The sequence below is a fragment of the Vanellus vanellus genome (genome assembly GCF_965231255.1).
Source record: "Vanellus vanellus genome assembly, chromosome: 3".
Classification (NCBI taxonomy): domain Eukaryota; kingdom Metazoa; phylum Chordata; class Aves; order Charadriiformes; family Charadriidae; genus Vanellus; species Vanellus vanellus.
In genome coordinates, this window is record NC_138907.1 from 33749264 (window position 1) to 33821352 (window position 72089).

General features: G+C 41.8%; 1 protein-coding gene across 1 annotated transcript; it reads left to right on the forward strand.

Moving 5' to 3' along the window:
• Positions 1-8031: 8031 nt before the first annotated feature.
• Positions 8032-47958, forward strand: LRFN2 (leucine rich repeat and fibronectin type III domain containing 2; the record flags this gene model as incomplete). The annotated part of the gene is made up of 2 exons (XM_082480623.1): positions 8032-9404; positions 47040-47958. The coding sequence occupies 2 exons, from the start codon at positions 8032-8034 to the stop codon at positions 47956-47958; spliced, it is 2292 nt and encodes a 763-aa protein (XP_082336749.1).
• Between the last annotated feature and the right edge of the window lie 24131 nt (positions 47959-72089).

Genomic DNA, 72089 nt, shown 5'->3' on the forward strand with positions numbered 1-72089 from the left:
TGTGCTTTCTATTCAGTGAAGCTAGAATAGTGGAGTGCAGCTATTTTTGCAGGTAAAATCACACTTCTCAACAAAATCTGGCTATGATTATTAAGGTTATAATGTGCCACTCACAATTTCTGGCTAGAGCTAGATAATTTTTTTCTATTTGGCCAGAAGATTAACCCACTGATATGTATAATTCTATGTTGACAAAACCTATTTGTGAGATTGTTCAGGTTTCCTGAGGCCACTTCAGGAAAGGTATTAAATGAAGCATTCAAAATATTTGTTTCTAGTGTTTCTGAGATGTAGTATTTTCATTTTGAAATGGTGTGGTTTGTGTAGGTATTTGCCAAAAGTAGTGTGATCTTTAATGAATAAGTCAAACGTGCCTATTGGATTCACACTACAGGGCTGAATTAGTTTAGTTATTACAATCAGCATTCAGGAATTAAAAATTGAACGATAAGTTTCAGGATAGATACAAATGAAACTGACCTTGGCATTGAAGGTAAACATCATTCCAGCGTAAAAATTTCCATCTTCTGCAGCACAAGAGATTTAGGCTAATTGCTAAGTGGAATTTTAAGCCCGTGCTTCTTTTGCTCTCTTCTCTGTGTGTGCGCGAAGGCTTTTCAGTCCAAGCTTCAAGCGGCATGATGCCAGATCAGACATGGTCTAGAGATCAGTTATAATGAGGTAGTGGCACCTGTACCTTTTGGGTGGAAACTCTCTTATTTTGTTTACTAAATCGCTAAATAATACCCAGATTTGCACAGTGTGTTTGCAGAAAGAGCACTCCTCAATGTAGCTATTTTCACAGAACGGTGTTACTATCTAGTGCCAGTCCTTTAAAAAACGTCTCAGGAACATGGACCTTCAAGGCCCATTGAAGTGAACTGGAAGTTTTCCAGGTCTGCATCCTCATCAGTATTTACATCCCTGAGCTGTCTGGAACGCACTTTTCTGTGGAAACTAGTAGAAAGTCGGGCTTCCAATGGGTGTGTGTCCCTGATGGACCTAACTCCTGAATTATATTAGGACTGCAGAGTGAACTTACTGCCTCTTAGAAACCAGAGAACCTGTACAGCTCAGACCACCTTAACAGCAGAGTGGACCGCCTCTTGTCTAAAAAGGCTGAACTCAGGTTAAAGCCTTTTCAGCAGCCAGGATATTAATAATGTCTCTTTTCCATGTGGATTCTCTGGTGCCCAACAAGAGGTGGACTCACAATGTATTATTTCCTTTGCAGATGTCTAATAAAGCTAATGAAGTCTCTCTCCTCTACTTTCATGAAACTTACTCTGTATTCTTGAAATGTGTGAGTAGTAAATATTTCTGAGGCTTCTGCACTTCAGGTTTTATCTGGAGTGATGAAAATGTCCCAAATGTATTGTGGGGAAGTGCCAGACAGGCAGATGCTCAGAAGTATACAGAATGTGTTCCCTGAGTTTTATTTTCTCACAAAATGAATCTCAAAAACTTGACTAATTTTGCACATTTCTTAAAACTGAATGGCTTATACTGATGTCTTCATTTCAGCAAAGTGCCAGTGAGCGTGAGGTGGGATCTGACAGACTTACGCCCATTTTTCCTCTTGACTTAAGATCTCTTGCTGCATTTCCTAGGAGCTAGGACGTAAGCACGCCCTAGGATGTAAATGCTCGAGGGTCACTAAGGCTATGAGACACACATACTGTCCAGCAGCCAGGGGTCCCTATCTTTGGCAGAGAAGCTACAAACACATTCTGTTTCTCCTGCATCAAAAACACTGTGAAAAATTAAAATCCTCATGTACACACAAATGTGAGCACATTTTCCATTAATGCTTAAAATGCCCTTTCCAGGTGATGTCTATATACTGCAAGAAAGTGACTCTAGGAAGGGAATTTGTGCTGTGTATTTCAAGAGCTCACCTAGCAGCACTTGCTAGTAGTTTAACTATGTCAAACACAAACAAGGTGCTGATATGTTTGATTAACTCTGAAATTTGTGTGACAAGGTTTGGGGCTACTATTTTTTTCAAGTATTGCAGATGTTAAACCTTCATAGAAGTGTCCAAGGTTCTTTTTTTTTTTGGCCTAAGTAGCCTGAAATGTGAAGAGATGACTAATTGCAGAGGTTAACTGGGCTGGAACATTAGCATATGGATTTTTTCTTCTAGGGTATATGGAAAGTACCGCTTTTAATGGAAGAAATGAGGTGCCTTAGTAAACTAGGAGATGTGAAAGGATGAAAACATTTATCTGCATTAAAGCTGTGAGGTTCCTGTGCCAGACACCATCAGTGTTACAGCCCTGTACTTCAGCAGAAAAGCTGCTGTGGGGTCAGAGCTTCCCCTGCCAAAATCCCGTAGCGAATAGAGGTTTTCAGTGTGTAAAGTAATGTATATTCCACCAGGCTCACAGCCTGGTGATACAAGGATGCTCAGGTTGTAACTGAATTACATCTGCCCCAGCTCTGCACCTGACTAACTACGCTGATAATTTGGGCTTTTGATAAATGCATTGCTTCAGTCTTGGGAATGGTAAAGGAAGTGGCTAGATTTAGTACTTAAAAAAAGAAATAAATTGACTCATGTCAGGGAAAGATCAGGAAAGCATTATGAAAAATAAAGAAAAGCTTCCCCAAAATGCACATAAATAGACACAAGTTTTGCCAATGAAAGACTGAAAGAGACCAGTATCTTCCTGTGCGAGACAGCCCTGGCTAAGAAGACATTGGGTTATTTCCTTGGGGATCTGTTGGATCGATTAAATCAGGCTTCACAGAGTGAGCCTTCTTGAAAATTTCCTTTTATAGATTATCCTTACCTCTGTTCTGGATCCACTTACAACCAATTCGTTAAAGACTGCAACCATAACAGAAATGTTCTTACATTTAAGACCATCATATGAGTCGATTCCATTTGGAGGCATACACCTCTTTAGCATAACTCTTCCTAAATACCACCAAACTAGAACTGCTTCCAGGGCTGGGGAGCATAGAGCAGGTAGGATGGACCCTGAACTGCTTGGAACGGTAAAAACAAGGGAACAGCACTCAAATGAAGGAAACCGCATAAATGAACCTCATGATGGTACTGGAGTGGTAAAATATTTTTGGTTGTAACCTTGCTATGGCTGCAGTATTCAAGAAGTTGTTTTACAAAGGGCAATAAATTTGTTACGATTCCGCTAGAGTTCCTTTTTTCCTCTTACTGTGGAAGCAGTATCTCTCAAATTAGTATGGGTGGAGCTTAGTAGAGACAGCCACAAATGCCTGAAGAAGCGTGTGCTTGTAAATGTTCCCCCTTGGTGATTTATAAAATGTAAGGTGGCCGGAGAAAGCAAGCACTTCACATGTTAGAGCTATTAATTCTTTTCAATAAAACTGGATCCTAAAAGGCCCAGCCAAAATGTAAGTTGCACTGTACATACGCACTCCTGATGATCCCACGCTTTGCCGTGAAGGAGTGCAGCAACCGAGGCAAGCACAAAAGACAAAAACTAAACAAAAGTAGTGTTAGTTGTCCTGAGTTTGAGCCTGTAAGCACATAGGTACGTAACTGACTTTAAACGCCTGAATGATCTCTCAGACGCTCACAACGCTTAGCAGTGGCTCAACACCTAACCCGTGTTTCAATGTATGTAGTGCTGAGGACAGATTTAGATGCAGAGACATTTACATTCCTTACTGCCATAGTTATCCCTTGGTGAGCTAGGCATAAACTACCTGCAGAGGTCAGGGAGTACAGGAGACCTACCTTTCCCACACAGTTTTTGGCAACACAAGGGGTTAAGGAGTAATTTTTGGCCTGACAGGGTTCCACCCCCTTTTGCACATCGTAGACTAAACTTTTCAGACAACGTGCATGAAACTTCACCCGTTGCTGCAGTCCTTCAAGCTTTGTAGCTGGGGGGGGTAGATTTCCTAGTCACAGAGGTTCGCTGAAAACAAAGGTAAGAGAACATTAAGAAAAAGGGCAGCTCCTAGAAAAGAAAATCCAGTTCCTCCACAGCACCTACAAAGCTAAAAAAAGGTACGTGAACTCACCCATACAGTCCCTGGAAGTTGGGTCCCAGAGCACTTCGAGACAGCTGAATCAGTGGCCATCCATCCACCTCTCCCTTTTTTGTCTGTCTTTTTTTTTCCCACCCCCCAGCCTGTATGCTGCAGCTGTAGATTATTTGTCTGACAGTTACCTTGTACTTGGTGCCGCGGTACGCAAAGGTTATTGGAATTTATATGCAAAGCTCAGAATTAAAAAATGCCTCAGAGAGATTCCTGAAATGAGATGCCAAATCTCAGAAGTTGTATCTTTATGAGGAAAATTTGAATACAAAACACCGAGGTTTATGACTCTTGCACATATTAATTCATACCAATCTGTGTTATAAGAGGACTAAAGGGGCTATTTTTCATCTTGGGCTGAGACAGGAACTCTGCCAGATTTACTGACTTGCTGTGAGAAATCTACTTTATCTAGCTGATAGATACCTTTAAAATGTATATCAGAATGGTGAGCTTATCACAAGGCTACCATTAGCAGCCCATAAAATGCTTGGTGTTGCAGGTCACGAGATTTTGGGAACAAGGTGAGCAAATTGGTCAGCAAAAACAGACCCCAAATGTGACGCTTTATTTTCTCTCTTATATGAAAGCTACTGAAATCAAAACAATTTCAGAACTGAAATCAAAACAATTTTCATTATACATCCATCCCCTTGGCAACTAGCAATTACCATGACTTTGCAGGAGAATCTAGATTTTAGAAGACACTATTATAATTGTGCAGAACTCACGAATTCTTACCTCATTTGTGGCCCAGGTGCTTTGTCTGTCTGGAGAGAAAAAGGAAAAGCAGCTGCCCTATGAAAACCCCAGATGTTCTCCCTAAGGAGCCCACCCCTCTTCCCTCCAATGTCCTATAGGTAGCCCTTTGGGTTTGTACCATATTTTCTGTGTTGTGGTCACTTCAGGACTACCTTGTAGAGAAAACCAAGGCTCAGAAGCTTGAAATACCGATGCTGGCAAGAGATCAGAAAGGCTAGAAATTTCCTTTTTAGGCAACCAATATTTACATGACTACTTTTAAATATGTTCAATAACGGGAATGACAGCAGCCATGATATCGCTGCCCTAGTATGGTTGTTGCTGATCTGTCCTCCTGCTGGTAAAAGCACATATTGCACTCTCACTGTCTTTTTCATGCACACGTGCAATCACACACAGGCAGATGATGTGCTTTCAAGCCGTCCACAGATGGTTTCCCCATCAGGGTTTACTTTGCCATTTAGATCTCCTGCTTCACAGCCTCCTCTCGGTGTTGCAGTCCCTATTTTTTGTAATTAACTTCTGTTCCTCCTCCCATTTTTTTTACAAACGCTTTTCACACTGATGCTTAGAGTCAACCGTCTCCCCAAAGCACTGTGATATTTAGCAGCATCCGGCAAAAATGTGGTTAGAGAATTGGGACACTTAAAGGAGACACTGCTCTCGTAAGTGTGCATTCACATTTTTGAATAGATATTCAGAGGGTGGGAATGTAGATGAGGGAGAAGCTATGAAAGGGCTTATTACTAATTAACTGTATCTATTTCTCCCCCTTTTAAACTGCTTTTTGTTTATCATTTCAGCTGGTAGGGTAATACACTAAATTAAAGCTGCAGAACACAATTATAATTAAGATTCAAAAAGCCAATTGCCTGTTAGTAAACTACCAATTGATAATAATGTCAGGGATATTTATAACTCTTTGCTAAGTATGCCACAGATTTGCATCAATAACATACTTGCTAATCTCCAAACATTTTATTCAGTAGCCTTTTATTTACTATTGAAGGTAAGATTCCTCTTCTCAAGCCATCCTTTCTAAAAGTATCTTGCTTTCATCTTGTTTGCAGAGTTCAGCAAACACAGATGCTTCAGTCCTTTCCTCTCCTATGAAATAGTGATAATGGTACATAATTACTAACATCACACCATGCAGAAAACCTTGCCATAAAGAACATACTATACATAGTTCAGCACTCATAACATCTTGCAGCTTCTACGGCTCCTTCTCACTGACTCATCTTGCACATTCTATAGAGGAGAAACCAAACCACCTTACCCAGGAGAGGAATTGGCCACCTCTGGGCAGAGCTCCAAACACAGGGCCCTAGTTTTCAGTCCGCTCACGGGGAGGTGGAACAAGACCTGTTTAAAGAGTTTAAAAAAAATTACTGAAGTGATAGATTTTGGGTTGTGTTTGGTGTGTGTTACTGGGGGATTAATAATCAACCTTTATAATTTCTTTTAATTATTATAAGACATCTGCATAACTGTCATTTCAGCTGTGTGATGATGTGTAAATAATTGCGATGTGACTTTTTTGTGAAATGCGTTTCTTGCGTCATATGTTTGCTAAAGTTTGAGTGGCTTCGTAGTACTAATTATTGGAGTCCTTACGAGACACTGCGTATTATCCCATCATGCGTACAACAGTAAGAGAACCAGCTTAGGCACAGGCAACTCTCTGCCATCCACTGCTTGGGCACTGGAGGGGCAATTGATGAAGCATGAGGGTGTCTCATCTCTTATTGTGCCGTGACTGCTCGTGAAACACAAGTGCCCAAAACTGCTGAGCATGCGAGCACTTGTGTGACTGAGAAGAAATATGGCATATACCAAGTCCCGAGGAGAGTGATGCAAAGGTACATGGTGAGGTAATGTAGGTTAAATTGAGGCCAAATGGCCACATTGGAAATTATAGCCTGAATCGTGCCTATTGCCACAAGTGAGGGTCTTGGAGTGTAGAACATATTGCCTGGGAAAAAAAGCCTGGGAGCTCCCTTACAAAAATTTAGCTCTTTGTGAACCTGCCCCTTTCCTCAGCGGGAGAATGAGGGTTAAGTATCAGTGAGCTGCCCATTTCTCAGCCCTCCTGGACAGCAGGGTGTGGGCAAGGGAGAGGCAGAAATTTTACCTATGTCCTGCACGTATGGAAGAAGATCAGCGAATCTATGCAAGAAGATATTCCCAAACGTGAAACAGGGCTGCAACTTCTCCTAGCCACAATTGGCCCTCTGAGTTAGCCTGTAAATACGTTTTGTTTATTCTTCAAAGACACATACCCTACAGCTCAAGCTGGAAAAGTATGTGAGAACTGAAAAAAACAAAGGGAGATAATGGTACGAAGGCAAACGGGCAGGATGCAAGAGAGGGCCCTGGACACAGGCGAGAACCCCGCTGTCACTACGACAGAAAGGATTGCAGCGTGAGAGCATGAAGGCATCAGAAAGCTTGCCGGGAGCCTAAGGTAGCATAGGTTTCCTCTGCGTCTCTTCTCCTTCGAGCTGGACGATGTCGTCCTTCCCACAGGTTGGTTGGCTGCAGGGTGAATCCAGGTGACGACTGTGCGATTTCTGCTTCCTCTGCTGCCTATCGTGAGTTTTGTTAGGGGTGGGCAAGTGAACTGACTCGCCCCAGGACTGGCCAGATAATTACATGGTCATTACTAACCACATTACTGAAGAGTAAATATGCAGTTATTTTTATCCATAAAATCAGCTCTTTTGACCCTAAGACTAATTCCACATTATTATGCAGCAGTATGTAATTACTATAAGACAGCTTCTACCCTCAAAGAAACAGGCACTATTCCAAATGAAATCTTTCAAGGTTTTAAGTAAGCCATGCAATCTGACGGCAGGATTTGTCCTCTACCAGCTATCCAATAAAAAATTATAAAAATGTAGCTAGAAAAATAGGTAGTCACAAGACCCTAACACCGGCAGAAGCACTAAACTCCTATCCCATTCAGATTTGTAACCAAACCCACTTTTTTTTTTTTTTTTTTTTTTTTTTTTTAGAAATAAATGCAGTATGTCAAGAAATGTGTCGCTGTAACATTTAACCTTCCTATGCCTATGATTGCTTTAGGTGTGACTCCTGAGAGGAGGCACTGCGGAGTCTCTCTGGAGGTAGATATTAGGTAAAACATAAGAGGAAAGGTAACTATACCATAACTGCTGATGGTCCTTGTAACACTTTTCATTTCTTGCAGGTACTGTTGCGTGATTTACCATGGAAAAATTGCTCTGCAGCATCCTGGTGTTTGGAATGGCTGTCATGGTCAACGCTTGTCCCAAATACTGTGTCTGTCAGAACCTGTCTGAGTCTCTGGGGACTTTGTGTCCCTCCAAAGGTCTCCTGTTTGTACCACTAGACATAGATCGAAGGACTGTTGAACTCCGACTTGGGGGCAACTTTATTATTAATATCACCCGACAGGATTTTGCCAATATGTCTGGACTTGTTGACCTTACTTTGTCCAGGAACACCATCAGTTACATACAGCCCTACTCTTTCACTGACTTGGAGAGCCTTCGGTCTTTACACCTGGACAGCAACAGGCTGCCTGACATTGGAGAGGATATTTTGAGAGGCTTAATTAACCTTCAGCATTTGATTTTAAACAACAACCAGCTAAGCAGCATCTCTGATGAAGCCTTTGAGGATTTTTTGCTGACATTGGAAGACTTAGACCTCTCCTACAATAACCTCCGAAGCATTCCCTGGGAATCTATAAGGAAGATGATAAACTTGCACCAGCTCAGTTTGGATCATAACCTGATAGATTATATTACAGAGGGGACGTTTGCAGATCTTCAGAAATTGGCCAGATTGGATCTAACATCCAATAGACTTCAGAAGCTTCCCCCTGACCCTATATTTGCCAGATCTCAAGTCATTCCATTAGTCGTTACCCCATTTTCTCCACCTTTGTCTCTCAGCTTTGGGGGCAACCCACTACATTGCAACTGTGAGCTGCTGTGGTTAAGGCGACTCGACAGAGATGACGATATGGAAACTTGTGCTTCTCCTCCGGGTCTAAAGGGAAGGTACTTCTGGTATGTACGGGAGGAAGAATTTGTTTGTGAGCCTCCTCTTATTACACAACATACTCACAAGTTGCTGGTTTTAGAAGGGCAAACTGCTACACTGAAATGCAAAGCCATTGGGGATCCCACCCCCATCATTCATTGGGTCGCCCCCGACGACCGTCTCATTGGTAATTCTTCGAGAACAGCTGTCTATGACAATGGCACATTAGATATCCTCATCACCACCTCCAAGGATTATGGGACTTTTACATGCATAGCAGCCAACGCTGCTGGAGAGTCCACCGCAACGATTGAGCTCTCAATTGTTCAGCTCCCCCATCTCAGCAATGGCACAGGCCGAGCAGCCCCACCAAAATCCAGGCTCTCGGACATCACCAGCTCCAGCAAGTCAAATCGCGGAGAAACAAAAGGCCCACCAGAAAGGGCTGTCCTGGTGTCAGATGTGACCACTACCTCAGCTTTGGTCAAGTGGACGGTGAGCAAGTCAGCCCCTCGGGTAAAAATGTATCAGCTGCAGTATAATTGCTCTGATGATGAAGTCCTGATCTACAGGTAAATGCAATTGCTGTTTTGTCCTCTGATGATGGCAGGGGGAATAAAGCAGGATATGAAGTTTTTTACTCTTAGGTCACTGATTTGATTTTGAACGGAGGTAGCACTGCCACTGGTAGCATTAGTGGTGTCTGATAAATTTGCATTGTGTCTGTCAGTTTATCTGTTAGTCTGTTCATCAGTTTCCTACGTCATCCATTACAAATCTCTATCGTATTCATTCTCTAACAACAGTTGTTTTCAGTAGAATTTCCCATTTAGGAAAAAATAGTACTGCAGTTGGTAGCCTCCTTACTAGGCTTAACAAAGAAAGAAAAACTTGACAGACTAGAAGTCAGAAGTTTCCCTTTCCACCTCCTGTAGGTGGGATTGAAACATAGTACTGTGAGAGGAAGCGACGTGGGAGGAAGTTTGTGCTGTCTACCCATAACGCAGGCTCTAATTATTCTGCGATTCAAGATTCGGGTTTGTTAGCAAGAGATTTTTCACCTGTATGATGAAGCTCGTTTCTTACTTCACTAATGTCTGTTTTGCACAACTGTAATGGCTGACAGCTTTGGAGTATTTAATGTTTTATACCATATTAAATGCAAGACGAGATAGAGATAATTTCAAAAGCAAGCCCTGATTCTTCATTATGTTCCACCAGTTCTACAACTTCCTCTGACTTTTAATGATGTAAAGCAAGAGTCATTCTTGTAGCAAATCCAGCTGTGAAAAAGAAAGAAGCAATGAATGTTAGGGATTATAAATGGGTAGGAAACTGCCTAACAGTTACTGCTTTTTGTTTCCGTCTTGGAAGAATGATTGACATAGTATGTTCATGCTAATGATGAATCACTTGAAATCACCCTTTCCTGCTTTTTTATTGCAGAGGAAGCAGTATCAGATGCATTGAGCTAAAGTCTGTCTTTGGGTACATGTGAGCTACCAGCAGAAGTCAGAATCTCAGGGCAAAGTAGAACCAAACACGTAAACCCCTACAGCTTTACAAGCATCCCGAAGCTAGTGGAGAAAAACTGGATCTGGTAGAGGAATAATGGGATTTGGGTTCTGGCTCTAATTTGAGGACAAACTCCAGCCAAAACATAATCAAAGCCATTGATTTCATGGTAGGTAGGCTTGGGGTTATTATCTGCTGGCCTGCAGACTACTCTGTCCTGCAGTGTGAGCTGAGGCACCAGTCAAGTCACGGTGCTCAGCCTCCAGACCCAGAACAGACCTTGCTAGTTTCTTCTTTACCATCGTGTAACTTTTTTTAGCCCGAAAAAGTCAAAATGAGAGGTAGTAAATGCTCATGTGATGTTTTTCACTCACCCTTCTCCTACAATGAAATCTAATTTTAAGGTTGTTTTCAGAACTGAATGTTCAGTTGACATGGACAAAATTTTGTGTCATAAATACTTTTATCTCAATCAGTTGTAGAACAGAAACAATAAAGTGATTTATTTAGCTATTCCAAACTTAGTCACTCTTTGCCAAAAGTAGGAATATTGACCAGCAAGTCCAAAGAATGTTTTTTTTAATTATATTTATTCAAATACTGAAAAAATCTGAGGAAAATCAGTTCTGTTCACCTCCATTCCTCAATTATAAAAATATGTTGAAATAATCAAATGAATTAAGAGGTGCAAATTATTTGCCTTGCTCTGGCTAATGTACTGTGGAACTGGTGTGTTAGCTTTGGGACTTGCAGCTACGTGGAGTAAAGTAGAATGAAAGGATAAGACAAAACTAAGTAACGATGGAGTAATAGGAATAGAATGAAAGAAAATATGCTAGCGTCAGTTTTTCCTGAGGCAAAGCTTTTGGCAAAAACTCGACAGCATTTAAGATCTTGAGCCCAGTGGAAGTCTAAAAGAATACTCTGAAAGAGGTGTATAGTCATATGACACTGTATAGTGAATTTGGCTCAGAAAGAGACAGTGGTGGAGGTTGTCAGGCGTCGGAAATGATTGGATGTGTTGATTTTCTGAGGAGGAGGATGGCCGGGGTAAATAAAGCAAACCACGCAGAAGTGAAGCCGTGCAATCTAGTAGCTGGAGGGGTGAGAATCAGGTGCCATGGGCAGAAATGAGAGAAAGATGCCACCTTGCCAGCCTGGTCTGGAAGAACAAGTGGCTGTCAAGGTGTCGGGAACCCTAAATTCTTAGGCTTCCCCTGGTGCTGCCTCTCAGTGAAGTTTTGGCCCTTTGTTGCTTTACTTGGTTGTGGCTCAGTTTTCCAGAAGCACAGTGAGGACAGTGCTATTTCCATCATTCTCCCATCAGGCCTTTTTTGAGTATTCATTGATGATACATAGCTCTTTTCATTCACAGCTCTCAAAAGCACTTCACCAAAGAAAACAAATTTTATTTCTCTACATTTCGCACTGGGGAAAAATGAAGCATAGAAAGATGAAGTGAATTGTCCATCGTCTGAGAGTTAATCAGTGGCACTCATAATAACCAAACCAGCTCTTGTGACTTTCAGCCAGGGAACCACTCAGTCCCTTAGAGTTAATTAACTAAAGCTGTTTTGCTTTAATTGGTCAGATACATGTCACTGCAATGAGCGTGTAGAAAAACCTAAGGGAAAAGGATTTCTACGGCAGTCTGCTCTATAAAATGCTGCGTATGTGCTAAATGGGATGTGATACTGCTTAGCTGCTAAAATGATGGGCACTTAATATACATTAAGATACGTCAGTATGCCAGGACTGAGGCACGCTGGCTGTGCTCAGCTTGAAGGAATTCTGCTTCGCTACTGAGAAATGTATGCACAAAAGACAAAAGTTTGCTGCATTCCCTGCTAAGCACTTTTCATTAACATTGTACTTAGTGAAAGAGTGAAAGCAGAAGTTCTTCCCTCCCCATTGATATTAACAGCTGTCCTGATCATTACCCAGGACACCAGTCCTGTTCCCACTTCCATCCCAGCTGCGGTCTTCCACTTGCAGGAGCTGTAGATGTTACAAAGTGGACCACGATGGAGTGGAATGGCCCCATGAAAATTCAGCGGTGTGTGAGATAGTAGCAAGTGTTGTCTGTTGGGCCTCCTGATTTCGCTAAGCTGAAGTGGTATCAGAATCTGAAATTTGGCTCTGGATACACCAGTGCCATCATAATGAGGATTACCAGGAGGAGCACCGTTTGTCTGCTTTCCCCATCTGACCTTCACTTGTATTTGTAGCTTGTTGTTAAAAACAAGCTAGCAACATGTTTTTATCTCTTTCAGTGGATTCAAGATGCATGCTTCTGCTACTGATGCAATGAGCACGGTCCTGGATCAGCGCTCTGTTCCACACGCCTTCCCAGAGTGAGAAGGAGAAGCTGAAGGGAAGGGAGCAATAGCTTGTGCAAATGTCTCAGAGGAAACTTGGTCAATGTCAACTTGCAAAGACAATGTCTGCCCCTAACATAGGCACCCAATCAATAACCTAAGGCTGCTCAGAGGTGACATTCTATATTATCTTTTCCACATCATTGGCAGAAGGGAACATTCCCTCTTTAATGGAGCATGCACTTAACTCTTAGTGGTATCTCAAGAGCTTCCTTTTTGTGCCTTGACCTGTGCTCAAATTGAAAAAGATCCTACAACAGGGGCCTGTGCTGGAGTTGTGTCACAAGCAGGTGAACACCATTGCTTGACTGATCTATGTGTGCTCCCAATGAGCTCTTTCTCTCTCTCTGACTTGTCCTTGCACTGTTTTTAGTAATCCTGCTGTCAAGATAATGATATTGTTTCACCTGGAACAGAACCAGGATTCCTCTCTTTCTAGGCAGAGTGAAAGGAAAGCTTGTTTTGCTTTTGGTTTGGTTTGTTGTGGTTTTTTTTGACATGCTTTTCTTGGATATATTTCTTGTTTTCTATTTTTCACCTTTTCTGATATATGTTGCGTGTTCGTTCTAACTTTTCTTTCCTCTTCACTCTCCTTAACTGTCCTATTCACCTTTGTGCTGCTCAAACCCACGCTACCCTGGACGGAGAAAATGGAAATTGTTGGTCATGTTATGAAGCCAGCAGGTGTGAGAGTGAGAAGATAATAGATTGCTATCTATGTTTTCTGTTCATATACAAAGGTTATGAGAGCAGGCCCTTTTAAAGTGGGAATTAAAATTTCTCTGAGAACTGCAAGTAATTTTTTTAACCACTTAATAAGGTCCCTGGACTGGCACATGTAGCCATGATTCCTGTTGCCCCAGTTCAGCAAACTACATATACATGGGCAGTGATGGGATGCACCCGGGAGTGCTGAGGTATCTGGCTTGATGTCAGTGTGAGGCCATTAACTTTGAACAATCATGGCACTTGGGAAAGATGCCTGAGGACTGAAAGAAAACAAATATCACTTCTGTCTTCAGAACAGGCAAGAAGGAGGACCCAGGGAACTACAGGCCAGTCAGTGTCACCTCAATCACTGGGAAGGTGATGGAGCAACTAATCCTGGGAACCATTTCCAGGGACATGATAGACAAGAGGTGACTGGGAGTCATCAGCATGGATTCACAAAGTCATGCTTGACAAACCTGATAACTTTTTATGGTGAAATAACTAGGTTGGTAGAAAAGGCGAGAGCAGATGTCTACCTTCACTTCACTAAGGCTTTCGACGCAGTCTCATAAGATCCCTGTAAAGAAGCTGATGAAGTATGGGCTGGATGAGCAGTGAGATGGATTTAAAACTAGCCAAACAGCTGAGTAAAGAGGCTTGTTATCAGTGGCATGAAGTCTAGTTGGAGACCAGTAAGAGTATACCCAAGAATCAATATTGGTCCACAACCTATTTATCATCCAATCCTAATTAATATCTTCGTTAACGACCTGTATGATGGAGCAGAGTGTACCATTAACTATTTTGCTGATGACACAAAACTGTGAGGAGTGACTGGTAGACCGGTGTCATGCTGTCATTCAAAGGGACCTTGACAGGCTTGAGAAATGGGCTGCGAGGAACCCCTTGATATTCAACAAAAGGAAATCCCAAGTCCTGTCCCTGAGGAGGAATAACCCCATGCACCAGATATTCTGGGCTTCTGGCTGGGAAGCAGCTTTGCAGAAAAGGACTTGGGGATCCCGGTGGACGTGAGATTGAACATAAGCCAGTGATGTGCCCTTGTCATAATGAAGGCTATTGGTATCCTGGGCTGCATTAGGAGTGTAATCTGCAGGGTGGGAGAGCTGATCCTCTGGTGAGGCCACAGCTGAAGTACTGTGTCCAGTTCTTGCTTCTCAGTACAACAGAGATGGGCATATTGGAGAGAGCCCAGCAAAGAGCCACTTAGATGATTAAGGATCTGGAGCTCCTCACATATGAGGAAAGGCTGAAAGACCTGTGACTGTTCAGCCTGGAAAAAAGAAAGTTCAGGGGGGAAATCATCAATGTGTTCCCCTCTGAAGTGAGGGTGTAAGAAAACAAGAGTCAGGCTTTTTTCAGTGGTACCCAGTGCCAGGACAAGAGGCACCAGCTGAAGGTGCACAGGAGGTTCCATCTGAACATCAGGAAACACTATTTTATTGTGATGGTGACTGAGCACTGGCACAGGTGGCCCAGAGAGGTGGTAGAGCCTCTATTCTTGTAGATACTAGAAAGCCATGTGGACATGAACCTGGGCAACTGGGTCTAGGTGGCCTTGCTGGAGCAGGGGGATTGCACAAGATGACCTCCAGAGGTTCCTGCTATCCTCAACCATTCTGTGGTTCTGTAATCCTGAGTGCCACACAGGTGGGCACTTCCTTTGACACTGTGAGCTAATTGTTGAAGAAAAGGTATTTGTAATTGTCCCACTAGAAAAGTACAATAAAATTTGGAAAGGCCAGAGCCAATTGAATTTGGGTATGCTTAGACAGTTACGTGGGTTTTAATACAGCAACCTTTTCATTCTTTCATCCTTTTCTGTAATATAAATCACCCTTAAACACACACTAATGACAGTAAATGTGTATTGTACCCATCACTTTTCACCAAGGCCACAAGTTTGTTACAAAATGCACAATTGAAAATCACTTCTTATTTGAAGGAAAAACACGCAGGAAGAGTAACCAATGTCCAACAGAGAAAGGGGCGGATGAAGACGAGAGGTCTGCAAAACAATGTCTGTCCTTCAACTCAGGGTTAAAGGAGCAAACACTAGGACACCTGCTTTATCATAGAAATCCTACCTGCTCCTGCGAAAGTTAAGAGTACATTATTTTCAGTCCAGACTCTCCTTTCAAAAGTGTTTGAGACGTTTAAGGGCATCAGACTTATGATCAGTGCAACTTAAGCACTGGCATACTTAATTTGTTTTGAATAAGAGATTGAATTGAAATATACACATCTGGAAAATAGTATCTTTGGGGCTCAGTGTTCCACCTGTAACCTGGGCTGGTAGCACTGCCTTGCTTCAGAGGGATAAACGCATGAGAAAATACCGTGGAACCAGGAGCCCACATAAATGAATAGGGAGACTGTTGCTTTGAAGTCATTGTGTGGTCTGCAGCAACAGGGAGAGTCATGAATGATTAAGATGGAGCGTTACATAACTGCAACACTTGAATTCAAGTAAGGCATCTGGGGACAGAAATTGTGTCTTTTTTTATGTGTAGAGCACCCGACATGATGGGGGACCAAATCTCAGTTTTGGCCATCGGGCATTGGTGTAATATATAAATTCACCACCATTTCAAAAGATGAATAAATCTGCAAGTGTTTTGTAGAACTTCCCAGGTCACACTGAGCCTGCTGGCTGTGTTTTGAATTAAAGCAATGATGCAGCCACTTAAAAATGTGCATCCGAAGTGCGACACTGCCATTGGATTTATGAGAGATTTAGGTCTGTTTTATTTTGTGGTATTTCGTACTAAGAGTGATAAAAAACAACTGTACAAATTAAGAATTACTGTAGCACTATAGTCTCCCTAGCTTATAAATCCAGCACTGGAAAAAAAATAAGTATTTTATATATCTCTGAAAGCTTATTTTTTCCATATATATTTTATGTAGCAGGCAGTCTAAGCATTAAAATATGAATAAATGGCTCCACATCTCCAGTCTATTTAAACAATGGTGCCATGGATTTGATTACTTAAACAATATAACCATGATTTACATTTACACAGCTCCTTTTACTGCAAGTGCTTCACAGACTGGCTGAGCAGAGATCACTCCACCAACCACTGCTATCCTGTCACCTCTCAGTTAAATATTAGCTGCAGTTTGGCAGTCAGGTGATAGTGCAACTCCATTTTATGAGCAAAAAATAACTTCAGCGTTTGCACTTATGGATACTTTAACCTAGGTAGGAAGTAATTAACTGACTTTGAATTTCCCACAGCATAGTGGGATAAATATATCCATGCACTCTTCTAATCAGTTGCATGTCCATAAGAAAATGCTTTATGACTCAGGTCCTGCAAACTTCAGAAATATCGAAGTTGTGTGAGGATGTTCTCTCAAACAGCAGTGCCACACTGAACACCGTGCATCAGAGTGGATGTTGCTGTCTATATTGCTAATGTTTTTTGCAACAAAAGCCTATTGTGTGGAGGTCTACCACTAAAGGCTGAAAACAGAGGAAGCCCTGCCCTGCTGCTGTTAGGGCAAATAAGCTCAACAACCTGATGCTGTAGTAAAGTGTGATTACATTATCTTCTCTCTGAGGAAAGTTAGAAATACATAGTTCTGGTAATTTTAGAAAAGGCAGAGGATCGACTTATTTTGAAAGGCCAAAACACCCATCTTTACTCATGATTTGGACAGTGGGTTCATATGGATCGTAGACTCATAGAATGGTTTGGGTTGGAAGGGACCTTAAAGATCATCTAGTTCCAACCCTCCTGCCATGCACAGGGACACCTTCCACTAGACCTGGTTGCTCAAAGACCCATCCAACCTGGCTTTGAACACCTCAAAGGATGGGACATCCACAACTTCCCTAGGAAACCTGTTCCAGTGTGTCACCACCATCACAGTAAAGAATTTCTTCCTGTTATCTAATGTAAATCTACCCTCTTCCAGTTTAAAACTCTTACCTCTTGTCCTATCACTACACTCTCTGATAAAGAGTCCCCCCCCATCTTCTCTGTAGGCCCCCTTTAGGTACTGGAAGGCTGCAATAAGGTCTTCCTGGAGCCTTCTCTTCTCCAGGCTGAACACCACCAAGTCTCTCAGCCTGTCTTCATAGGAGAGGTGCTCCAGCCTTCTGATCATCTTTGTGGCCCTCTTTTGGACTCACTCCAACAGGTCCATGTTCTTCTTATGTTGAGGGCCCCAGAGCTGGATGCAGTACTCCAGGTGGGGTCTCACCAGAGCAGAGTTGAGGGGCAGAATCACCTCCCTCAACCTGCTGGCCACACTTCTTATGATGCAGCCCAGGATGCGGTTGGCTTTCTGGGCTGTGAGCACACATTGCCGGCTCATGTTGAGCTTCTCATCAACCAACACCCCCAAGTCCTTCTCCTTAGGGCTGTTCTCAATCCATTCTCCACCCAGTTTGTATTTGTGCTTGGGATTGCCCTGACTCACCTGCAGGACCTTGCACTTGGCCTTGTTGAACTTAATGAGGTTTTCATGGGCCAACCTCTAAAGCCTATCCAGGTCCCTCTGGATGGCATCCCTTCCCTCCAGAGTGTCGACTGCACCACACAGCTTGGTGTCTTAAGCAAACTTGCTGAGGGTGCACTCAGATGAAGACTTATGGGTAAATGCGTGCCACTCTTCTACCCCTTTTTCAGTTCTACCCTTGTCTCCAACCTGGCTAGGTACTGACCTTCCTCCATGGTGCACAGTTGGTGCAAAAACCCCTCCTCACCCTCAACACGTGAACTGAGCTATTCTGGTTGCATTGTAACCAGGATACAAACCTTGATTTGGTCAAAGCATTTATATATTTAAACACCGAATAAAACAAGCAATGGGAGGAAGGACATCACATGAAGACATTAATCATCATGTATTAATCATTTGTATTTGACAGGTTGAGACAGCAACTGTGTAAAAATAAAAATGTGAAGTCACAGTCCCAAAGAGAAGCAAAATTTATATAAGCAGAGCAGGGGAAAGTCCGACATGAACATTCGGTACTTCAGGTCATTTGAGACTGGTTTGCAGCAGTAGTGTGCATTGACTTCTCGAGGATACTCAGCAAGTGCAGACTTGGTGAAAGGCATCAGACATAACGAAGAAGATGCTTCACAGAAGCATGTATTCTGGGATTATGGGGTTTTATTTGCTTTTGATGAAAAAAATTTCATCTAGCCTTTTCTGTTTATTTTGTCTCTCTTAATGGGAGAAGTACAGGGACAAAGCCTATTTCAGTGTTGGTTTTTGTTTGTTTGCTTGTGGGTTTTTTTCTCCTTTTTTTCCCCCCCTTTGCAATATGAGAAATCTTTGAAAAATAAATAAAATGCATTCAAATGACAAAAATGACATGTATTGCCAGATAGGGATGTGGAAAGTAGAAGTATAAGTTATGAAATAAATATAAATATAATAAAAATACAAAAATAAGCCAGAATTAAAGAAAAGTAGATGTACATCTTAGTATCATCACTAAAGTTGTCCTAGATTGTTGTGACAAACTGTCATCCACCTGATGCTTGTACAGAAACTAATGAGAAATCCGTTGGTCATAGCCCGTCCAGTTCCTCATGAGCAGAGGCAGACCATGCAAACACTACCCAGACCAGTGTCTTCTTGCTTGATAACCACCACAGAAATACAAAGTACTAAACAGCCACTTATCTTTAGTGGAGATATGTCCCTTTATGTGGGTATGTGAGAAGCACGAGAGAGGGCACTTTTCACCCACGCTGGAGTACCCCAGCAGAGCAGAGAAGGGCAGTACAGCATCTTTCGCTGACTTGGAGGCATTCCCATTCTCTTCGAAGTTTAACAACTGTCAAATAACATTTAGTGAGGTATGCGGAGAGGTTGTATGCTGCAGCTCTACCCCTGAGCTCTGCCTCCGGAGCTGAATGCAAAGGCAAAGAGCCCGATTCTCATCTCAGCCCCTGTTGTGCTGCTGGGAGGTAATCCCACCACAGCCAAGGGTATTGCACAGAGTGGAAAGGAAATCAGAATCAGTTTTCGGCACAAGACAGCAGTAGTCCCATTTTATCTCTGCTGCTAATTATTTATTTAGCTCATCAAAGGCTCAGCATTTTTACTTGAGGGGAATTCGGGATGAGCTAATGCTTGCCCATAACATCTGCCACATCCCCTCTCTTAGCTGCTCTGAACACAAATGCCAGGAGCTGTCCCCACCCCTCATTGCAATAACGAGCTACACATCTGATGCCAAAATGAACTATTGAAAGAAGACTTTGATTAAGCTTCAGGTGAGTCAACAATTTGATGTCTAAATGAAAAGTTTTAACATATTCAGATTAATACCATTCTTGAATATTAAGAAGCTGGCACACAGCTGCACAGTTACCATTATCTTTCCTATTTTAAATCTAGGGCAAACTTACAGCAGTTCATGTGCTGCTCTGGGAAAAAAAAAAACAAAAACAAAAACAAAAAAAAAAAAAACAAAACAAAACAAAACAAAAAAAAACCAAACAAAAAACTGTTGCCATTTGCTGACTGCTTAGCAGGTACAACCTCCCATGTCATTCGTAGTCATGCAAAGTAATAATAGCAGTGATAGTTACAAATGTTAACTGATCAAATGCTTAACTAAAGGCTCAGAAACGGGTAGCCACCATTGGCTGTGATGGGCTTTGGTTCAGCCTGAAAATCTTGCATTTTTGGGATTACCATTATTTTCTAGAGAGGCAGGTGGAGGAAGGAGGAGGTTAAATCGTTTGCCGAAGGTAATTCAATAAGCCAGTGGAAGAAACAACATGCCTACAGAGTCACAGCTGGAAGTAGTCCTGATTTAGCTTTCAATGTGTTCCTAATAAAGTCCTTCCTCACATTTAAAATCTGATAATTTTCCCTCATAAAGTCATGACTTGGGGAGGAAATATAGCATTCTTGGTGTTGTTACTGTTGTTAAATATAGGTTATAAATCTGTTTGACTCAGGAAAGGCATATTCAACAGTATCAAACTCAGATCAGGGCTGAGCTGCGAGCCTGTACCTGTACAACAGAAGTGTGTCGTCTCCTTAAAGGAATAGTGAAAACAACGAGGCTTGATTTCCTCCATAGTTTATATACGTCATTCAGATTTAAGCACCCAAGATGCTCCACTTGGTGTCCGATTTTTCACTTTTTCAGGTGGTGCTTGCAACAGGCTCGCAACACTCTTCGCCTCTCTGGTGCTGATCCATTTAGTTCCAGGTGGTATCAGAGATCTACTCTTCTCTCTTCCTCATTTTGGGCCACAGCTACTGATATCTGGGTCCTTTTAGGAGGCGTGAAAAAATTACCAGTGACAGAGCGTGACAACTACTCCTAGCCTTTCCAAATCTGCATCTGAGAACTTCCTCCCTCCCCTCACTTCACCCTTCATGTTAACTAGGACGCCAGCAATCCAGGTAATCTAAGAAATCTCCTTCAGGAGCGGTGACCCTCTAGTAAAAGCAGGGGCTGAAAACTAGCTGCTTCAGGGAGAGGATGATTTATTTTTATCCACGGGTGTTTTGCAAGAGAGTTACAAGTGAAAAAGAAAAGCTTAAAAGCATATTGTATTCCTAAAACATACCGAGTTCCTAAAATTTGCCTTGCCAGTTTGAGATCATTCTGCTTAACTTAGCTCCCACTTGCTCACGCGCAACTCCAGGCTGTGGGTAGGTGAGACAGGGTGCCTTGACAGCTCCTGCCTCCCCAGCCATCTGACACCCTTCCCCATACAGCTCCCCTCTCAAGTCACAGGAAGCCTTTTTACCCATTTCAAAGTTGTCTGTCTCTTAGATTTTTTGGTAGGAGGTACTTGGAGGTGGGCACCTGCTCCTCCTGCAGCAGGTTCCTAATACTCCTTGTCTCTCCAGCACTGACCAGTTAAGTTCTGACCGTGGGCATTGTTTTGGGGTTTGTGCAAAAACTTATGTTAATTTTTTTTATGTAGGACTATTTTAACTATCAAATTCATGAGATAGGACAAGGAGGATGGCAGAGGGAGAATAACTCAAAGTTATTCTAGCCAAGACCTAGTGCTTTACTTCACTGCCGTAGCTGCAGACTCACCTATCTAATTGCTTGTTCTGAATTTCCCATTATACCCTCTCTCTTTCACGTCAGGTGTTCTGCTTGTACGCTCAGGTTGTTTTCAGAAAAAAAAAAAAGTACTTTTTTGTACAATGATTGCACTGGTTAACCCTAACATATGATAGAAATGATACAGCTTGTTTCTTTAGAGAAATCACTTAAGACTCATCATTTGAAATATATAGAACTGAAAAAGACTCATCACTGGAAAAATAAAAAAGAAGAATACACTAGATTAAATAAATTATATAGTAAGTCTTAATTACCTTTAGCTCCTACAGGCCTGGTTATTTTTGGATCTGCCTGTAATAGCCAGATTTCCTGAGCAAAATATATGCACTCAGAGTGAGCAAAAATCATTCTTTTCAGGTGATCTAGTGCAAGGTGAATGCAACATTTGTTTCTCATTTAAACCTATTTTGAGGCTTTAATTGAGATGTTGATTGTAAGAAGTCTTTGTGTTAATGCTCCGGTCAGGGAAGGATGAAAGAGGAGGATTTCAGACAAGCTGAGGACCTTTAAACTTGAGATAGAAATCAGATTCGTACTCCATGTAAGTTTTTGAATGTTGCAAATTTTCAATGAAGGTTTGTACTACAAGGAAGTCATTTATCTTTTCTTTGTTCTTGAAAGGGCACAGAAGAAACATAGCTTAAATTTTCAATGGTAAAAAAAGAGAATGTGAAGTAATAGATGTCTTTGAAAGCATGATATGGGTTATTTCATTGTCATATTACCCTTTTCCCCAAAATGTGTCTTGTCTTACAGTCTAATATGAAGGCAGTACAGGCATGTACCCTGTAATCCTTAATAATCTATAAAAGGGCCAAGCACAAAGGTAGTCCAATCCTAACCGAGGAGAACAGGCTAGTACTGCAGTCTAAAGAAACCTTGAAGCTATAGTGCCACTGAGAAATTTCTATGCTTAAAATGAAATGTTCTGGTTTTCATAGCGGAGAAAAGGCAGCCCAGCCCAGCGGGCTGATCTGCCCTGGTGCCGCAGCCCTGCTGATGTCTCAGAGTCACAACGTGATCATATAGGGTCCCGAGTGTTTGACAAGAACCCCACAAAGTGACGCTGTCTAGAAAGGAATTGGGAATTGGCTTCAGCCTTTGGCGGAGGGCACTGTAGAGTGGAAGCAAAATCAGCTCTGTGCCATGGTAACAGAAAGGGCTGCATTGGTGCTGAGCGAGAGAGAGAGGTACCAAGCCTGGCATCCTCGGATGGGAAAGAGCTTATCCGCTAGGGCCTACAGCTGTGCTTTAGGGCCAAAAAATCCCTGTAGACGGCAAGGTAAACCTTTACTGTAACCCCCGTCCATTCAGCTGCTCCTGGGTTACAGATTAGTTTATTTGCAGAGATGAACCGTTTGAGACAGCCAGCACTAGGTGTGAATTTGTGCTGAATTTGGCCATCTGTCCTCCCTCCCCTTCCCCTTGCATCACTTTGAACTTGCCTAGGTTTAGATTTTGTAATATATTTATTACCTCATAGTTTACTTCATTTTGACTAGAAAACAAATAAAAGAGCTGTTTGCTTCCCCCCCCCCCCCCCCTTTTTCTTTTTTAATTATCTGTTTGTTTATTTAATCGGCTTGGATTGTGGAACTGGTTCTTATGTAGATACCCCAAACCGTGCTTGGAATTTTTCTCAGAATGGGGATTGCACAAGGCAGTAGCTGCCCAATAGACATACGGGCAGCTGACAGCATCAAGGCACCCCACCAGCAGCTCTGTCGTCTGGCAGATTGCCTCAGAGAGTCAGGCTTGATGAATCAGTCCTTCTGCCAGTGCTGGGAGGGTGGGGGACGTCCGCGCCTCTTCTGCAGAAGGCTGCTGCAGAATGAGAAAGAGGCACAGCAGCGATCACTGAGCCTCCCCGCGCGTTGTACCGCAGCGTTGGGACAGCAACGTCCAGGTGAACTTGAATCTTGCTCATTTGAGTGTGTAGAGGCAGAATTTCAGCTTGGTTACTCCGGGGCAAGGATGCGTCACTGGCTGGGTAGCTGCTCTTCTCTCCGCGGCGTGCAGATGTTCACAGCCTGGGAGGAATTTGGCAGCTCTGCCAAGGTTTGGCATGGGAGAAGGGAGGAGGAATGAAGGTAACTGGCGTGAAACCAGCCCATCTCTCTGTGCCTCTTCACTCTCATCCCTAAAAAGGAGCCAGATGTTTGTGTAAGCTGAGCAGGGAAGGGAGCCAAGGGGACCCCTGCTTCTCTCCTTCACCCCTTGATCCTTGCAGCCTCCTCTGGTTGCTGTTTCAGTCAATGACGTGACAGTGCCCTAATGGGCACAAGCTTGAACATAGGAAGTTCCATCTTAACATGAGGAGGAACTTCTTCACTTTGAGGGTAGTGGAGCACTGGAACAAGCTGCCCAGAGAGGTGGTGGAGTCTCCCACTCTGGAGACATTCAAAACCCACCTGGACGCTGTCCTGTGCAACCTGTTGTAGGTGACCCTACTCTGGCAGGGGGGTTGGACTAGATGATCTCCAGAGGTTCCTTCCAACCCTGACTATTCTGTGATTCTGTGAATGGCCACCATGGAAGGAGTCACCTTCAGATCCTGACCCTTCTCATCCAGGGCCTTGTAGCACCTGGGGTGGCTTCTGTCTGCTGACTGAGCAGAGGGCAGCGACAGCCCCATCTTCTCTGGGCAGTGTCAGACAAACCTCCTTCACTCTCAGTGGCACTAGCGAAGCTGCAGTCTTTCTGCTGGAAAACCAGTGCAGAAGTAGCTCTGAGGGACACTTACCAATTGTACGATTTGCTTAGGGAGATGAGCCACATCGAGGCTATATGTATAGCTAGTAGTTTAAATTCTGTTTTCTTTCTCTGGGGACGCTGACACCTGTTATGAGGTGAAGGACTGTTTGCAAAGGGAAGGATGAAATAAAACACTGGGAGCAGGATTCACGCCTGTGAAGAGTGTTAACAAAAGCCTGAGGGACTGTAACAGTCCCACATCAGGGCTCAGTGCTCACCTTTGTACAACACCAGGTTGGAGTGGGATCAAGAGGTGGTGAAACCTTATGCTATACAAACTCCGGTTAATGGAAGCATACGAGGTTTTAGCTGCTTGGATTTTTTCCCCCACTAAAACATAATATTGTTGTTTGTTTCACCTTTTCTCTTTGGTTTTCCCATCCATGCTGTCTCATGGTAGATAATTATATTGGCTGTGGTTTAATTAGCTAATTATGCCAGAGCTGGAGTATTTTTCAGAGTAAATCCTTTTATTTAGTTATTCTTAAGCAGCTTCCATTTGGGTTCTGTCCTAGGATTTTCTTGGTATTTCACTGAGTTGTAGCACAGGTGTTTATAACTGGTTTCACTGGGGTTTATGAATATGTTGGTTATCCAAGTGGAGTGCAAGGAATAGCACTCTGGAGGGCAGAGGTGGCAGACTCACTGCTTCCACTGTGTGTACGTGGGATTGTGCTGTAGACAATTTTCTTACTTCTTCTTTCTTGGCACCCCTTGGACATGGCTAGTCACAGTAACAAGGCCAGAGCTTTGACAAAACACTTGGGAACCTGCATTTACTGTGGACTTTGTCAGGATCGTGCTGTAGCTCAAGGTGGCCAAGCTGTGACCTTACAGCTGCATGGTGCTGAAAAGTTTCCAGCTTTGTTAGTCATGGGGACCCACCTCCTGGCAGTTTGCTGGTCCCCATACCTTCCCAGTTAAGACTGGGTTCACATGCTTGGAGAGCTTCATGTCCAACAGTTAGTGAAACTGTGTATGTCTGCACTAGGTTAAGACCTGTTTTCTACCCCTGTTTACATGATTTCAGTCCAGAAACTTTGCATGTTTTTAAGGTAGCAAAGGGAGTCCAGGAAAAGCCACAGAAGCCGAGTCCTTCTTCCTACTTAGAGAAAGTCCCTGAGGACATGATCTGCAAATGTTTTCCTGGCTTCTGCCATTTTCCTCTCTTCTGCTTAACCCTGGTTAAACTTGTTGGTGACAGCGAGGCATACACTCAAAAGAGCTGCGGGTTGCTTTTCAAATCAGGTCACATTTACTAGTTCCCAAACAAGAGATGTTATCTTGGGAAGACTGATGCTAGTACCTCAGTTTACCCAAAGCAAACTTTAATCTTCAATATAATGGAACAGAACCACAAAGTAATTGATTGCTCCTTACATTGAACAAGGAGTAGATTTTAAAACTAATTAAAAAAAAAAAAAAAGGTTCACGCTCGTTGGTCTCACAGTCACTGCAGCAGTGTGCAACATCTGTCTAGCACCCCCCCAACCACCTGCCCCTGCAAAGGTTATGAAGAAGCAAACCATATATCAACTCAGTTTTATTTTCTAGCCCTGTTTAAAATGGAATAAACCCTGGAATATCTGTCCCGTGGGAAATTCCAATATTGCAACATCTGTTTCTGTCAAGAATCAAGCTGAAAATTCTCCATAACAGTTGCTTTGTTTGTTTATGGAAAGAAAACTCTAAAAGTATTTCATTTGGAAGCGTGGAAATGTTGCTATCAGTCTCTTTGTGGATGTTAAAGCTTTGGGAGTGACAGCCCCATCCCCACCATACTTCATGCCTCTTGGGGAGTTATTCTCCTCCTGGAAGCAAAGCTCCCTATATTCATCACTTTGTTCTCTCTCCCCTTGCCACAGAGGTCCTCCTTCCTTGCGTATTGTCCCTGCTTTCAGCCCCTGCAGTGGCAAAGGGGCGGTCAGGGAGAAGGGCTGGAAGGAGATCATCCCTCAGGTGCCAGGGGGAGGAAAAGCATTGTGGCTCCCCACAGCAATAGCTTTCATTTTAATTTTCCTGACGAGACAAGGAAAAACTGGATCTAGCAGAAAGCCCTATTTTAACACTAAAAATGTGTTTCATTTGAGGTATCTGACCAGCTTTGCTGTCAGAATACCAAGGTTTTGCTAGATGCATCTAGTGTTAGTGCCTGTAAGAGGTTTGAACGTGTAGTCTGAGAGACATCCAACTGATGCAAAATACTCGTGCACTTTACGTGAGCTCTCTCGGGGAGGGAATGATTTGGCCTGAGCAATTAATCCCCCTTCCAGACAAAAACCGAATGGCTCTGCCTTATGCAGCCCAGCTGCAGGAGCCGAAAACCTCCATCTGAAGTTTGTATCCTGGGAGCTGTCGCATTTTTCAGTCATTCTCCAGCACTAGCAGTAGATACGGCACTCGTCCCACCCCAGCCTCACCCTCCCCGCCAAGGTTTGCACTCCAGTGAAGCAATAAGCCCTTACATTTTCAGATGTTTTGCTCAGTTTTGAGTGCATGATGTTTTGTCTTTTTCCTTGCAGTGACAGCACAGCTTACCAGGTGACACACGTTGCTGTTTATCTGCAGCGCTGTCTCTTGCATGTTGTTTTAATGACAGTTCAAAAAGGCAGAGAGCTGCACAACATTTAGCTAAAGGCAGAGGAATGAAGATGGAAGATACAATATGAAAAGGGTGACGTATGTGAATACATAAAAAGGTACATGAAGGCAGAGGGATCAATTTCAGGAAAAAAATTCTTTATCTTTCCTCCCCGTTTGCATTCCCAAATATGAATTACGTGTAACTTTGCTTAATGCAATCTTTATTTCTTTTCATGTTGTTCCCCTATGGATTTTTCTACAAATCAAGAGATGAGTAGAGCTAAGTCACAACAGACCACTTGTCAGGACTGGATCCTCTTTTTCCGCTTGTGATGTAATACATGACCAGACTGAGATTTCTTCAGCGTTATTTTCTATTCAGAATTATCAAGCTGGAGGTTTTGTGAGACTTTTTGCAAACTGGTGCAATTATGAGACCTATAAGTTTTTATTTTCCTGTGCAGAGATTGTTTTGTTTAAATGTTTCTGCTAGATAAATCATTTGGCACTGTGTTTTATGACTTGACTGGCTCTTTATCCTTGTGCTCTCTTTTCTCACCCCACTATTTTGAGACGCTTTTTATGCTAACCATTATTTTACTGAGCACAGGTAGATGAATATGTACTTTGGATACAGTTTCATCAGTCAACACAGGATGTTCCTGATACACGTACCTATCATACACATAATGGCAACTACACTTGAGATGAGATAATTCCAAGTGGAAGCAACCTGCCATGAGGACTCAGAGATAAGAAATGCAATATTGCTTCCAAGGATGGGTTAACACACACAGTTCTCTAAAAATTCAGTATTTTCTCTACTCCGGCATAGGGGTAACATGAGGTGCTTTCTTTTGCTGTAGAGCAGGCCAGGAATGGAAGCAGAACAGCCTTTTCTGTGGGTTCCAGTCCTGTTTTGCATCCTCAGAAGCTATGGAAGTTTCACTGCTGTTCAGTCAGATTTGGATAAGCACCAAAACTTGCCAGAGACTGACTATTCAAAGAAACATTCAAGCTTTTCTCAATTAGGCCATTGCTAATTCTAAATATATAGAGGTAGAACAACTTAGAACATTGTGGATCTTTTTCCCCTGAAATGAAAAGTGAAATTATACAACATGTAAGAAAAATATGTAGGAAATAGTATTCTATTTCATTAAAATTTTAAGAGTTTTCACTGAAAAACAAGCAGTAAAAAAGAGCTTCCTAAGTTCTGCTTTTAAAAATGGATAGCTGAAAAGGCTTATTTTTTTTTCCTTTAACCTGTGAACACTCTTATTTAAAATAAAACTACTTTATTTTAATATTTTTATTTTTTTTTAATAAACCACAGCTTCTGAGAACTATGGGGGACTTTTCTGTTGTGAGTCCGTGAAAGCTCTGTTAAACTTCAGAGCGGAACTTCATGGTGTGTAGCTGAGAGTTCCTACAGTTAGCATTTTGGCAATCTCACGTGCCTTCTGTTTTGCTTACGAAAAAGTTGAGTGTAGTTGACAACCTACACAAACAGACTGCCTGGCTCCCCAGGAGAGGTTTCCGCACCACCTAGCTCCGGCATCTAGTTTAGGCAGCGATTGCGGAGGCAGCTCAAGGAGGGTTGCCCTTCCTCCTCTCGCCAGCTCCAGCGCGCCGTCAGGTCGGCGTGACAGCCACTGTCCCTTTCCCTGGGGCTCACGCCTCAGATGGGCCGGTGAGCTGGACTCACCGCAGCCCAGGCAGCAGGGCTGCCCCCCCGTATTGCCAAGATGGTCCATAGTGGTAGATTTTGAGCTCTGGCCAGCCGGGAAGGTGGAGCTTTTAGTGGCTGAGCCATTTGTAGGTGATGCACTAGCCTAAACATAGTCTAGCTCTCTCTGACAGATGAATTTCTTCTACAGAGCTATCAGAAACAAAAACTTTTGGTGGTTAAAACCGGCAGATATATCTCTGAGTGACGTGACTGATACACTACTCCCACAGACAGTCCTTCTGAAGGCTGGTTCGTGATGTTATTATACAGCGGCTTTTGGGATAAATCGTGTGCTTCAGAATGCGCTTCCCAGCACAACTCCAAATGAAATGACTGCCACAGATGCAGATACTGTAGACAATCAGTGATGTCTGCCTGTCTGACATTTTCTTCCTGCAAAGCGAACAGCAGTGAACGGAGTATAAAAAGTGACAATAACCAGCCTTAAGTTATTTCTCTGATTTCTCTGTTGGTGATCTGGTTTTCCCTCTCTTGTGTTACATGCACATATTAATCTGCAAACTATAGCCTGACTTGTGAAGAAACTCCTAGAGAGCTGGCAATTTTTTGTTGGCTTGGAAGGATTTATGGATTTATCTGTTCCAGGGATGTTCCATCATTCTCAAATGCTGAAATTTTGAGTGAGTTATGGCCCTGAGGAGAGGGAAATGCAACTATTAATCATTGGCAGCAATGGGATATCCTCCATGGGCATCATGTGCCTTTGTCAGTAGATCACAGAACTGCTGTTGACCTTGAATGGAGCAAAGTAAAAGATAAAGGTCATCTTTATTTCATCTACACAACAGAAGTTTTGAAAATGGCTTGCCATGAAAGCATTAAAGATCTGCTGCACAAAACCCTTGGGCTGAATGGCACTGGCTTCCCCCACAGACTTTCTGATGATGAAGGTGTTAGCAGAGGCACAGTAGAAACGAACACGCTAAGCTGAAAAGACACTGGTTTTATGTTCTTCGGTGTTCATGTGGTCCTGTGGCCTTCAGGAAAAGCTTCTAAATGTTTGGGGGGGGTTTCTATGTCTCTTTTAATAGTGATAAAAACACAAAGTAGTACCTCACAGTCACAGGCACGTTTCAAGTGGAAGTGGCTGGATACAAAACAAATTACCTATCTCTGGACACTCCAGAACTGGCTTTAAATACCTGAGTCTACCTTCTTTTTCCTTTTATACATGAAATGTTATAGTATTCCTTTTTCCACAGTGTCTTTGCATCTCCTTCAATTTCAACCAGTTGTCCTAGGTCTTTTCCTATCAATAAACTTGTCTCCATGTTTATCATGGCTTTGGGAAGACTTCCTGTGGCTACCTGGGCTTTCTCAAGCCTGTTTCTCAACCATTTTATGAGGAGCCATTGACTATTTAGCCAGTCATCTTGGCCAATAACTGACCATCCATCACCCATGACATTTTTCTTTATAGTCCAAATCTTCTCGACCCCTGCACTCCTCCAACTACAGAAGCTCACACCATCCTCTGACTCTTCAAAAAGCAAAATTCACAACTTTAATGATTCGCAACAGATTTAAATAAGCTGACTTTGTCTCTGTGCTGCCTTAAAGTCTGTTGTTTGCTTATTGGTTTTGCTTTATATGCAGATGTGTAAACCGCTCTTTATATTTCTCAGGCTGAAGTGAAGACCTATACATTCAAATTAGAAATGAACTGTGACATTTTAACTTTGTGGTATGAACCAGTAGGAGGAGGTGGAGTCACCAACTCCTAATGCCCTGAGAAATCCTTAAGACCATATGTCCAGTAAACAGCTGTGTTGGGGCTCAGTGGAAGAATCCCTGGATAAACTCCTCAGCCTACGCTGGACTCTGCTGTCCAGAATATCAGACTAGATGATCACGAGTACCCGTGCTGCTCTTAACATGTGGCAACAAGCCACCTACAAAGGCAAGATTGTAAAAGCAGTCAAACTGTCAATCAAAGTCTTCTGGTAAAGTCAGCAGGTTCAATAAAACTGAACATCTCTGTGTACATTAATGCTATAGTTCTATGCATTATGGTTTCCATCACCTTAACTTTTGTGAGTGTGAATAGTTATTACTTTAACTAGCAGTCATGTCACAGCAGTCATATGCTGAATGGATCTTCTTAGGCTGCGTCAAAAATAGATACTACATGGCCTCACCTTCCTTGAGAACTAAGAAAAGCCCATTTAAGTGACATGGTAGAATGCTGTCAAGCTTTCAGACAGTGCTTGTCTCTAAGTATCAGCCCTCCCCTTACAGTCCTGACAGTAAGGCTGATGGAAAGAACAAGTATTGATGATTTCAGAAACTCGTGGTCTAGAACTCTGGTAGGAAAGACCCCACCAAATGTTAAGAAATGTCCACAAGTTCAAAGTCTCTCTCTACCATTGTTTATTCCCTGGGTAAGCTGTTAAGCTATGATCCATTAAGTGTCTCCTATCCTGTTCCTCTGGAATCTTTTCAATGGATTTTTATCCAAGCAAGATCCAGCTTCCAAGAAACATTTGGACTCGTGAGTAAACCGAGAAGAGTATATTATGATACTTCGCACTGGGCTGCAACTGAGAGGGAAAAACGTGAAAATGTATACTTCTTTCTTACTTGACTGTAAGGATGCTCTTTGTTAGCCAGTCCCTTGGACAGTTGCATCCAAGGATCTTCTGAGCACTGCAGACACACCTCTCTGCCTTTTAGCCTGTCTGTTGTGCTGTTAGTCATTGTAGAAGAGGCTTGGTCTAGATCTGCCTTTTTGGTTGTATTGTTGTCTGGGAACAGACAGGAATTGTTAGTGGTCACCGGAGTCATTCATCAGCGTCTTCCTCTTTGCTGCTTCTGCTGGTGTCATTGATATGCCTGTGTCAAGGTCTGAAGCACTGCAATGCCAGCAGGGCTGCAGCTAAGAGGTTGCAGTATCAGGTTTCTCTTACGAAATAATCACAAAGTCAGTCCAGTGGCACAGGTTTGGCCAGGTTTAGTGAGCACAAGCGCAGCCTTAAAACACTTCTGCTGATACTCACTGAAGGAAGAATTAAGGCATAGTATGCTGGTGGCTGTGTGAATAGTCTTGGTACCAAAAGGCTCCCTACGACCACTGTGCTCATCCCCACGTGACCCTGTTCCGATTTAAACCAAGATGAAACCAGCTGATGCATTTGCATTTTTGCTGTATCATCTTTTATGGCCACACTATCCCGTATACTTCCAATTCACTTTTATCTTGGCCATCCTGCATCCATGTTAAACTTATCTTCCTGCCATCCTTAAAAGTGTGCACGCCTGACACCGGCCATCATCAAACTTGCAATTTGTGCTTAGGTAAGGGGTTTGTGTTTCAGTGAGGTTTCCTAGCTGGGTCCGCTTTTGTCATGCCTTCGTAAATTTTTGTGGGGGCAACTGCGGTAGCCATTGCTCTACCAAGCCTTAAATCTATTTTAGCCAATGCACAGAAATATCAGAGGAGCCAACTCCACCTGTATAGGATTGTCTTACAGCCCATAATAGAGCCAGGTGTTCCTTCAACTCAGGGTAGCTGTCTCTTGAATTTTATAAAGGGTTTCCTTCAGCAATTATTCTAGTTAGATACTTTTGGATATTGGTGAAAGGATTCTGAAGTCCTCAAAGAATTTGCCTAAAAATGTAGTGAATTCCTGTGAAATAATGACCCTTTGCTTTTACCACATGAGTCTCTCTGAAGATGTTTATAGGTTCTTGAGGAAGACAAATGTTGTAATTTGAGAAAATTGCTTTGGGATAAAATATCATGCTAACATCTTCTTTCTCAAACTGAGAGCAGCATAGAAATTCATAACTTTGAAAATCTGTCTTTTCATGTGATTACAGGTTGCTCTCTTCAGAGACAAAAAATTGGGGCATAATGTCACCAAATACTCCAGAATCTGAATTTCTTTCTTATGAGGAATGAATCTAGACAAATCTGAGATGATAAACCCAGAAAGGAGGATAACTTTTTGCATATTTGTTTTTGTATTTTATGCAACTAGTCTCTGGCGGTAGAGCAGATCCAGGTTTGCTGAGCGATATGCAAAAGGCCAGTTGTAATGGGAGTGGGCTTTTCTCTCTCGAGGAATCATGAGCATGTTGGAAACAGTAGACAGGAGACAGAAAAATGCTGAACATGAGCAGCTTGAGAACGAAAAAGAGATGCTGTCTCTTAAGTCCTCCGTTGGGGAATGTGTGATAAGTGATCCATACAGATATACTCCTACAAGATAACCCTTTTTTTAGGATGTACCATATGTTCAGGAGCAGCAATCACATTTGTCTTTGTGCTGGAGGGAGGGTGGAATGATTCTTTCCAGAGCAAGGTAAAAAAAAAAAATAAAAATCCACAGAGCAGTGGATTTAGAAATATGTCTCTGAAAGTTCTGGGACAGTTCAGAGAATAGAGAGGCCGGGATCTGCAGGCCAACCCAGAGTGCACGTGAGAAAACAAGACCTAGGTGAAACCTGTGGCAGGCCACAGTGTATTTACACTATGGAGCAAGAAAATGCACTGGTGGTTACAAAACCATTTCTGTCCATTCATCTTTTCTGTGGCACTGCAAAAAGTTGCCAGTGTGGTCATTAAAAAGCAACTAATTTTCCAAAACATAGTTACGAAGTTTAGTCATGGCAGAATAAATTCTTTTCTACTGCTGAGGTGTTAAAACCAATTAAGCATTCTTCAATATTTCACTGAAATTTAATCACCTTGAGTCAGCTATACTTTCACAAGGTACATGGCCACATGAATTCAGGACAAGACTATCTTTGACTTGTGGCTTATAGTCAAGCTAATGGGGAAGAGAGAAACACATGTATTGTGGGGAATCATTTGGCTCTGTCTGTAGTTTCTGTTGGCTGAGACAAGTTAAGTTTAATCTGCCTACGAGACACATTAGGTAGTAACTTCTCCAAGTTATGTAAAAGGCAGCAGCTCATAGAAGTTTTCTGCAGTGCCACAACTATATCAACTTCATCCCGCTTTTCAATCACCAAATAATGATTTGTGGCGCCGTCACAGTAGAGCCGATATTTCCCAAGTCAGGTCTAGAAAAAGTTTCGCACTGAATGGGGTGGTAATAATACACTCCTGCAAAGACAATGTGCACATGGCCAGAGAAGGACTATACCCTAAATGTCTCTTCTGGAAGAAATCATGAATCTTAAAGTGGATAAAAAAAACCTTGAGGTGCTTGGACACGGGATTTTTCTTATCTTTACAATCTGCTGGACAAGGCATAAGGAATGAAGCAGGGGTGTGTTCTGCTTGAGGTGTCTCCAGGCTGTCTCTGTGGGGACACAAAGGCAGCTCCCAAGCAGACTTTAAGGACAAAAGACAGCTTTTGTTAGACCATTGCTGTTTTGCTTCTTTTGCTGCACCTTTTGGGGGAAATGTGGGCATTCCTCTTACAGACGTCTGAGTACAAGCCACGTCCTCCCCATTTGTTTAGTCAGAGTTGCAGTTCAGCAGGTTTGTAGATTCATTTCTTCTGCTGGTGACTCTCCCTCCTCCTGTCACTTTGGTGAGGCAGAGAAATAAGGAAAGAAATGAAACTTTAAAAAAACATATCAGGCCCTTCTCTCCAAAGCTGGCTGACTTATCCAGCGAGAAAGTGGTAAAGGTCATCTCATCAGCCAAGATGCTCGAGTCTCACTCTCATTCTCTCCTCAAGCAAAAAGACAGACACTGTGCTTTGCATCAGTCCTGCCACAGACTGATGGCAGTGCCTACCCAAATTCCACACATCACGCGGACAGCACTGTCTTGGCACAACCTAGAAAGGGGACTCAATCATCATTTAGAGAGGGGAACTCAGAGCCCAGCAGCTGTGCATCAAGTGGTGCAGAGGCAAGTTTAGGACTCGTCCCACTCCAGCCCACTGCAGAGAAGCCAAAATCAGCAGTTCTGCTCGTGGACCACAGCTTTGCAGGACTTCATAAGGGAGTAAAGATCTTGTCTACTTTATTCCCTTGCTCATACACTCTGAGCTTCACTCAGCTTTTGGGGTGATAATTTATTGAGAAATGAAGGGAAAATGTTTTACTGAGGGCAACAGATTTTGTTCTTTCTTCACTACAGATGTAAGGAACTCTCCCAGCCCATATAGTGGTTAAAGAGGGACATGCTTAAGTTTCCTCTGAAGGATTACATTGGCTATTAGAAATGTTGAGTCAAATGCCTTTATTGATAATACTCATGATAAATATATGTATTGAAAAACAGAGTCATAGAACTAGCGTACCCTAGAATGCAGTGCTGGCTGCACTCTCCAAGAAGCCTGGAATCTTATATTTCTGTTATGATTTTTTAGATTATTTATTTTACCCTCCTTTCTAGGAATGATAGAGGCTGGCTTGTTACTCCTTAGTCTTTTCAGAAGGGTCACACTGAGGTTTTGATGCTGCTTGATACGATGAATCAATGTTCAGCTCATCTTTTTTGCTCCTAAATATTAACAAACATTTGGCAAATTTTGTACTACTGCTCACGTTGACAGGATGAGGACAGCATTCCCTTGTCTGATATCAGAGGTGACAAATGATTCTGTATTCTCCAGGCAGGCAAAAATTGTGGGTTTAGTATCATTGTGTATTTGATTTCCTTTTTATTCCATGCTCTCCTTTTTTAGGTCTCAGGGTCATTTTTGCATGTCCTACTTACTTATGCTATCCGGAGTTACAGCAGGAAAACTCGGAGAAAGTTTTACAGAGTGAAGAGAGAGTTTTGTAAGCTTTACACGTGAAACACTGCAGAGCAGAGAAGTCTGCCAGTCTCTTCCTCCATTTCTCACTGCTTTGAAAGTTTTTCAAGCAAAGATAAAGAAAAATCCATTCTTTCATTTCAGTTTCAACAGTATAGGGTGGGTGCTCTTACATGTATGATTCCAGAGTATTTATAGAATTTTTCAATGAAATTATTCACAAGCTGTTTTCCATTATATGTAATGACTTCATATGGATGCCTATAACATGTAGAAGCTTTTGTTCTACTGGTGGACAATGAAATACCCGTGACTGCAAAAACTTCAGGTATGAGGACTAATAATTAATCATGGTAAGAAAGTAATAAACCTAGCAGATCTGGATGTAGCTATATCAACAGGCTGATGGCATACCTAGCATTTGTTGTATTTGGTTTTCATGTGAAAGCTTATTAACTTGCTGACTGGCTGCTCATTGCCCGAGTCTCTTTAATCCTAAAAGCATATTCAACAAAACTGTGTAACTTAAGCTGTAAGTGGGTACATCTCAGGAACCAGGTGAAACTTTAATCAACTGGAGAAGTTGAAACACAAGTAGAAATTTTAATCTTTTCTTAATGTTACGCCATCAAACCTAAATAGAGCAGTTGTGGTTCTCTAAATTAAAAGGGAGACACCAAATCTGAGCTATCTTATATTTGTAAACTCATTTAATAGGTAACCTTGGTTAAAAGTAGAAGTGAATTAATTTCCAAGTACTTTGAAACCTTCTGTGTACTTTCTGTAACTGCGAAGTAACATGAAGAGGGCCAAATATACATTTGCAAAAGTATATGGCTAGTACCTGGAAGAAGAAAATCCAATAAACACTGATCATGCCTTCGTCTTTGCAATGGGTTCACTATCGTGATGCACAACCTGGGATTCTGGACTGCTTACATTCAGGTTCTGGGTTATGCCATTAGCCTACCAGATGACTCACGTCAGCTTCCTTCAGTTTTCTGGATCTCGTTTGTAACATGTCAGGAACTAGTAGACTACTTTTGAGTACACTTTGTTCCTGTACTAGAAATCTGTGACACTTGCCTGAGATCCTTTTGCAGAGAAACATATTTCTAGGCGATAATATCATGCTACCACTGGAATCTATCATTGACTTCTCCTTTTCTTCCTCCTGGGGTCATTATAAATTAAAACTTGTTTTCTTACTGGATGGATTTTACTTTCCTTTTCAGTAATGTATTTGTCACTCTTCACACAGTATGCTTTTGGGCCAGGCTCAGCTTTGAAAGAAGCAGGGTGTCTCTGGTTGCTGAGAAATGCTTTTATCCACTTTTGGTATCACAGACTGAAAGGATGTAACTGTTCTGGCCTTTTGTAGAGCATTCCGAAATTCAACGTCTCCATGTCTTTCTAGCCCATCTAGTCCTAGCCTTCCTTTTCCTTTGCTTTATATGCAATACCCACAAAGTGGTAAAATGTCAAACCAGTGCTTTAGGAAATGCCTTTATTACATATCTATGCTGCTTCCCCCCCCCCCCCCCCCCCCCCGAGACAATGCTTTTGACCATTAGTCATTTTTGTACCCCGTGTCCTCATTCTGCAATTGAAAGAAATATTTTTTCCCCCTACGTTATTGCAAAAGTCACCCTGAATCATCCTGGTTCTCCCTACCTTGTGCGTTGTTATGCGTGTTTCACAGAGATTTTTGTTGCGAAAGATTTTCTCCCTCTTCTAACTCAGAAACTAAAAGCTTGATGGTTGATACTAAAAGTTCGTTATTCAGACTTTCTTATATTGTTTTTCAATAAGTTTTGTTCATTTACAAGAAGCAAGCAATTCTACTGTATCTATTTTAGATAGTAAAAGATATTTCCCATGTTTCCTGAGAGGCTAGAGGGTTGGGTCCTCGATCTTAGAGTTTTCCTGTTTGCTTTTTAACCTGCCTGTGATGGTAAAAATCTCTCCAAATAAACAGCTTTTCATGTTTCTAAATTGTTGCTACATTCTCTGAACATAGGTATACTCTGGCTGTATCTTTCGTGAGTTGATATTTCTTTAGCTCCTTTTTGAGAATTGGCAGATGCAGTTCTCCCTTCCTCTCTACTGGGAATTAAACTCATTATTTCAACTTCACAATGAGAAGGATGCTCGAAAATCTGGTAGATAACCATCCCCAATCTCTTGAGACTATCCACGAGTTCAGTCACTGAGGTGGGGGAACACTTACGTGATTAAACTTTTTAATAATGCATAAATGGTGTCTTAAACTGATGTTGAAACACTTTTTTATACAGACAGATGTATCTGTCTATACACAGTTTCTATGGGTAGTGAGACCTCTGATTCACTCAATATGACTTTTGGTTGGAGTAGTTAGAATAGGCCTGTCAGCTCTTAGCTGGCACCACGCTTCTCCCACCAGCGAACAAGATTTTGCTGGAGTTTGCTTTGACCAGTCAATTACAAAACACAGGCAAACGTAACTTCTAGCTGTGCCTGGCATTTTTGTCATTCCAGCACAACCTTCCGGAGATAAAATTAGCCTGTGTGACAGGACACAGAGTTTCTGCAGGACATATGAGTTGCAACCCAGCATAAGCGCTCTGCGTAGTAAGCATGAACAAAACTGCTGGGAAGTCATCTTAAGATCCTCCTCTGCACCTCAGCTCGCATGAGCTCTCACAGAAACAGGGGGGAGGCAACTGTCAACCACGATAGGATCCCCGTCAGCTCTTTTCGATCCTATCATAATTGCAGATTTCACCACCTGGAAATAAGTGGAAGGCCCTGCTTGTAACTCCCAAGAAAGGACAGCGTATAGCTGAATCTCACAGCTGTGTTCCGCCAGGAAAATAGCAGAACCCCTTTCGCAAACTAATTACCTCTGAGCTCCTAAATGTGCTCATTAGTTCTAATGTTGCTTCTCTTCTGGGAACCTCTGTTGGTACGGTAGGATGACCTTTTCTGGTGTAACTGTCCAACTCTGCATAAAACAGTTCAAAATTACTTGAGTCAGAGAGAATAAGCATCACACTTCAGCCAAGCGCATGGACCGTTTGTCTATAAAAACCTAGGAGAAAAGTGTCCCAGGTCCCACACTCTGCTTGATGACAGCACCTCTCACGGATAACTTTTATCCCTTCCCATCTTTAGAAATAGGGTAGTTGTAATGTGTTGTTTTGACTATCAGTAGAATAACTTACTGACTTTAGATATTTTTTGATTACTCTCAAATTTACTGTCTGGCTTTTTGAAAAATTGCTGTGAATTATGACAGCTTTCTAACTCTATATGAACATGATACAGAGTGAATTTACTGGTATGGCTGTGCATTGTTTTCATAAATACTTCAGCTTCACATTTACTAACAAATATTGTGTGGGCTTTCAATTACTCTGCTAATGAGCTTAAACATGGTTTAGTTGGATTTGAATTAATGTGAGGATTTTTTTTTTTCTGAGGCAGTTAGTATCTCGGATATGTTGAGGTGAAAGGTGTTCCGTGCGTAGCAGAATGGCTTGGGTGTGACCAGATTTAGCTTTTGTGCTGTCAAATGTTCCTGGTGTATTGTCTGCATTCCCTTTAAAGATAAAATTTAATGATCAGGGCACTAAATGCCTGCTGCTGTCGTGCCCACGTGAAAGAAATGATAGCACGGATCAAGGAGCTTGACAGTCTGATTTTCTGTTGTCATACCAACGTTAACCAAAACGAGGTTGTCCCAGCGCAGTAGCGTGCAGCTGGGCATCCGAACTAAGCACCTTCCTTGATTCAGGTCATTATGGGATGGTTCCAGTCATCTTTGTTCATCCAGAAGTGCCTCACCAGTTCTGCCTGCCTGCAGCTCCCTATTGTTTGCAAGAATCTGGGTGGGAATAATAGAGAGAGGAGCATTTACTCTTAGAGCAACAGCTAATGGAGGGGAGCAGAATACCTTGTAACACCGTTCCCCTTTCTCAGCCCTGTGCAGTAATGTCCCCTAGAAGCCTATGCTTCGTTCTGTTGCCTGCAGAATGACTTCAATACGTCTCCAGGGGACATTGTTCAGCAGCCTATCAGGTATCACCACAAATTTATATTTTCTGAGCTAGTAGTTTAATGTTTGTTTGGGTTTGTTGTTGTTTTTTTTTTTTTTTTCCTTTCCCCTGTAGCACAGGGAATATATTCATTATCCGTATCTCCCTGGCTCACCATCTTGTGACAGACATATCAATTGCTTTTGGCTTGGTCTCCTCTTCCCTACCTCCCACCCCACTTTTCCAAATAAGCAGAAAAGAGCATAAGCAAATTAGGAAATAATAATGAAATGATACGTACTATGTGTTGCGTTTGACAAGACAGATTCTCTGAAGGGCAGCTGGATGCGTGAGTGATGAGGAGACAAGATTCAGAAAAGCAGGAAGGGATTTGTGTTTAATAATAAATGTTCCATCTGAAGGCAAAATTATGATTGTATGTCATAAAACCCCCCAAAACTAATAAAATAAAAAACGCAGGAAATTATTCATGCTGGGTTGAGTTAGTGTTTACTGAACAAGTCTGGCTACCTCCTGGTATTATCTGACATTTCTTTATGTTGACATGACTGACAGAGGAATTACACCCTGTTGCTAATACTAACAACTATCTTTTTTCCCAGGACACCAGAAATACTACTGTCATTTTTTCTAGATGCAGGTAACAGTAGGTCTCCGTCTTTCTCAAATTCTTAGATTAAAAAATCTTGACTCAGGCATCAAAAGACTGTGAGATCTCACAAAGTAATATACTTGGTACTTTGTATTTGTTTTTTGATTCCTGAGGCTTTAGGATGATCTGAAGATATATATTCAAGAACGTTTTTGGAAAATTGAAGGGTCAGAAATTAATCTTCATTGTTAGCTTACTTAACTTTTAATAATATTTCAGATTTTACTTTCATTCCGTGACTGCAGAAACTGGGGCTTTCTGGGGAAAAAAAAAAAAAAAAACACAGCAAAAAATGACAACAGCATATACCATTAAACTTTCAAGGAAATTACAAAAGTTGACAGGAGAGAAGAATGCGAACTACGCAGTCCAAATTTGTCAATTACTTGCTCTTGCTCCCAGGCAGTACATCACATGTGACATTTTCACTGCAATTTAGATCCTTCTAGTCTTCCTCTGATCTTTTTTTGCCCTTTTCTGCAGCCTTCTTAATATCTGTCCACCATCTGAACTCTTTCCACTGCCTTGATTCACTTCACTACCTTTCTGATTGTCTTGTTTTTGCTGAAAGGTCTTCACCAATATTTGATTGCACTCAACCAGCTATTGAGCTGTTTTTGTCATCTTGGTCCCCATTCGGTGGCCACCTGGACTTCTTCCGTCATTTTGATGGTAGCCACGTGCCTGATAGTGCCCTGCCAATGGCTGCTTTGAACCTGTTTGTCTTTCTGTCATTTTCTGCTGCTGTAACATTGCCAGAGCCACCAGCGTTCATTATCCTCTGTGTGCCATTGAGCTACATCCACCAGGCTTTAAAGGATACTTTATGTGGTCTTTCTTCAGGCAATGAACTCCATCCTTTGATTGCCCACTCTTTTTACATGCTTTTTAGCCAGTCTTTCTCCACTATGTCACTATCGATACTTTCCCTCTCCCCTTTCTCTACCATGCTACTTTAATCCCACTGGGACTGAAGGTGGACACTCCACCTGAAAATTAGGACTCTATCAGACCCTTCTACAATACTTTAAAGGAAGGTTAGCTGGAATCATTATTTTTTTCAGAATTATCTTTGAAACTGGAACAAAGGAAAAAGCCCAGAGATTTTAAAATAGGAGACAAACTTACCGAGGAAATAAATGAACATTTTTGGCTTGAGATTTTCACTGAAAAATGAAAATTGGTCACAATCCAGTGGTAAGCTTTTCTGGATTTATTTCTAGTGCTGAGAGCAATCAGGGTAGTATTTTGCACTTAGGTGAATTCACCTTTGTGTGGACAGAAGTGTAAGAATAGGAATGTACAGTGAGATCGATACTTTCACACTAAGGCATTCCTAAGCAGGAAAGTTAGTGTGCTAAATAACTGGAATATGATGTTACACAACACTAGCTACTTCACCCTGGCACCCTTCTTCCTCTTCCTTTTCCCCTCTTCATTACAAAATGTAGTACACAGTGACAATGTTTAGCTCTGCTGCTTAGCAGTTGCTTCATAATTAGTGCATAGGCTACAGCTGTGCTGGTAAGTTAATGAGGGCCCAGAAACAGTCCCACTCACCGGAACCCCATCATCTCTACTGCTAATGGCTTGGTACAGTTCCTTGCGTGCTTTCTCCAGCATGGTTCAGGAGTTAATATTCCAAGGGCTCTTTTTGATATCCAGGTTTCTGGAGTCACTCTGGAAGAAAATAGAACTTACCAGCAGAGACATGGACCGTTTATTGTGGGGTGTCTGCCCTGGGACGTGGCACGTACTCGTAGAATCTTACAGGAAGAGTTTGGGTTGAGACGCTTAGGCACAGAAAATTCACACCCAAGCAGTTAGGCTTTTAGAGTATTTTTTCTCAGATACAAACACTTAATAAATTTGCATGACTTTCCATGTAAAGCTCCCAGCATTCACTTCAAAAGGAGAAATTGTATTGCAATACAGACAGTATATAGCCCTGGATAATACAAAAAAAGGACTATGAGAAAAGCAACGTAGTCTAGCAGGTCAGTATAAAACTGAGTCTTGGGAGTTGCAAGTGCCTTCCCAAAGGAATTGCCTTTACAGCTCCCTGCAAGTTCTGTGATTAAAGCAGTTTCAGGCTAAAAGAAGATGGTATCATACGCCTCTTGCAATGGAGAAAAGGAACAGTATTGCCCAGCCAATTAGCCTAATCTGTCTTTTTTCTAATTTGTCTGTTTTGCATAACCACAATATTAACCAGCAGTTCACTCCTGCTAATCCCCAGTGCTACAAAGAAGAAAAGAACCCATTTGTATATTACAGTGTAATCATAATATCTACTAATTTCCTTCCATACACTACAGGCCTCTTTTGAAAGGAGATTGCTGGCATTATCCCCATTTTATAAATGAGGAGATTTACAGCACAGCAAAATGATTTCTCAGGAACTGAGAGCTACTGATAAAGTAGAGCCTGATATCAGTGCAACTGATAAAGCAGAGAATAAAACTCAGGTCTCCTAAATTCTCAGCACAGTTCACTCCCTGCAAGCTTCAGTGCTCACTTGCATCTGGGATTACGAGTGAAGTCTGCAGCAAACCTTTTTCTCCTGCATTTCTAAGTAATTTATTTTCTAATTTTCTTAATATCAGCACACACTGAAGTGAGTAATTACAAAACTGCTTGCTTTCCATATGTTGTGTCTACAAGGACATAACAAGGACTTTTTAGTGGTGGTGGTAGAAAATAAGGTTTACTTCAAAGAAGGGTGCCAGCACTACCCTTCCTTTTTTTCAAAAAGGGCCTCATGGTCTCATTTTGGTGTTTTTACGAAATGAGACTTAAATCTCCATGGATTGAAGGGAATGTATTTTTTTGCAAAAGCCCTGCAAACTTTCATCTCAGCTTCATAGCTCCTCAGCACACATAAACTCTCATGGGAGCATTTGTCTATTGTTGTTTTATTTCGGACGTTTATGCCAAGCCCCGATCCTGGCCGTAGGTCTGCTCCTCTTCCAATAAGTGATGCTATTGTGCCAAAGGGTGAGAGATGAGGCCTTTTTTGTAAAGTAAGAAGGTCAGTTGTAGGACCTCTATGCTCATTTTGTTCCTTAGAGGCAAGATTATCCAAGAGGCCAGAACCGTGTTCTTATATGAATAGTTTTCCTTGGGGTAGTTTGATTTTCAGATAGGATTCAGAAACCAATTTATGAATCGGGGAACAAAATCCTGTCACCAAGGTGGAAGAGATTTGGCTGCTCCTCCTAATGCCAAGGAAAATAAACCAGAGGAAAAAAAAATTACTGTCTTATGTGTCTGGACAGTGAAGTACCCATAAGGAAATTTTCAAATTTCTTGTTGTCCTAGCTAAGACTACATTTACACAGTTAATATATTTGAGTATTTGTTTGCTTTCCCAGCCCTCACTGTTCCCGGGCTCCTTAAACTGTACACATTAAAACCTGTCATAACCAATCATTAGTTTAAAAATAAGCAAGTGTTTTGCTGGTTGATCTCCTCTTGCAATTAGTGAACTCTTATTCTTTTTTTCCCTAAATAAATGCTAGTATCAAATTTAGATCTCTATTCCTCTTGTGTAATAAGAAGCATCTCTGCAAGATCACACTGCCCCGAAGAGCAGGAGTACAGTATCAGGCTGTGTGCCTCAAGATACTGCCGCAATTAAGTATGTTTGCTATCTGAGGGCTAAAACAAGTGAGCACTGGGATCTTGTGAGTTTGAAAAACTAACAACTTTCTAAAGCTGTTTTTGATCTCCAATGAACCAAGCTATAGATTCTCACTACCTGAAATCAACTTTCTCTGTTTAGCTGGTGAGACGACTGAACAAAGCCTTGCAGGATCTCTGCCTAGACACAGTTTCAACGACCCCTTTTGGTTTTGTGGCAGCTCCGAGCTATTGAGTCCCAATGTCAGGGCACGGTGGTCCATGACTAATGGTGCTAGATGTACAGAGCAGCCATGAAGAGACTCCCCCTGTTAGGCAGCAAAGCAAAGACTGAAGTGGCATCTTGCAGCTACTCATGTTGGGGACAATCAAAGCGTCATCAATATCCCAGAGTGAAAATGTGTCTGCATCGATTTTAGGTGTGGGGTACGTTAAGAGATGTCATCCATCATAGCTGACTGGCAGTGTGTTTGGGGAGGGTGGGCTAAAGCGTGGAGGAATGCCAAAATACTCTTACGATTTGGCAACTTCATGAAAACAAGATCGTCTTCCCTGCAAGCTAGAAAACTGAGGCTGAGATTAATTACTTAACTCCTAGTGCTCTTGAACTTGATGCTTATTCCTATGCTCAGCTGTTCTTTTACAATAACATTAATTTGAATATTTTTCAAGAACATTTGAAGTTTATTTACGGAAACATCCAAAATTCTTCATTTTAGATGTATAGGGAGGGTTGATTGCTTTTTCCATAATTGGGATTGCAACTGTGATCTTTTATAAAGCTATTATTAGTCCCAATATTATCACAGCTGTAGCTTCCAGGACTGATTGAGTTTAGAAATGACTCAGTTTCTTTTAAAGGCTAAGATGAGCTTTTACGACAAGTTTCAACACAGTTAACCTGGCTAAGCTTTAGGGTTGGCTGGGGCCTCACTGCTGTACATTTAAAAATGGACTGGCTCTACGTTTTGTGCCACTATCACTGCCTGACGGTCCTTGGAATATTCCAGGCAGTTGCATTTCCTTGGAAGCCTGTGTGTAATCGTATTTGAAGAAAACATGTTGTAAATGATTGAAGTTATCAGTGGTCACTCCATGTAAATGGGCATACCATGTTAGGCTGAAAGACTGTTTCTATACACGTAAGATGTGTGCAAAGCTATATACTCTGTAAACCCAGTTGTTTGCTGTTTGCTTAGAGAGCATATAGAGGTCTCTCTGTGTTTCATCAGTGCAAAGCAAAAGGAACCACTCTAACAGATGGTGCTATAGCTCTGTTTTTCGAGAGTTATGACCCGAGTCCGAGACCTAGTTTATAGGGCTGACTATTCTTTCTGCTAACAGTGCTACTTGTTTGTAATGAGGTTTCACAGTGAAATAATTTCTGAAGGACTTATGCACTGCAGAATTTTTTAAGCACGTGGCTGGGAGTGATGGTGGAAAGTGGAGTATAGCACTAGGTGATACAGAAAAGCTAGGAAGCAATTGGCAAAACCGTACAAGGGTTAGAAGATGATACGTTTGAAGATCAATAGTATTCTGTTCTTCCATATATCATCCTCGGTGTGTGCACATGAAATTCCTCCAACAGTTCAACAAGGTGCAGGTATTGCCCCAGCTGCTGTGGCCAGTGATGTGTTGTTCTCAGAGCCACAGGGAGAGGAGAACAATTAGAAATAGCTTGAGACCAACCATTTGGACTGTTAGAAACCATTTTAGCAACTGTATCTGGAGTTTGCCAGGGGGGCGGCTTTAGCACCTCTTGGCTTATTCTGAATAGCTCATCTATGTCTGTGCAGAACATCTCCATTAGGATGATAAATGTGCCAAGAATCTCAAATATAACATTGAGTAAACCTGCCAGGTGATATTTATATTCCAGTTGTCTCTCCCTGATATTTCTTTTCCTTACAGATTTTTTTTTTTGGTGTGTTTGTTTGCTTTTTAAAAAGGAGCCACATCCTCGCCTGTGGCCAGACCGAAGGGTGGTGTGAGTGGCGTGAATGCATAAATGCAAAGACGATGAGAAGCTCATCTGTGCAGTGCCTCGACGTTGCTGCTCCTCTCTGCAGCCCTGTTCTCTCCCACTGCATGGGAGGGCCTCTGCAGGGCTGCAGTTTAGGCGAGCTGTGATGACCATTCGAGGCTAAAAAAACAAGGAGTATGCATTTTTCCTCTGGCCAGGCCGTACCGTCCCAGTGGCAGTCACGCCAGCTTGCTGTGTGGTGTGAGTGCCTGGAGGGCTCCCTTGTTGCTGGTGCTAAAGATCTGCAGCTCTAGGTCAGAACGGGCTGGTTTTGATTTCAGCTTTTTTCTCTCACTCAAGCCTGTTATGTGGAAGTAAAGAGAAACGTGCATGGGCTCTCTTTTTGGTTTTATTTTTGGCTGCCCACCAGGCACCAAATCTGGGATTCTCCACTGTATTCCACTAATGTGCTGCAATTTTCACCAGTTTGAAGTGGGGGCACACCACGTTCATTCCCATCTGCTAATGTGGAATGCTAGTGATGCTCTAATATTGCATGAGTTCAAATGACTGCTTGTTTTGTGGCAGCAAAGAATAATAGCCGTAAATGACCAAACTTGGAGCACTTTGTTTTTGAAAATGGATATGTATTTGAATAGATTTTTTTTTTATTTTAAAGAAACCTTCTATTTTCCATCCCTGCGTCTTCCTACCTCTCCTCACACTTCCATGGTTCATACTGCCAATGACAGTATTTCTTTTTCACTGACACAGGAAGGTGGTTGCGGGGAGAAATTTCTGGCAAAGAAGACAATAGCTGCATTTGTAGGAGATATTTTCCACAGTGGGGAGTAGGAGGATGGGGAAAGTAGGTGGGGGAGAGGAAAGGGAAGTGGCTGCTTGCCTTACACTCTCAGAGAATGCGAAAACTAAATGTAGCCCCTTGTCTTCACAAGGTGAGCGACCTGCTGATGTTCCACAGTAAATGCTCAGGCACCTGTGAAGCGATGTGGCAACCACCAGGTTCAGACTCAGCAGGTTCAAGGATCATTTAAACACTCAGAAAGAACTGTTCTTTGTAAGCACATATTTTTATTCTGAGGTATTTGTTCAGATTTTAATATATTTAAGATTAGGACAGAAGCAAGTGAGGAGAAAAAAAAAAATCCCGGACTAGTTTGGTCTGCTTTTTCTTATTCCCTTTGTTGCAGATTTGGGAGTTGGCTCTCAAAACTTGTGTATTACTGAATGATGGGATGTTGGACCCACAGGAGCTGGGAAGCTTGAATGCTTGTTTGAATTTTATGGCTCTGATTTGTCTCTGCCAGTACCCAGCACAGTAAACACCACACTGTTCTTATGTCTGTTCTCTTTTCCCTTAGTGTGAAGATTAACCAATTTTTTTTTTCTCTTTTTGTTGTCTTTTTTTTTAAAGGATGATTCCGGCTACAAACAAAGCCTTTGTTGTAAACAACCTTGTTTCTGGAACAGGCTACGACCTCTGTGTCCTGGCAATGTGGGATGACACAGCCACGACCCTTACTGCCACCAATATTGTGGGATGCGCCCAGTTCTTCACCAAAGAGGACTACCCTCAGTGCCAGTCAATGCACAGCCAGTTCCTGGGTGGGACCATGATTCTGGTCATTGGAGGCATCATTGTGGCAACTTTGTTGGTGTTCATTGTAATACTCATGGTCCGCTATAAGGTCTGTAACAATTCCCAGGGGAAGATGTCTAACGTCAGCAACGTCTACTCACAGACAAACGGAGCACAACCAGTTCAGAATGGAGTCTTGCCCCAAGTCAATCCCAAAGTGGTGGTGAGAAATGAACTTATGGAGTTTAACTGTCGGTCTGCGAGGAGCAGCATCTCCTCTTCCTCCAGCTCTGCAAATAGCCGCGACTGTGATGACTATAGCCTCCAAAGTGAGCAGGGCACATTGTCCAGTAAGTGGAGGCCTCCTTCCAGGTCAAAACACAATATTGACCGGCTAATGGGAGCTTTTGCCTCCCTGGAACTGAAATGTCAGAAAAAGGAGGAGATGACAGACTCCAGAACTTCCACAGTGGCCCGCCACTCGGACAAAGAGCCACTGCTGGGCCAGCCGGAGTCCAAATTTCGCAGCCTCCTCATGTTGCCTCTGGAGGGCAAAACTAAACGTAGCCATTCTTTTGACATGGGGGACTTCGCCACATCTCAGTGTTGCACCTACCCAAAAAAGATAACAAACATTTGGACAAAGAGGAGCCTCTCGGTGAATGGCATGCTTTTGCAGTATGATGACAATGACCTAACAGGGGCAAAAGGGACTTTTGGGAGCTCAGAGTGGGTAATGGAAAGCACAGTGTAAATATCAGTGTCTCCCCCCCCTCCTCTTCTCCCCTCATGTGTTATAAAGCGTGGTTTGCTGCAGAGCCATGCATTTGGAAGGAGAGGGGAGGAAATGTTTTCGGTTTTACTGGCCAAAAAGATAGGTAAACAAATAAGTAACAGGGATACTAAAAGAGAAAGAGGGTCATGAAATGTGAATAGGCACGTGTGGCACCATCCTTGTCTGGCCCCATCTAAACCATGCGTGAATGTTTCAAGGAATTTACTAGTTGTATTTAGCATTGCTTTCCAAAAGTTGCTGAGACTCTTGGTGATCCGTCACACAGGATTAAACAAGGAGGATGAAAAGGGGTTTAACAGCACAAATTTAATTTTACAGGGTTTCTTCCTCCCCCCCCCCCCCCCCCTTTTTTTTTAGGCCACCTCTTTCTTTTCTTTTAACCACAGCACCGCAGAAAAACACTTCTGTGGATACAGGAGTGGTGCTAGGTTAAATCTGGATGTCATTGCAAGTGACTTTCTCAAAAGTGCAAGCAGGGCATCCACAGGGAGAGATTAGAGCAAATTGTTCAGCATAATCTCATGGTGTTAACTGTGACATCTGGGAAAACAATAGTTGTTGTTGAGTGGGCTTTTGGTTGGGATTTAATGATTTCTGTTCTGTTTTGCCTTGTTATTGCTTTTGAGTTGTCTTTTTCCCCACAGCAGAAAGTGTGTTTCCATGCGTTTTTTGTTTTCAGTCTCATCAAACGTCCCAGATGAAAAGGAGTATATGTACAAAGGTCAAATTTCTGATGTACTGTGTAACCCACCTCCAATACAACCCCTTTATGTCCTAGGAAAAATTAAATCTAGGGGCTAATAAATTTTTAAAAAATCATCCTCTTTCTTCCATCTTCTTCATAGTGTCTGCTTGTCAATGCTTAAGGCAGATTGCAGCACCTATTGATACCTGTAGGGGTGTTGCTATCAAAGATGGGAAAAACAGTCATCAAGTTTTTCTATTAAAGAATAAAGAAAGGGAAAACAAAAGTAGCTCCCGTGAACTCTCAATATTGTGAATACCAATGACTTCTGGCAAAGGTCACACTGTCACTCCATTCAACTGACAAAGAAAACACAGACTTTACCCTATTGTGACAAAAGCCCTTTGTTTGTACAGTCGCCATGACACGGCTTGACTGTATTAGTAGCATCACAGGAAATGTGTTTGTGTATTTCAGGGGATTGGGTATGTTCCAAATTAACCATGGAAACTGAGTTAAATTTGAGTGTCTCAGAGCAGGGGGTCACCCATGTGTCCCCTGCGTTACAGATAGCCCTTCCCCAGTCCCCAGCGCACTTCTGCCCCTCTGTATCTCACCCTCACTAAGGTACTTGCTAACTAAGAACAGGAGGTCTTTAGGGCTTGTAAACCGATTCTCAAATTCGGTTTTGGGGAGCATTGCTGTGGTTGTGGAAATGCACATGGCCCACCCAGCTGACTTCATTGTCCTTGACAACTCTACTGTGATTTCCAGCATTCTGGTGGCTACTGCAACTGTCCTTTCATTTGTTTATTTCTTTGTTGGCTCCCAATGATCAGCTGCTGGGAACCATTCTGAAATTGCACATTGTTACTATGATTTCGTAAAAGACATGTGGAGAAAGGGTGCAAGGCACAGAGAAAATAACACATGAAAAAACTCTATGTATATTTTTTTTAAAGGTGCAGAAATATATTGTGACATGGCTGTGTACTTGATCTTGTATTCGTCATGTTTCCTACTTGGAGTTTTAGAAAATGACATCCCTGTGATCAGAATATTTTTTCCTTTATTTTCTTTTTTTTTTTTTGCTACAAAATGTACAGTAAAAAACATTATTGGGGAAAAGAAAAGTACCTGTTTTTCATTTATTTGCTGTTTTGTGGTCTGCTTTGAAACCTAAGTAATGAGCAGTAATTATTTTTTAAATAGTCTGGAAAAATTAGATATTTGCTATCTCTTTCCTTCAAACTGTCTTTCACTTCAGGATTTTAGGTATAAAGTGGGAATCAAGAAATACGGACCTTTTTGAAATGCATGAGAAAAAAATGTTGTAAAAAGGCGTTTCACTTATTTTTCAGTGGTTACACTTATACAGATCTGTATCACTAATGTGTTTTAAAACCTGATCCAAAATCTGCAGAACTAAGAGGAAGCCTTTTTAGGCTTAGGACTTGACTTTGTAGGTTTTTGCTCTGATTATTGTTCACAGCCAAAATTAGTATATTCAGAAGAAATCTAGTCAAACTTTGTTTGCAACATCTTTCAAAGTCTCTGGTTTTCTCATGCTTTCCAAGAGGAATTACAACTCTAGTGCCAGAATCTGCATCATCCAACTGTCCAGATGGCACATTCATCTTAATCATTAATGACATTTACATTTATGTTGTACTGAAGACTCTTAAAGACGTTCATGTAATTACTTTCTTTTTCTTGTTACGCTGCGGTGTGGTTGGACTTTTTTATTATGTTGCGGCTTTGCTTTGAACATGACATCTGGGTTGTTTTTAATTCAGCCGTTGAGTTCATCATCAATATTAGTAGCATATGCAGTTGTGAATTTTCAAAAGCAATATCCTATACTATTTTCTTTATTAATAAGGAAAACATCTCTTTCACTTTCTCATACAAGATTAGAGGAAGTTAGCCAACAGATGCTGTTTTAAAATAATGGATAGTTGCCAAAGAACCCAGGTAATGAAGTCCACAATCTAACAGCTACGCTTATTACTGTTAATCATTATTTTAATTCATTTAGCTTTAATGAATGAGGCTCAATCCACATCAGCAAATTTGCAAATACTGAGCAAAATGAAATGAGCGCCCAGCAATTACCTCTGGTGTTCACAGCGTTTGGGAGGAAGAGGACTCAGGGACCCATAGGCGAGGCAAGGAGCCCCATGGCAAGTCAGCAAGTGGCCGGCCCTGAGAGAGGGATGGAGCCAGCCCGGCGCGGCGTTGCCAGTGCCTGGGCACCTGCTGGGTTGTGGTCATCCTCCAGGTGCCATCAGCCACTGCCATGCTTACACAGCCGGCCAAAGAGACCTCTGACATTATCCCATGGTTTCCCCTTTACCACTTTTGAGAGCTGCTGAAGACAGCTCTGTCTTTTGGGTTACATCCTGAATCCATGTCCTAATTACTAATGCACACGTGTGACCCCAAGGTCCTCCACACACAGTCTGACCAACTTCTACCTTGCCTTTGCTTTGCCTCCATTTTCATGTGTGCATCTCACTCAACAACCCTGGATTTGTTTGGTTATCGATAGGGCTGCTGTGTGGTAAAGGTTCGTTCTTGTTTCACTTTTGAGGGCAACTGCACATCAGTGGCTGCTGAAATGATATATAGATATCCACTTACCTGGGTGTAATAAATATTTTCACACGTCATTGAGGAGCTGAGCTAGCTCCAATGGCGAAGCGCCCTGCTCTCGCAACCCTACGCTGAGAAGTTTATACAGGCCTCAAGTAACTGTGCTGTCTCATAAATTAGCGTGTGGTAGTGCGACGTGCCGCTGCACCAACTGTGCTTCAGATGCAGGCGGCAGGTAGAGCAGACAGTAAGGAGGACAACAGCGATCAGTAAGAGCCTTCCGAAAGAGAAGCCTGCGAAATGAAAGGTGCTGCATAATTTAAAGTGAAGCCTGTGGGAATAATTAAAGACAACTGCATATGCATATGTAACACCTGTAAGTTAATTTTTTTGATATGTTTTATAATAGTGGAATAAGCTTTTTTTCTAAAAGTATATGCCATTTACTTGAAAGAACAGGATATGATTCCACTGTGAAATTCTGCACACAGTCCTGCTAAAAAAACCCAACCCAAATCCCCAAAATATCATCCTGGAGACTATTAAACAAGCTGATGAAATGGAAATTTCTGAAATTAGGGACGATGTGGATTTGATTTGATGTCTGCTAGGAACCAAATGGTTGTATGAAATGAAAATAAAAGTGTAGGTGCGTGTGTACGTCTGCGTATGTACGTATGCATAGCAAAGCAGACAATATTATTTGCTCACAATTTATATCCTCCTTACAGATTTCGTGAATTGGAATGTATCTCTGGTTTCAAATGTACTTTCTGAGTTTGCCAGCTCTAGAGAACGGCAACCAATTTACTTTCCCCTTATCCATAGAGGAAGATAACCTTTTTATATGTCTTCAAACTACACCCAGTACTTTTGGTTACCATTTGGATTAATTCACTCGTAAAGCAATGCATAACAAAAAGCAATAAAAGGTACCTCTGCCCTGCATGATGTAAGACTGAAAAAGTGGTAGCTTTTCCTTTACTAAGCCTGTTTATATCCCACACCGTGGGATTGATTCACTCTGAAAACAGAAGAAAATAGTATTCCAAAAGACTCTGCTTGTTTCATTCTCTCTCTTCACCCAGCAAAGGGTTGCAAAGGCAGATGACCAAAAAGAGCCCTTGGAGGTCTCTGCCTGAGTGCAATAAATGCAGCAATGATTTAAGCACTTTCTAACCTGGAGACCAATGAATAATTCCGCCTTATAACCAAGAAAACATTTTAGTCTTTGAAGAGCTTGAACGTCGCCTCTGTTTGCAATGTCTCATACCCTTTAACCCACTGGTAACCCACAGCGCACCATATAATGCATGCAGCGCCCCCTCCTACTCCTTGCAGCCTATTCCTCTGGAACTTTTTCCCAGTGACTCTCTCCCCTCTGTGTTCCGTGTTTATTATTCAATACTTGGGCAGTTCTGGGTGAGTAATAATATTCTGGATGTGGAATTAACAAGTTGTGTTATTAATATCTTACATGTTTCACCTTTAAACTCCCCTAAACACGACGAGGGGATCCCTCCAAAAACATTAAATTAGGTTTGGTTTTAGGCTGTAGGCCAGATGAAAACTAAATCAAAGAGTACCTTGAAACTCTTGCTTTCAATATAGGGATTTTATGTTCTGCAGTATGTTTTCCTTGTCCTAATTAATTACTCCTTAATCCCCAAAGGAACAACATTCCCTAGCATCAGCTGTCAAAAGGCCCTACTATATGAGACAGTGCCAGATGCTTATGCCCAGTATTGCACTCCCAACAGACGGCAAATGCCAGAGATATAAATATATATCCAGATATAGATATATCAGCAAGTGTGTGCATTTGTACTCATGTGTACATGTTCACGTGAACACATGCACACACGTACATACCGTGCTCTTTAATTGTATGGTCTGTGATTTCCTAGTTGAGTAATAAAGGAACATTTACCTTTATTTTTTTTTTATGAAATACTAATGGGAGAAAGAGAGAGAGCAGAAACCTCTTTCTAGGAAGCAGATTATTGATAATCTGCATCTCATACCAGCCAGCAGAGTTCAGCGCTTCAAATGAACTTAACCAGAGGTGAAAGGATTCATTTGTTTCATATGACCACAGTGAAGGCTCAGCTCCTACGTTAGGGCATTTATTCACCTGATTCTCCCATCACATCCTGCAGATAAATCTCTTGTCAATAAGGACTCACCTTTTGCAGGGAGGCGAGCAGCCGTAGGGAGCTACTGTTCTGCATTCACTACCCCTGTTTCTGCTCTTAAATGTGCTGACAATGCTGTACTTTTTAGTTTGTTAGCTGGGTTGTTTTTTGGGAGAGGGTGGCATCACATGTTGTAGTCAGTCGTATGAGGAGCCTGGACACAAAGCTAGAGAAACTGATGGGAAACAGAAACGTTGAAAATCAATGACCTGTACTAGGAGAAAGTAAATCCTGACTTTAAAGTGCATAAATCTTAGTTTGGAAATAGGAGAGGAGAATGCTCCATTAGTTACCTGTACAGTTACAGAGGTGGGCATCAACTTATTGTTAAAGTTGCTCGGCCGTGTTTGCCCATAATATTTTTCATGCAATGAGAAATTGAATGAATGCCTTTTGTGACATTTTTCAAGTTCCTTCTGTGGGACTAGTTTCTTTTAAAAGTATCAATACTCCTGTCCTCTTCACTGCAATGAACAATGCAGGAATATTTTAATACTAAGTAGTTAATTACCACCTGTACCATTTATGAGTCAAATCAGAAGATGGGTGTCTGCAGAGGAAAAAAGAGATGCTGTTGTTTCAGGGAAGTTGGTCCTCTTTGCCAATGTTATTAGTACATCAGTATGAAATGAGCTGAGAAGGAGCTGAGAAGGCACAGGCAGGACTGCACGAGCTAAAATGTCTACTTTTTACCCTGTGGTAATGAGGCTTAAACAGAAATCCAAAGAGGGGATGTGTTAATCTTCCTTCCTTTGAACATGACTGAGAGATGTGAATTTTCAAACAGTTAGGCTTGTAAATCTGATGTACCATAGACGGAAAAATGTCACTCATTGGACTGGTGTGATCAAGAGTTATTGCAGCAGAGAGCTACACACTAGTCACTGATGGAACTGGTGTCACACACAAAGGCTGGGACTGATGAAGCGGGATCCCCAGGAGGTTATCGCTGCACAGACAGGAGGCATGGCGATGTAGGGACATGTTAGACTTGCCTAGTCCAATAAATCGGTCTTCTCCTACTGTCCTGTGATAATGTTCCACACTAGTTACTTCAGAGAAAGTACCTCCAGGAAAACTTCAGAGAGCTCTATCCCAAAGCCTTGTGGGCTGAGAGTCCTTATGCTGTTCTCCATAAGGAAGCAATTAATTTCTTCCAAAATTCACACCCCAACAATTAAAGCACAACTTAGAACTAAAACTGGGACAAGAACAAGCTCTGAATGACTCCTCCTGTTTTGGAGTTCCTGCTTCTGAGCCTGTCAAGCCTGACAAAAAAAAAAAAAAAAAAAAAAAGGCAGTCCTTGTCATCTGAGACTGGGTTGCCCAAGGAGCTTAGAAATGGACAGGTGAGTATTTACAGAGATGATGATAACATTCCTCATTTGCAAGAAGGCCAGAGAGCACCTCCGGTGCGTCTCACTGTCACTAAACACAGACCAAAGCGCACAGCAACAACATTAAAACCAGTAGCAACTTTATCAAATATGAAAAACTGCCATGACGCAAAAAAAAAATCCCACCATGACCTCAAAATGTGCCTTTCTCACATGGTTTTGAGAAACAAAAGACAAGATATTTTCTCTTCCATTCAGCTATCTCTCTGGACATGCATATAATACAAAAACCTTATAGAAAAAAAGATCCCATATTCCAAGAGACCATTGCACAGTACAGGTTGTGTAGTAATATTTGGAGATGAGAGGAAACACTCAGTAAAGCACCAATTTGATCCTAAGAAACTGATGTCGCTAGATTTAAGGTCAGTAGAAGATGTTATCTTCCTGTTTAATACAAGCCACGAGATGATGGCTTTCTATTGAAGAAACCCCAGTAGGATTGTGGACCTTTAAAGTCAGGTTTCGAGGCCAGTGCAAAGCTCAGTAGGTGCATGAAAATGCAAACAGCCCTGGGGCCGTTATTGCAAGTGCTTTTAACAGCTGCCAGAGAGCCTCAGCTTGCTATATGGTTGGGCTGCTACACAGACACATCCAAAATGACTACACAGACTCAAAAGATTGAAAGTAACTGCCCACGATGTGCTGTGTTGGCTAATGGTTAGCATTGGTTAGAAGTCACGAATACAGATGAGAGCAAGAGAGTTTCGGCTGCAGCTTCTGGGCTACAGTTATCTGCACACTGCTGGATGCCCAAATCACTGCGCTGCTGCTGGCCTTGGCCACCCAGAGTCTGAGGGTCAGAGCCACCTGGGTTGGATTTCCTCCACGAGACCACCAAGTGTGATCTTGAATGAGGTTGAGGAACTTGTCCTTTCTTGGGGAACTTAGATTACAGATCCCTCCAGGACCTCAGTCCAGATGGAGGCCCCCTGCTTCCACCATCTAGATCAGCCTGTAACAGCTTAAGTTTATTTGAGAGGGAAGGACTGTACATCTCCAGCCTAGCCTTCTGGAACCCAGCACCTTCCCCCCCCAGCCCCAAGTTTCATACCTCCTCCCTTCCCTTTCTTCACCGATTTATCATTTCATTTCAAGCAACAGGCTGGTTTGTATCCACCATACACCTCAGCCCAGCTGATGCTATGAAGTAACTACACACCCCAGGAGAATGGGCAGGCTGAATATGGCTGATGTGCTTTCTGGCCATGCTCCTGTCTCAGTTACCCTGCTGCAACTTTGCTGTTGACTACAGTGACTGATGATTACAATTACGGTGGTTTGAATTATTCAGTGTATCAAGATGGTCAGATGAACTGAGCTCCTTCATCACTCACAAACTGAGGACCCGAATTTCCTGAGAGGTATCTGTCATCCTTCAGTGTTCTCCTAATAAGTGGCAAGAACACAGTTCAATATTGGGGACCTTGCTACCTTTCCACCGCTGATTAGTAGTTTGGAGATGGCCATTTCAGGATGATTTCTTCAGAACAACTACAAAACAAACAAATTGACCCTACATATACTGACTAAACAGACCCATTAGTTTGTCATTGTTCCAGCAGGAGACAAAGTACGGACCTTAGGAATATCAAACTGGTGACCCAGTTTTCAAGCAGCTAAAAGGTATTACTGTGTCAGGTATGTTAGATTTACTGTTAATGCCACTATGTTTAAATTGTATCTGGCATTAATATGGATTACACCTGGTGAAGAGCTTCAGAATTAATCTCTAGGACAGGTGACTTGGATCTCATTTTAGTGAGGAGAGGATCTCATACCCTTCAGAGGTCTCATCCTCTCCTGGATATTTTTGAGATTCTGCTCAGTTTAATGAGCTAACTACTGTATATATTTATTTTATATATCTATATCGCTTCATCCCTATAAATATAAAGAGTGTGGTGTGGCATGTTCCCCTCATCCATACTACTTGTGGTGGGTATAGATGGGCCATGCTGCTGTCAGAATGAAATCCTGTACATTAGACCAAACACCCTCCAAAATCCACCAGTGTAAATGTCCAGTCTTTCAAGAATGGATGTACTTTGGACACATACCCCAAGCACAAACTGGAGCGGGACAATTAGAGCTAAATATGAAATAACTCTTGACAGAAATATTCGCCTGTGCTTTCTGCACAAAACTTGAACCCCAAATGTGCTCAACAGAGGTGAATCTGCATCCTTCTGGACTTAACCCGCCTCATAAACCCCCGTATAACCTCGCCAGTCTTAAAGACCCCTATAAATTATAGCAGTTCTACAGGTCTAAATTTTTGTCCCCTTTTCTGTCATCCTCAGCACACCCAACAGGATTTGCTTAGTAGCCTTCCCTAAAACAGCTGGGGAACAGGTTTTTCCTGCACTGGTAAGAGTCCCCCTTGGCTGTTCTGTTCCCTGTTATTTTTTACCTGGTACAAAGCCGCTGAGGAGGGAATGAGGCTATCTTTACCATCTGTGTTGGTGAAAACCCAGCCAGACTCAAAATGTGTTCGGTTCCAGTGTGGCTTGTCTATCCCATCTTATCTTCAACTTATAAATATTTATGTATGATGTGAGTTATTTTTCATTCGTATGACTGCATGGGGAATGGTCCTTCTACCACTGCATGTATTAGCATACAGTACTCCCGCCTGAGTACAAGTATTCTCCATTCATTATTTGCTGTTCATCATGTCTTCTTCATTACTTGGCCATAGAAAAAGTTATTCTCATCCAGCAAGGGACTAGAAGTAATAACATTTGATCTACCGCGAATAGCTATATAGGGATTGTAACAGCTGAAATTAACAATATAATCACAAATTCAAGAATAAAATGTCTTTTTCCAGAATTATGTGCAAATGAGACTAAGATTTGCTAACATTAGGGTAGGTCAGAAGCAATTCATGAATGAAAACACAACAAGAACAAAACAAATCAAATTCATTAAATGATTTATTTGGAAAATATAAGTCTAAAGGCTTTAATGGTGAGTTAAAATGGAAATTATGATGTTTCCTGAACTGCACAGCATCTACTGCATATAGTCAGAGCAAGAAAATCAGCTGTGAGGCTAACATAGAGTTATAGCATGCAGTTTGCAACCCAACACTGTATAATTTCTAAAATGGTTGTGAAATTCTTGAAGGAGGAATGCAATTACCGGAACTGGGATTAACGAATAATAATTAATCAAATTTGAATCCTAATTGGAAAGGCATTTCCTTAATGTCCCTTATGGAAGGGAAAAGGAAGGTACTGTGTTTAAATGAGTTGTGAAATAAATAAATAAATAAATAGAAGGCCGAGAGTGGATTTGCAATCCAGGCCTAATGCTCAGTTTGCTCCTAGTCTCTGGATTATAGGAGATTATCGCAGATCAAACCCCTTTAACAGAAAAGAACCTTTTAAATCCACCTCAGCATTGCCCTTATTAGGAGCGAAGGAGAGAGGCTCCTTCCACCGGGAGGAAAGAAGCCCTTAATTCATGGCTTGTCAGAAGAAAGGTGCTTGCTTCAGCACCGAACCAGGTTAGTTATGGCCTTAATTTACACAGCAGCGCATCGTCCTGGTGGAAGGGACGACACCTTTAAGTAATAATGAACGAGCGTGCGTCGACAGAATAATAATCACGGATTGAAAAGGTTACAGCAGAGAAGGTGGTAAAGCTAAGTGCCTGCTTTAACTCCGCTGGGTGCCATAATATCGGGAGTCGGGAGCTGCACTTACAATATAAAATAACATTAGTGTGGCAATTAGGACTTAATGGTTTGTGGAGAGAAGTCTGCAAGACTTTATAAAAACATCCAAATTAGTCTGTGTTCAAGTTTTACTTCACTCTCACTTTTTTTCTGGCTGCATTGTCATCTCCCTCAAAGGCAGAGTTCTCTTAAAACATAGCAAAGAAATGCTAGAGGCATCAGGGCCGCTTCTCAGTTTGTATATACGGGTATAATCTCAAGGGCACTTCTGTCCATTTATCCCAACTGAAGAATCTGGCCTAGGGTGCCTAGGAATAAAATTGCTAATCTAGAAAAAACGCGTTTGCTCCAATGGGCAGACAAAACCTAATCGCTAGATGTATATCGACCTGGTCTCCTGTTCGCAACATTTTGGCCCCTCAAGCTGCGTGAGACGTCTAGTGCCAGTGCTTAAAAATCGCTGCAGACAGCCTACAACACTTAGAAAAAGATGACTCAAATGGGAGCCTTTTGAGTGAATTCAAACCCCACAAATTTTGTTGGGACCTTCCCCCAGCCCCAGAAGGAGGAGATCACCCAGATTTCTGGGAGAGAATCTGCATTTTTTACAGTTTTTCTGGATTCTTGGGGGTCCCTGCCATCATGACAGCAGGGTGCCGATTGCCTGGCAGAAAACCCTGGAGTGAGAGCAGGTGGAAATTGCTCAGTGCGTGGGGGATAGGATGCAGGCTTTTTGCTTGGGTTTTTTGCTTGGTTCCTTTTTATTTTTTTGCAGTCCATTGCATGGCACAAGATTTTTAACTTCTGTGAAAACATGTTTCTTCAATAGTCTTTGTTTCAGTGGTGACTGGGTACCTAAAAAGCTGCAGGGAACAGGATCCTAGTTTTGCTGCCAGACCAGCGTGAGTTGGGCCAGTATGAGACAGGAAACCGAGAACACAGCAAGCTGGGGCAGGAGAAACGAGCTTATCGACTCGTGGGTGCAGCAGTGGCACTCTGCATAGGTCTCCTCACCTTCACACCTCATCATACATCCCTGTTACTACACGTCATCTCTCACCTGCAGTCAGCACTGCTCCTCACTGCAGCTCGCTCCGCTACACATACAACATGCTGAAGGGAGGGAATGGGGAATTCTGCTATGTTCAACTGAAATGGAGTGACTTGGGGATCAGGGGCACCTTTTAGGACAGCTGCTCCCTAGTAGCTCTCCTGCTCTGAAGCCATGAAACGCCTACCCAGGTCACATTTTTTTCAGCTTTAGAGAGTGTTTTACAGAGGTATGAGTAAGAGTCTGCTTGCGTGTCAGGTTTGGTTTACATGATTTTCCCATGACTTCCCTTCCGCACTGTGGGGCAGAAGAGTGAAATTAAACTCAACAGCAATAAATGCATTACATCAGTGTTGCGTCTCTAAGTTCATCCCCACCTGGTGCATTGGATTTTGAATGTTTAATTACTGAGTTTATCCTTTTCTCAGATACACCTTTTAACATGGTATTCTGCTCTTCATTCGTCTGCTGTGTGGGAAATGTAATCTCTTAAATTGATATATACTTATACATTGCTTATACGTAGCAACCAATGATAGGACAAGGGGTAATGGATTCAAGCTGGAACACAAGAGGTTCCACTTAAATTTGAGAAGAAACTTCTTCTCAGTGAGGGTGACAAAGCACTGGAACAGGCTGCCCAGGGAGGTTGTGGAGTCTCCTTCTCTGGAGACATTCAAAACTCGCCTGGACGCCTTCCTGTGCAACCTCATCTAGGTGTTCCTGCTCCGACAGGGGGATTGGACTAGATGATCTTTTGAGGTCCCTTCCAATCCCTAGCATACTGTGATACTGTGTGATACTGTGATACATACATATGGTCAATGTATTCTTTTAAGTGGACGCCTCTGAAGTAGGAGGGATTTATGTATTGAATAGCAAAGAATTGTACTCCCGACTTTGATCTCTGAATCAAGGGAAACAAAGCAGGTTTGTCCAACACAATCACTTGCAAATTACCTCACAGGGGAGCAGTGGGGGGTGACCCCTAGAGTAGAGAAAAGTGGATTTGCTGAGACTCCGGGAATTTGAATGTGTTTTCTTGTTAACCCCTCAGGCACAAACTCCCTTCGCTATTGCTGGGACAGCAGCTGAACAGAGTGCTATCTGGGTAACCCATAGGGAGGGGGACCTGGTAGAGGGGACAAAAGATGCAGTTAGTTTCCCTGCTTCAGTCCATAACATGATGAGAGCGGTTAGCTGAGGAAAGAGAACATGCCCAGCACTGCAGCATGCTAGTGACAGTGGATATAATACATTTACAGCTTGTATTTAATGCAGCAGTAGCCATTCGTGCCGAAATATCAAGATTCCTTTGTCCAGAGTATCACAAAATACCGATTACATGGAGAACTGTCCTCCTTTGGCTTAATGATTGTGTTATCGTGTCATATTTGCGGTCCCATAATACTGAATCCAATATATTTAGACCTATCTGAAAAGCTGGACCTGGTGCATGAATCAAGCAGCCTACTGTCCTAACAGGAGGGACTCTCTAATCAAACCTTATTCATGTTTTTTTTTAACTTTGCATTATGATCACATTCTTATCGGACAGAGAGGGCCTTCACAAAGGTATTTAGGCCACCTAATTGTGAAGAAAAATAAAGAATAAGATTTACATAAGCATCTAGATTATTGAGTCTGATTTGTTTTCAAACCTCGAAATCCAGGAGGTGATCCACGAAGTATTTATTTAACACTTTAGACACCTCATTGTTCATGTGTATCTGTCTCCTGGTCTCATTTTTCATGTCCTCAATGCTGTAGGAATGGGAGACTTAAAAAAACTGTCTTGCCTCCCTAGTCTTTGGATGCTGTTAGCATTCCTGTTCTGTTGGAGCAAGGGATTTTTTTTCCCCTCCAAGACAGAGATCATAAACGCACTTAAATTTTGTAGAATAGCTGACCTTACTCTGAACAGTTAATCACCAAAATCACAAACTAGACTGATTTCAGGTTCAAATCCAATCTCTTTGAACACAATCTTCCCATAATCTTCTAGCATTGACAGACCACATGCAAAACCAAGTGTAGAATCATATGTAAAAAAAAAAAGAGCAATCAGTTCTTCATGGAAAAGAAAGACTACTTTAATTACTGCCAACAGGCAGTGACCTTGAAATCCTTAGTATATTTTAATTTTACAAGCTGTTCAGATACTGGATGGATGGGAACAGAATAAGTACCTGGGCTGAATCCACTAAATTATTCGGGCTGATTTCTAGCTGAAAATGTTTCAGTAAAAGGATTATACATTTCATTTAGGTAAATAATGATAGGATCTGCAGCTACTCAGGCTGGCATAAAAATTCTAAGGGCTGTCACTCTGCACGCTCCCAGGCAAAAAATGGATCCAGTGTCAGTGATTTTTATCATGACTCTGTTATATTTGGTGTCTCTCATAAAGGTCCTATACTTACATTATTCTGACAGATTGTCAGCTTCCATTAAAAAAAAAAAAAGTTTTTACCCCTCCTGACTGAGGCAAAAAATGTCTTGACTAAATTTGAAAATCAGAAGGTAATTCAAATACCGCAGTTATCATTTTAGCACCACAATATCTTGTCATTGGGTTGGAGTGAGTCTTCTCGCAATTTTTGAAAACTTGAGGCCATCCATCCTGTGTACCATACTGGATCAGAAGGAAACCACATCCTTTCTCCCTTCAGAATAAAGTTCAGTTTAGACACAACCTGTTGACTTTGCCTTTTACAGCATCTGGCAGAGCTGACAGCCAACTGTAGGACACTGAACCTAGAGATTTCAAGACACTCACTAGGGCAGGTAGTCCTTCTCAGGGCCTGCTGGGGAAACCCATCACCGGGTGTCTTCCAAGGCCGCATTTAGTGCAATTCTGAAAGAGGAAAACAGCAAGTTAACCCATCACTTCTAACTGCCTATTCGATGTCACCTCTCAGCTGAGCATCACATGTTGCACCTGCAGTTCCTTGCCTTGCTGGGGGCTCCAGCCTCCGCGTACCCTAAGCCACTAACCAGATAGCATCCCTCCTCCACATCCTCCAGGTCACGGGATTTCAAGAGACAGAAGAAGGTTTAAGGTTAACTAACCTCTTCCAGAAGATTACAAATAATAAGATGAGGCAGGCATGTGAAAAGACGTTCTGGACTGCTGCAAGCGGGGGACAGAGCAGGGGAACCTCCTGCCCCTCCGGCTGCATGGGCAACTGAGGACTGCCCTGCTGATGGTGAGCAGGTGTTGGCATGGGGAGGGACAGGCTTGTACTGCAGATACTCCCATGCACAGCTCTCGGAGCCATCTGCTCTGAATTAGACTGGATTAAAGACACAGCACAGGCAAATCCCTTCTTGCTGTTTGTGTGACATAGGTTTATCCAATGTGAAATATGGCTTAGAGGAAAGGGTTGCCTTTCTCACGTGCTAGGGAAAGGCAGTTAACAAGAAGAGCTTCTAAATCTAGGTAAAAGAAATGTGTGTGTCCCCCCCCACCACCACCAAATGAGAGATGACACTTTGGGAGAGAGTCTTTGTTTTGACAGCCCCAGCACAAAGCAAAAAAATCAAGGCAGGTACCAAAAGCCCCACAGAGGTTTCTCTGCAGGCAAGGAAAGACACAGGCAGGTAAAGCAGTCAGTATGAATAGCACTGGATTCACAATCGCTTTACAGAGAGGAAGGGTACATAAGGGGAACAGCCAAATCTGAGGCAATATGTCCTTAAGCATCATTCCCATCACATCTCTAAAGAAGACAAACACCTGCTTCCTTCTTGACTTTCCTAGGCGATTGCCTTGGCGTGGGAGCAATAAAAAAAAAAAAAACCAAAAAAACAACAAACCAGCTGTGGAGCAAGCCTGTTGTTAGGAAGGTTTCAGGAGCCTGTACTTGTTGTCCAGTTCATAGCTATTTTGATTTATTCCTGCATACAAGTCTCTGAGAGGCTGTCCTGAACCCAGTTGTCATTACCCACTACTACGTCTGCCCAACATTCAAGTTTGTGAGGCAGTAGGTGTCCTTTCTTATGCCTTCTACACCTATATAACACCCCTTTGGTGGAGATAATCTTTGCTTGTTCCTCTTCTAAACAGCTGTGGGTTCTGCCTTAAAGGTGCCCACTTCTCCTTGTGCATGAAGCTCACTAAACATAAGGGAACAATCAAGCAATGCATATCTAACAAATGTGTTGGTCCCCAGGTCTAGTTTAGAGAAACTAAAAAAAAACTAGTTCCAAGTGAAGTCGAGGCCTGTACCTGCCTCTTCAAATAACATACAGAGGAGAGCACGCTTTTCCATGTTACTTGCACCCACAGCTCAATTCTTTTAAAATGAGAGCTCTCCTTGCCTTTCTAATGCTTGGGAGCAAAGGAGGGGGAACGGTGAACTAAGTGCCGTGCAAGAAAATGGAGCAAGGTTGGAAGAAACGAAAATAAAAAGGGAGAACAAACACTAGCGACAAAGGCAGAGACTAAAGATTCAGAAAATGTTATAAAAAAAGAAGGAAAAATACCTTTTCTTTCCAGATTCTGGGGAAAAATAGACCTTCATCAAAGAAGCTACATCAGTGTTATATCAGGAAGGCTAAATGATTTACACAATTTCAACGAAATTTTGAGAGACATGATACTGAGTTCTTTTACAATAATGAAAACTACAAGCAATTAAAGGCAATGGAATTATCCCAGACTTATATGCATTATACTGACTAGAACTGAAGTGATTTTTTGACGTTTCCTGTCAGAAGTTACTGAGTAATAAAATAAAAAATAATTAATGTGAGTAGGCCATTCCTTCTGAGTCTTTTTACACATTTTTTCAAGAAAAATATTGCAGAACTGTCAAAACAGAGCATGTCAGCCCCTTTTCAGAAACCAAAGGCACAGTTTTCCATTTAAAAAGTTTTTTTTTTTCTGTTATGAAATGAAACAAAATACAATTCAACAATGAGAAATAAATTACAGATTTTTTTTTATTTATATTTCAGTTGGAAAGGAATGGAGGGTGGGTTCAGTATTAGATTTTCATAGAACAAGAAATCCACTTCCTATGAAGTATTAATAAAGCCATTGATGTGGCTAGTCAATCTTATTTGTTTCAAACACATCATCTTTGACATAAAAAAATGCCATGCTTCCAAAAGCTCTAATTTTATATGTCCCTTAAGACTATATCAGACACATGACAGCTTTTGGCAGACAGTGTGCTGTGCTATGTGGTTTGTTTATGCTGCAAAGCTTAATATAAACTATATATTTAGCATATGTTTTGGCTGGTCCACATATTGTTTGAACAGCTCTGTATATAATATAATTAAACTCGTAAAAAGTTGTGCAGGCAAAGCCTTTAAGTATGATATTCAGATTTTATGACCCTCGTGCCAGGCATTGTCTTCCGTTTTACTTCCGTATGGGCTCTAGTAGTGATACTACACAGGTTTTCCTGCACATTACTGCAATACAATTAAGTTCACTGTATTTACAATTTGGAGAAAATGCTGCTGTCACATTCCAGCCAAATTCTTAGAATAGTTCTGGAAATTAGGATCAAAGTATTCCTGGATTCTGTTCACACTTGCCATCTCTACTTGCAAATCAAACAACAAAGTTTTTGAGGAAATTTCCCATATTTTATGGAAAGAAGTGAACCATTTGCCCATTGCGATATTTTAATTGCCTACATGGCACCAAGATTGTATGTAAGTGGTGCAAGTAAGATCAAATGCAATTGCTTACAGAATATAGCAGCAGCAGACTAGATCACAGCAATGTCAATCTAGCCTTGGTATATCATCTCTGACAATTTTAACAGAAGTCTCATAGTAGCTCTGTCATTGTAAGCTAAATATAGCCCCCTTCTTTTGTTTCACAATAAACTCTATCCAACAGGTCTTACAGGCCTGGCTGAAGTCACCAGTAAACAGCTCACTGAAGTCCATTTGCAGTGGAAAAAAAAAGCCCACATGTGTAAGTCTTTCTGGATGATACATAGGAGGAAAATAAAGGGAAGATGAGTTTGTCTCTTCCACTGAGCTCTGTTTACAGCCAATATTGGAAGTTTCTGTGGTCTGCTGCTAATTCTATTAACTGGCACTTCATAATTATATGCTCAGTCATCTGTTACTTAAGACAGATGATTGTCCTCAACAGCTCTTAATAAAATTAAGACACGCCTTTCTGGAGGTCTTACTTAATTACTAATCTCATGACATCTCTGTAATCTTTTTGATTCACCTCCTCCTGCGTGTTTCTCTGATCTGGCTGTTCCTGCCAATGCTGACTGCTATGTGGCAAAATGATACCATTGTCACTACCAATTACCCTGGCAGGGAGTTCAGCTGAAGGCTGTCGTGGACCTAATGAGGTGTACCCAATCAGGAGAAAAATGCGGCTCCATTTCCATCCCCTGGGTGGTAACTACTTTGTAAGAGGGATCAATTCTCGGTTCAGTTAAGAAGTGGAAATAAACAAACGTGCACAATTACCCTGTGTGATCTCCTGCACAGCTGGGGTGGGGAGGGAATTGGGCAGCCAAGAGAAGCACTGGGAGATCCACGGGCTGAGCCCTTTACCATGCTGTGCAGCTGAGGTAGCAGCATCTATCTTTGCTATTTAATACTTGCATTTGTACCAAACAAGAAGGGGCATTAGACTTGATTCTACCGTTATGAAAAGCAATCAAAAACTCCCATTGACTTCAGGGAGAGCAGAAGCAAGTGCTTTGCCAGGACATAGTGCCACTACACGCTTTTCAGATAAGGCTAGAGCAGGAGCACTGTTAGGAAAAGCAGACAATAAAAATGAGCACAGCACTTAGGTTGGGATTCATCTTACCTACTTTTAGCCATCTAAAACTTAAGTACCTAGTGTATATTAGTCATTTAGGCTCCCTCTGCAGCCTTTATGCAGAGAGAAGGATGCACTTTAAGAGGCTGATCGATCCTTTCCACTCCACCAGCATATAGGGGTGTCTTTCACAGAACTAGGAAGACGAAGACTCCCATAAATAGGCCACATAAATTTTCTAGGTGGCCACTAGCAACAAAGACATGAAATCCTTTCAGGCATGACCCAAAATCTGACTCTAGTCAACAAGTACCATACTCTTTCCGTTGCCTTTGACTGTTTATATATTAGTCCATATTAGCCAAGGAGAGGACCTGAACAGACTACTTTATGCAAAAGATGTTTAAACCTGATGGTACTGTGGAAATGCATGGGGGAAACCAAACAATGATGAGAAGAGAGTAAGAAACAGCTTGCTTTTTTGGCTCTCCGTTTTGGCTTTGATCTTTCCTGGCAGTCTACCTATTGGCACTTGATGCTGTGACAGTGCAGGTTTGCCCAGTCCTCCTCTCAAGCTGAATTTCACTCCTTGTAGGGAGAAAACAACAGGAATGCATGACACAGAATCCACATAAGGACACAGATAAATTCTTGGATGCCTATTATATCCTATGAGAAGAAAACTCTTTGTTTGGTCAAATCAGGAAGAGTTTGAGAGAGATGTGTTTGTCTTACTCAAAGGAAGTGGGTCTTGCAATAAATCACATTTACCAACTGTCAGCCTTTACTGAATAGTACTGATGTTCTAAAAAATGTTGCATGAAGTATACTGAGACATGTTTAATGCACAAAGCTTTATTAGTGGGGTTTAGAGGTGAAGGCATATACAACTCCAAAGTTACCAAAGGTATTAAAAACAGTGGGAAATGAAGAAAAAAAAAAAAAGGAAAGCCTCCCCCCATAACCAGCCAATGCCAGATGAGCATCCCGCTCTGCAGTCTCCCCAGTACAGCAGATTATGATAGTGATGGTAGACAATCACCATCCTTGTCCCCTAGCACTTTGTACCTTCCATCAGGACCTGCTCCATATCCTATTGGGCTGTTCCCATTCATGATGCTCTTCATGCTGACTGCTTAGTTGGGAACAGGCATTGCACATGAGTTGGCACTAAGTTTTTGTGTATGTGCTTCATTGGATTATCCTGTCCAGGTATCTAGATGACCACTGTCTACTTTGCTATGCTCTAAGTTTTGGGTTTCCCTAATATAAACTAAAAGCCATAAGATGAGCTGTATGAAAGGGGCAGGAAGTGTGATTCTCCATGCCGATGGCAACTGCATCCCATAAGAACCATCTATACAATCAGTGTGCGGGCTTGCAGGTACAAGGCCATGAGGGAAACCATGTGAGACTAACAGAATGAAACAACAAGGGAAAAAATACTGCCTTGGCAGCTCAGGAAAGCCCTGTCACAAGGGCCCAAGTGAACAGTTACAGTGAGCTTTGAGCAAAGGCAGGTTGCAGAGCAGCAAATGGAAAGTGCTCAGCTTCACAGTGATTGCAGTACCTAAGGCACCGTGCAAGAACAGAATGTCTTTTGGCTGGAGATTTCTATATTCCAGAATTACTTTTCCTTCAAGTTGGAGCAAAATACTCCACCGTACCAAACACATTGTGTTTTACAATTCCGAAAAATGCTGCAATCTGGCTTCCAAAGTTTCCAAACAGCAAATGTTTATATTTTCAATTAAATTAAATTGACAAAAGTGTCATATTTCCTTTCCCTCAAAATTAAATTTTAAGTGTATTTTTACAACACGTTCTATTTGCTTAAAGTAAAATGAAGAGTGGAAAAAATATTTGTCAGTTTCATTTCTGCACTTAAAAATGAAATCATTGAGTTGAAATCAGCTTTAATGAAACAACATTTTCTGCAGAGAGGGTTGCTATAATGTGAAAATATTGAATCATCTCTTTGAAGCTTATTCTGCACAACCTTTTGCCTCTCCCACTTGCACATTTTTTACTTCATGCTTCCCTTTAACCACTTGTGTTAGGCCTTCAGCTACAAACTTGCACCTTCACATATACACATCCTGATTTTTACTACATTATTCTTTTTTTCTTCTGATAAAGTTCTCTTTCCTTCATTCCCTACCCTCTTGTCAAGTTCCCTTCCCTCTTCTTTGTTGTGCTCTCACCCTCTTCTCTTTTCCAACACGTCCAAGGCAAAACACTTGGAATAAATAATTCAGAAGAGGCTATCTGCATGTGTCATGGAGGTAGGGATCTATCAGAACTTTCTAATTTTCATGAGAAATCTAAGCAGGTTTCCCTGTGAGGAATATGCTGCTCAATGCAATATTTCGGCTCAGAGGAATAAACTTCTTCCTTCTTACAGAGCTAAGGTCACCAGACCTACTGTCTTCTTTCAGAAGCTAGGTGGCAAGTGTGTTATTCTTCCCTTGAACATTTCAAATTTTCTCTCTAGAATATCCCTAGACAGAGGGGAGGTGGACATTGGTTAGTAAGTCTGGAAATCATAACTGAATCAAATTATTCTGACCTTGAATGAATAAATTCTTGGACGACTCACATAATGAGAAGTGCCACTCTGTCCAGTGGAGAAGTCCAAATTCAATGGCACAGGTGAGTCCCCTGATGTTTGAGCAGATTGCACAGCATTTACTCATTGCCAGTTAAAACCTAGTCACAGAGAGTTGAAAACCAACCCATGATGGAGACCCAAGATCGATCACACATTTCCAGAACAGTTTCCCTTGCATGTTACTTCACAAATGTTTTGGCTTTTCAACAATGTTTCCACAAATTCTTTTTCTGGGCTCTGAGTGTGAGGAAAAGACCTTAACTGTGTTTCTACTCCTACAAAAAACAGTCAGTCATTATCAGTCATGACTCAGCTTCACTGGCCGTAATCCATTGTGAAGGCACAATGCAAATAAAATCTGCTTCTCAGTTTACACAAGAAAGAATGCTTGCTTTTTAGTAATACATTAAAAAAAAAAAAGAGAGACCTGGAGATTTCCAATTAACTGGCACTGTATCCCTCTGTGCTCAATGTTTAAAATAAATTTGTTGGGATTATAAACTACGCACACAGTAATAACATTGCTGATGCTGACCTTGCAGAGCACAGCTCTGTGCTTTAGGAATCAATCATCACTGCCTGGAGCAAGAGGGAAAATAAACCTGCAGAGAAACCACCAAGAGAGCAGGTGAATGAGAAGTGTCTGCAAGTATATAACAGTGGTACCAAATTAAGCAGAATTTTTCTCTACACCTACAGTATGGCAACAGAGAAGCCCGATTCATCCGTAAGATTACTGTCTCCTCCTGACAGTACATACGTGGATTACATGCTAGAAAATGCAGTGCAAACCGCTGCCTCTTAGTGGATGCTTTGCATGTTGCGGGTCAGATACCACGATTTGGATCACGCCTGTACTGGGGGCTCAGTATCAGATTTTTATGATGAGTCTCTGCCCCATGGTAGCAACTTGCTCAGTCAGAACAGATTCTTCACCCCAGGGATTATCACCAGATAATCACCTACTCCTGGAAAGCAAACCCATGAAGATCAGCAAACGCCAGCCATAGAAATACTCACTTTAACTAGAAGTTAGAAATTAGCACCCAGTAACTCATCAGACAGCTGCAAGAGTTGAAGGGAAGAAGGAAAGGTTTTAATGCGGAGGAAGGATGTCTCCAGGTGATCTGGTCCAGCCAAAAAGGGCATGTGTGATCTTGCCCTCAGTTTCACCTCTGAGCAGCAAGAGGATCGCATGAGCCCCTTGCTCAGCCACTGTCACAGCGCTACACATGTATGTAACCCTTCCGCTGGAGAAGCCTACTTTATCATTCCAAATGGCTAGTGTAGGAAACACTTCTGCTTTTTTATGCTTGCAAATTGCCCTGTTCTACTGAGTGTTCAGACAAGCTTACAAAAGCAGCCTTAAATGAATTAGCAGGCAAATTGCTCTGCACACTGGAAGATCAGAAAGAAAATGCAAAAGAGAAAGATACAGAGTAATGCTGTGTTAGCCATAAACAAAGAGTTGTCTTTTTCTTTTCATATGCTGAATGATTCTGATGGGGCAAGGCAAAAAATAAAAAAAAAAGGAGACAAGAAAACAAATCTCTGATGAAAAGGCACAACACATGCCTCTCCTCTGTAACATCCTACATCTAAAATAAACAAAATGTCATCTCCTCCAATAGGTAGCAAGCTCCTAGAAATGCAAAGGTGCAAATCACGGAAAAGTGGTCACATGTATGACATCACAATACCTGGGTTTTATTTACATCACAACAGTTGAGGAACTACTGGTATTCATAAAACATGCACAGAACTGTCCCCTGTTTTCAGAAAGTTTAGAGACAACGAAAACTAGAAAAGACATGCAAGAACAGGACATTTCAAATCAAATCATTTCTTCACCATAAATAGTGATTATGATAATACAAAGCTTTGCAATTGGAAGTATTCTAATTGAGAAATTTCAGAAATCTTTTGAAAGAGTAATAAATCTTTCAATCAAAAAGATTAATTGTCCCAATATACTTGTGAATACTTAAACACTGGTTGGCATTATTTCTCAGGTAGAGGAAACAGGTGTAACTGATTCGCTGAGGACTGCTAAGAATAAAACCTCAGTCTATAATTTATTTACAAGGTAATCTTTCAGTTCTTTCTTTTTGTCAGCCACCTGAGCAGTCAGTCTTTCTGATGAAGAGTTTAAACTATGAACATAAGAAGACAATACTAGAAAACAGTAGAACATATGCTTACTCCTTCATTCTTTGTAAAAGAAAAAACAAAACAAACCAAAACCCCCAACATAAATTCAATCAGATTTCATTAAAAAAATATTTTTTTTAATGGTCCAGTGTTCATTTCTGCAGAGAAGCAATAGACAAAGTATCCTTGGTATCTGCCCAAAGGGAATATTTAGATTATCTACACTGTTACATTAGCAAGGGTTCTATCAGGCAGCCAAACAAGTGGTTTATATTCATTGTGCTTCATACATATTATCTTGCATGGTGATAGTAAGGCTCTAAATTTTTATGTAGTCCTTGTTCCACAAGCATAAAAGTTACTGTACAGTCACAACATTTGACAGCACTGCACTTTTCACCTGCATAGCGTCAAACAGCTCAGAAGCTGTGCAAGTATTACTTTCATTTCACAGATGGGAAAACAGAGCACCCAGAAACACACAGCAACACAGATGAGAATAGAATACAGCCTTGATAACTTCCCATAGTGACACAAGCCTGGACTTGTCCCAGTTAATTCTCAGATTTAACTAAGAAAACTAAGTGAAAAGCCTAACGGGGTGGGGAGGAAGAGAGGGGGAAGAGAGGGATACATCTGGAACACAACTGAGGCCAGCTCCTCTAAGATCAGATTTGTCTCGCTCGTGATATGCATAAAATGGGATGCTCTGAATACCAGCTAATTTATTGCTTTTGACCACACTCTTGTCTAGACCAGTGACTAATATTTTTAGCACATTGAGAACACATGTGGTCACATCAGTGTATTTTAATATAGTCACACTGGATAGCTTTCTCCCAGATAGCTAAAATCTACCTCCTTTATTTTAAATAATCTTGGCCACAGGTCCTGGGATGAGGACTCAGATAATCTTCCCCTTAGTAGTCCTCTTCAATGCACATCTCGATACCTTAAAA